Here is a 71,397-nt window from a genome sequence, read left to right as displayed (position 1 = left end):
AAACAGGCTTTATTTCTTGGGTTTGTAATGGTTCTGAACACCTGCTGGGCCAATTGTCTTTCTTTGCCCCCAAGGCACTGGTTTTTAAAAGTCAATGATGCATGCCTGCAATCCTAGTACATATAAAGCTGAGGCAAAGGGTTCCGTGATTTGATCTAGCTTGAGAAACATAGATCTCAGCATCTCAAAAAAGGCAAGGCATTGGTAAAAGTAATGTGAAGAACTAGAATTACTAACCTGGAAAAATCTCTTAAGTTTAATTTACTTTGTGAGTTGCTGGCTCTTTGTCATTTAATAAATTGGATCACCATTCCAGAAAATGAGTTGTGAAACAAATGTGCTCCATCTGAGTTCTGAGATTATTGACCTCAGTTCTGAGAGGTAAAGCTTCCTTGTCTTAACTACCAAGCACAAACTAGTAAAATAAACTTTCTTGTTAGATCTAGATTGAACACTAGAGTGGAATTTCCAGTCTAATGTTGGGTTCTTTAGTGATAGCAAAGCTTGTGACTCAGGTTGTTGCTGTTTCCCAATAGGTTATTGGTTTCCTGGTTGTTGCTAATTAACTTTTGTTGAAACCTGGGTGCTGTATACATAATCTACCTCTGAGCTATAAGGTCATCTTGCTATACATAGCACCAGGACCTCCAGAGCAACATAGTGAGACCCTGTTTCAGACAGACAGACATACACATACACAGTCCTAGAAAATCTTCAGTAATTACATATAACTAGTGATTGCCAAATTGAATGAGACTGTTTCTCTTGACAAAATGGCCAGCCAGCATTGGTGTTATTTTCTAATTTGTCGTTAAAATTTTCAAAGAAATTATTCTTTTGAGCAATATGCGTCACCCATTATTTCTACAGTGTATTGACTATGAAGTATTTAACTGTCTAAGGTAGTTTGTCCTGAAGAAAAGTACTTAAGAACTAGCTTCTCTCAGGTTATATATCTTATTAGCCTTTGATAAAAGCATAAAACACTTTGGGGGTTGGGAGGATCTGGATGTGTACTTCTCAGATAATGTTAAGAGCAAATTCTTTGAATTTTGTTAGTCTAATTTTTTTATCTATTTTTTTAGTCACATAAACATTTATTTGCTATGAAACAGATTGAGTGCTAAGATTGGATATGTGCTATATACTGTTCAGTATATATTAATTATACATAATAAATGATAAGATTAATAAGACATTTTCATGTAGACATACAGTATATTTATTTACCATATCAAGTCTAAATATCCTTGATTGCACATTATATGGCCCCAAGCTATGGTATTTAGGATTAGCGATTAGATTTTTTTTAAATATAGATATAGGTAATTACCAGTTCTCTGTAGATATGATGGCAGTACAAGTCAGGTGTCTTGAGTCAGTGTCTCTTGCAGATCAGACTGGTCTTGAACTCAATATAGGGAAGATGATTGCATGTCTGATCTGCCTGCAGCTCCTGAGGGCTCAGGTTATAGATGGCACCAGCATGCCTAGTGTATATTGGTCCTGCTTTTTTCTGGAAAGAGGTCTTATAACACTTAAATTTCCTGAAACTTTGCCTAGATGTGTTGAGGTTGGTTGAGAACATTTTCTTTATATACATGTGGTTCCCCCCCTTTTTAATGATTTTGTATGTATGGAGAGAGTGAAAGAAGGTGATTGAGGGGATTACTGTTGGAAGGTGGAAGAGAAATATCAGAATCCCTGGAACTGTAGGCAGTTCTTAGCTAGGTACTAGATATTAGTAAGCCCTCCTAACTAGTGAGCCTTCTTTTTAGCCCAGACATGAGATTTTTTAAATGTGGTGTGAAAGACAACCCCACAGTATGTTTTTTTGTTTTGTTTTAATTAATTAATTAATTTTTTTGAGCCTGGGTTTCTCTGTCTTGGCTGGCCTCAAACTTGGTGCCTACCTCTGCCTCCTGAGAGCTAGAACTAAAGGTATGTGCCACCACTGCTCAGTTATAGTGTTGTTGTTGTTTTAAGGATTTATTTATTTATATATGTGTGAATACACTGTAGCTGTATTAAAATAGATTCTGCAGTACGTATTTCTCGGGAATCATTGCATTTGGTAAAGCCTACCCTATGTGTTTTCCATGTCCATGGTTTTGGTTTTAACTGAATGGAGTATTAGAGTACCAGTTGCGTTCCTTACTGACATTTAGTTCTTGTGCAGACTGACATCAACTTGCCGTACCTTACAATGGATGCTTCTGGACCAAAGCATTTGAATATGAAGCTGACTCGAGCTCAGTTTGAAGGCATTGTCACAGATCTAATCAAGAGAACTATTGCTCCATGTCAGAAAGCTATGCAGGATGCAGAAGTTAGCAAGAGTGACATAGGAGAAGTGATTCTGGTTGGAGGCATGACGAGGATGCCCAAGGTATGAACTCACAGTATTTCTCATAGACGAAAAATTTATAATGCACTCCTGGAACAATTGGGTTATGTTGTGTGGACATAAATATGATCCATTCTACTAGTGTTTTCTTTTTTTTTTTTTTTTTTAAAGGGCGGTGAAACCAGACTGACCAAAAAAAAAAAAAAAAAAAAAAAAAATGCTTTTAGTTGCCTATGATGGCTCATGCCTATAATCTGAGCAATTGAAAGGATAAAGGAAGAGGATAGCTTTGAGTTAAATAAGATGCAGCTATAGAATTATACCTTGCACACACACTCCTCAAAAAAAGTTTATAGGCATTAAAGGATATAAGAATTGGTGGCAGGGAGAATCCTAACCCAGTCTGGTAAAGATAATGTAAATCCTTGATAATAGCCAGTTCCTGAGGGTATTTTGGACACATCTTTCCAGTAGTACTTAGTGGGGTGGGGAGAGGGCTACTTGAATTTCTTCAACAAAGATTTGTGCGATGATGCATTTTCTTAATCAACACATCATTCTGAAAACAGATGTGTAGAGAAATAATAACTGAGCACAGACTTGTTGAAGTTGCAGATGGGGTTTGGTAACTAGATAGAATTATCTTAGACCTAAATTACTGATGCATTTATTTTGGTAGTGGTTTGTTCTGTTTCTCTGTTTGAAACACCTGGATGTTAGAAAATTAGCCCAAAATAAATTTAGACCTAGGATTCTGGTTTATGAGATACTAACAAACTCTCCTAAGATGTTGTGCACTTTTGTCAGCTCTAATACATAGGCTCAAAAACTATCCCTCATTTCAGCTGCAGAGTTGATAGTAATACTTCCTTCAAATTGGTCAGTTATAAAGAATATGAAAACTGGATTTTATAACTCCTTGTCATGTGTCTTATGTTTCAAATGACTTCCTCTGGGAAGTCAGATTATTGAAACAAATTCTTCTCTAATTTAAGTGGACAGTCAAAGAAGAAGTCAGCCATCTTGGATCTGAATCAATCTGACTTGCTGTCTAGCAGGCGTATTAGTGTTCTGTTCCACTGCAGCAATTGCCCTGGGTATTGGCTAACAGGTTCTTTCTCTCCAATGCTTAGGTTCAGCAGACTGTGCAAGATCTTTTTGGCAGAGCCCCAAGTAAAGCTGTTAACCCTGACGAGGCTGTAGCTATCGGAGCTGCCATTCAGGGAGGTGTGCTGGCTGGTGACGTTACTGATGTGCTCCTCCTGGATGTTACTCCCCTCTCTCTGGGTATTGAGACACTGGGGGGTGTCTTTACCAAACTTATTAATAGGAACACCACTATTCCAACCAAAAAAAGCCAGGTAAGAGCCATTCTTTCTTCCTACCTAACAGTTTTAAGTTCTACAAATGATGTACTTCAAGTAAAAACTATGAATTTTTTTTCTTTAAAACTTCGTTTCTAACTAAGTCTATGCTAGTTGACTTCATGTTGAGACTGTATTTTGTTTTACTTTTTGCAGTTGCTGGGAAAGATGATAGTTTCCTAGAAAGCCTGTTGTCATTTGCTACCAAAGTCCTTGTAGTCTTATGTTATCAAAAGCAAATAAAGAACAGCCTGGCTAGGGACATGGGAGTGGGTTTGATCTCTGGGAGAATGATAGGCTGCATTGTACACCACCAAGCAGGGGTATTTGGGTATGGCTTGGTCTTAGATGAAGAATTACTTCTTGTAGCTGTTAAATCATCCCAGCACTTGGAACATTGAGGCATAAAAATTGGAAGTCTAAGAACTGCCTGGACCATGAACATGCTTCCAATATTACTTTATTTCCAGACTAACTTAGTTGTCAGTTTTTTTAATGCTAGTTCTGGTGTTTGTGCAGTGATGTATTATTTGTCAATACATCATTCTGAAGGAATGTATGTAGTGACTTCTTATTACTGAGCACATTGCCCATCTCTGATCCTGTTTCCTTGGACTGGCAAACCAGTATTTAAGAACTTATTTTGATGCCATAAACTCTTAAGGCTTAAAGCCTCACCTTGTACAACATAACTTGCTTATTTAGCTGAAGCAATAGCTATTGTGTCCTTCTAAACTAATCCTGCTCCTCTCCTTTGTTGCCCAGTATCAGAATAAATTTCTCTTGTTAGCTTTTTCTCTGTAACAGATGTAGTTAAATCAAGTTTTCTTTTTCCCTAGGTGTTTTCTACCGCTGCTGATGGACAAACTCAAGTAGAGATTAAAGTGTGTCAGGGGGAAAGAGAGATGGCCGGAGACAACAAACTTCTAGGACAGTTCACTTTGGTAAGTATTTTGAGTTTGAGTATCATGCTCTTTGGGCCTATAGCTTGCAAAGTTGACATACAGGTATATTGTGTTATTTTTGAAAAGAAGTTTTTGTAGGTGAATTATGAAACCCATGATTTTTGTTTTTACCTAAAAGTGCTTTGTGTTTACAGAATTTGAAAATTTTAAAAACTTGGAAGTGTTTAGACCCAGAACTTAATTTTAACTTGACTACTCATTTCAAAAACACTTAATAGCTACTGTTTCTGGTCAGCATTGCTACAGTAGAAAAGTTTCCTCATTTGCTGTAAACTCTGGGCATAAATTGCCATCGTGGTTAATTAACTTCTTGAAGCCCAATTGATCTTAGAAAGCACTACAACAACTACTGTGACTTAAAATCTCAAGTTTTGTACATTCAGTGAAGAAACCACTTGTTTTAGGAAGCAAGTGGTTGGTTGGCCTGTTTGGAAATGAGAGTACATGGGCCTCTCAAAGGAGCTCACTCTGGCTATTTATTTTAGATTGGAATTCCTCCAGCTCCTCGTGGAGTGCCTCAGATCGAAGTTACATTTGACATTGATGCCAATGGGATTGTTCACGTTTCTGCCAAGGATAAAGGGACAGGACGTGAGCAGCAGAGTAAGTATTCAGACTGAATGACATGAGCCTGAGGAGGTTGTAGAGAGTGCCTTTCTAAGTCTCTGGGTTTGGTTAGCATCAAAGAAAAAGTAAGGTAGCTATTATTGGGAAATAGCCTTTCTCCCTTTGTATGCCTCTTCTCCCCTACGGAGGTTGTTACTATACTGCTCCTTTTCCATGTATCAGATATAGCTGCCACTTTTTTTACACTGTGTATGGGTGTTTGTATGTATTTCTTGCACCTCATGCGTGTCTCTTGCCTTGAGAAGTTAGAACAGGATACCAGATCCCTTGGCATTGGACAGTTGTGATCTGCTTTGTGAGTGCTGGGAATCTTAAACTTACATTCTCTTCAAGAACAAGTGCTTTTAAACCACTGAGCTGTCTCCAGCACGACCCTCCACACACACACACACACCCTTTTTTTTTTTTTTTAAGGATAGCTGCCTCTGCTAAACTTATAAAGTGTTGTGGTTTTGGGTGGATTTTTTTGTTTTGAGACAATGTCTCACTTTGTTTCCCTGGATGCCTTAGAAGTTGCTGGGTGCACAAGGCTGGCCTTAAATTCTTGGGATCTGTTTGCCTCTTCCTTTCAAATGGTGGAATAGATGTCTGAATTTTTATAAGTATAACATTAAGAGAGGGTAAAGAGGCAAGCCTAATCTTGTAAATTGTTGAAGTATCAATTGCTTGAAGGCAAATTATTTAATCTTTTTTACAATTTCTTGCAAGGTAATAAGTATTCATAATTTGCATCATTCAGATAATTACTATATAAATAGTGGTGTTCTGTAGCCATGGCTGGCTTTCTCAATGCTGTAATCAAAGGTGTGTACACCACCATACCTAGTGTAGTAGTTTCTCAATGCAAAAAGAAAAAAGAACTAAAGAACTGCCTTTTTCTTTAAACTACAGTTGTAATCCAGTCTTCTGGTGGATTAAGCAAAGATGATATTGAAAATATGGTTAAAAATGCAGAGAAGTATGCTGAGGAAGACCGGAGAAAGAAGGTGATTACTTTTGTTGAACTTGTTAAAGCTGATAGTAGAGTTTGGACAGTAACTGATAACCAGTTTCTCTCTCCTCTCGTCTCCTAACTTCTTTGTTTTATGTAAGATTACACCATGTATTCAGGATGTTTGAGACAACCCTCGTATTTCTCACCTCCCTGGTACCTGGGCTCAAGGGCACAAACTGGGTTTGGGATGTTCTCTTTAGTCTTCCACTGTTAAAATTTCCATGTCACAAAAGGCACCTCTACTCTCTGAGACATGCCAAGTACTTTAATTAATAGACTATCTGGCAAGTAACTTTGCATTTGCCACAACTTTATGTTGAACTGTTTTTTCCTAAGGAACGCGTTGAAGCAGTTAATATGGCTGAAGGAATTATTCATGACACAGAAACCAAGATGGAAGAATTCAAGGACCAGTTGCCTGCTGATGAGGTGACAATTTAAAAAAAAAAAATCTCACTGGTTCATTGAAGCTCATTATTCTTTGGGTTTGATAACTGATTTGGTTTCTTAAAAATGTAAATAAGGGTTGGAGGTAGGGAGGCAAAAACTATTTAGAAATCTGAATAGTAAATTACATGTAATGAGACAAAAGACCTAGATAAAAAAAAGATTTGTGTGTGTGTGTTTTGCCTTTCCTAGTGCAACAAGCTAAAGGAAGAGATTTCCAAAATGAGAGAACTTCTTGCTCGTAAGGACAGTGAAACAGGAGAAAATATTAGGCAGGCAGCATCTTCCCTTCAGCAGGCGTCATTGAAACTCTTTGAAATGGCATATAAAAAGGTACATGGGCTAGAGGGGTAGTTGGGGCCTAATTACTGGGGTTCCCTCTAACTATTTACAAAATTGAGAATACTGTGAATAGAACGTCACAGGGAGTGGTAGGGAATACCATTGCTGTCCAAGGGAGGAGGGGAATCACTACAAGATGAGGTCTGTATGATGAAGCCTGTTGAACAGAGTAAACTTGTAGCTAACTGAAATCCTAGTGATGGATTCTCAAGTATTTTTCTCAACAGATGGCATCTGAAAGGGAAGGTTCTGGAAGTTCTGGCACTGGGGAACAGAAGGAAGATCAGAAGGAAGAGAAACAGTGATAATGGCAGTGTATTGTGGAGCCAGAAGGACGACATACTATGAAGCTTGGGAGTAAAGGGACTTCCTGAGCAGAAAGGGGGCAAACTTCAGTCTTTTTACTGTATTTTTGCAGTATTCTATATATAATTTCCTTAATATATAAATTCAGTGACAATTGCTAACTCATTTAATGGGTAATAAAGTCAGCAATAGCAGGTTCATACTATTCTGTCACTAGCTTGTTATTTTCAGCTGCATGTAAAGGGGTGGGATGGGGCTGTGTACCAATCATTAAGGTAAATCTGGTTTGTGCTGAAGTGGCTATGTTTTCAAAATGGGAAGCCCATTTCACATGCAGTGAATGGAGGTATCCTGTCATGGACCTTGAATTGAGATCATATACAGATGCTTGTTGGCCAAGAGCACTGCTAATAAAGAATGACTTGTGTGCACATCTGCTCCTACAACCAATACCTTTCAAGACTAAGCTACCTGTGCCAAGGTCTATAGGTGCAGAAGCTAGGTCAATGGATAAAAGCTGTGTTAGCCATGGCTTAAAGTGATACAGGAGAGTGATATAAGCCTCTCATGGGCCTAAGGCTTACTTCTAGCTACCCTCTTGGCCAATGTCTGGCATCTATATTCTTGATGATTGTTCCTTTTTCATCAATTCTGATTTTTTTTTTTTAAATAAAATTCTGAAAGCCTCTTGATCTCCTTTGTGAATGGTGATAGCTTAAGGGCTATTACTGTACTATGGGGTTTGTATGCTGGATGTGGAAGCTACTCAGGAAGTAGTTTGAAGCCAGGCAGGACTGCACAATGAGACACCCTGTCTTAATAAAAGTACGGACATAAAAAAAAAATCTAGTTGTTGTAGTCTTCTCTGTAGAAGAAAAAAATGCTTTTACCTCAAGCAGATTTTGAGCAGAGTTGGTTTAAAGAATATAGTGTCATAGTCATAATGTCTGATTTCGGTGACTTCAGAACAGTTCCCGAGTAGGTTTTGTTTTCCTCACCCAATCTTTGGTGTTACCATCTCTACTGTCCTTCACAGAAAGACTACTTTGTATATTTTTTGTTTGTTTTTTGTCTATGTTTATGTGCACATAAACCCTGGAGCTGTAATGGGCCCTGGGTGGTATCATTTCATGTACCATTATGTGCTGTTGATCTCTACATAAATCCCTTTATTTTTTGAGACAGGGTTTTACTATGTAGAATGCTGGGATTAAAGGAATGTACTACCAAGCCCACCTGATTTCAAACGTTTTGAAACAGTTTAGGGTTTCCAAGATAGAAAACTGGCAAGCTATCTGCTATAGCTAATTCATGTGGAAACAAATAAGGTTCAGACAACCAGTGACTTGTCCAGAATTCAAAGACATGCCTCAGATGAATCAACAAATCTCAGTTTTCATGTTCTGCTTAACCCTTTAGGTTGAGTTGTGCCCATGTTGGAAAGCAAACTATTGTAAGCAGTTTAAACTCCTTAATAGTCTTCATTATAGTCTGTTCTTATGGCAAAATAAATACACTAAAACTTAAGGTTGTTCAAACCAAATCTTTTTGTTTTAAAATGTTAGCAAAAGCACAGATTCATGTAGCTTATCACTTGGGATAGTCCTAGATTTTCAATTCCAGGCAATCTGGCAGGGATCTACTTTACACCACAAATGCATGTATTACTTAAATACATGGAAGGTGGGCTGGAGAAATGACAAGGTGACTAAGAGCACTGACTGCTCTTCCTGAGGTCCCGAGTTCAATTCCCAGCAACCACATGGTGGCTCATAACCATCTGTAATGGGATCCATTGTGGCCTTCTGATGTGTCAAGACAGCTACAGCGTACTGATATACATTAGATAAGTAAATCTCTTTAAAAAAATACATGGGAGGCAAAACGCCCATGCTACATTATAGAAAATAAGCCATCTGTGGGGATAGTGGGTACAACTTTTATCAAACCCAAAAAACTAAGCAAGTTTTTATACAGTTTTTTGTTTTTGACAGGCTTGCTCTGTAGTCCAGGCTGGCCTCAAACTTGAAACAATCCTTTAACCTGAATGCTAGGGTTATAAGCCTGTATTACTACACCTGGCTGAATTGGAGATGGAACCTAGAGCTTCAAGCTACTGGGACTAAATCTCCCAATATTGGAGGTATTTTGTGCGTGTGTATGTTGGTAAGGATCAAACGCAGAACCTTGTTTTAAGCTAGCCTGATGGACAGAACAGTGGAGTGTACATCACCATGCTCAGAAAGATAGAAATTTTTGCCAGGAAAGGGAATATAAGGAAAAATTCATTAGACCGAAAATATAGGTGATATTTCCTGGGCGGCTTAATTTGAATGACCAGAATGTCATTTGATGTCACTGAATGAGCCTCCTGTCAGCTTGGTGCTGCTGTATTGGCCATTCAAGCTATGTCTGGTGGCTTGAAAAAGTTCTGGTATCTAACATTTCTTGCTACATCATCACAAATATTGCATCAGAGTAGGCAAGAGACTGAGCTTGCAGCCTCAAGCCCTTCTATTAGTATCAATCCATTCAGGAGGTTACAACCCTCACATCTATAAGCAGTCCCCTACCTCAAGGATCTATTCAGCATTCTTACTAGGCAGATAAGGACTCTTACTAGGTTTCTCTATTATGCTAATTTCATGAATGGATTACTATTTCTTCAATTTTAAAACCTTCAAATCTCTTAAAGAAGCTGGAACATAACCAAACACATTAACAGGAAACACAGATTGAATTAAAATTTTATTTACCTTGCACATTTCATACTCGTGATGCTTTAGAGTATTTCCAAATGCACTTTACATGATCCCCATAATTATCAAAATCAGAAAACTTAACATTGATACATTTTCATATATAATTCATATTAAGACTTCCATCGAGCATGTGGCTCACACTTGTAATCCCAGCATCTAGAAGGCTGAGGGACTCCCCAAGTTTGGAGCCAGGTTGGACCCTGTCTTGAAAACAGTAAAAGCAATCACTTTGATCAAAGCACAGGACCACATGAGTCCTAAAGTTTTAAATTCTTAAAGCATAACTCAGAGGGTGGAGATTAGAAACAATGGTAGTAGTAGAGTCCTTAGATACTGAATGTAGAACTAGATAATTTTTCTGGTTATTGAGGAATGGCCCTACACACAATTAGAAAACACTGTCATTCAACTAGGGCCCCAGCCTTTTCATTGTTTTTAAACCTAATGATTTAATTTTTGTGTGTATGTGTGTGTGTGTGCCTGCATGTGTGTATGTGCACCACATGTGGCCTGGAACTGGAATAAAGCCATCATTTGGCTGCTGGGATGAAACCCACATTCTTCTGGATGAGCAGCCAATGCTGAACCATCTGTCAGGTCGCCACCCCCCCACAAGTTTCTCTGTAACCCTCTGTCCTGAGGTCTCTAAAGCAGATCGGCATTGAACTCAGAGACCTGCCTGCCTCTGCCTCCAAAGTGTTAAAATTAAAGGCTTTCAACACCACAACCAGCTCTCAAACCTCCATTGCCACTCCATTTTTAAAAAATTGTTCATTTGAGACAGTGTCTCACATAGCCCAGGCTGTCCTTATGTTTATTCAGCAGCTTGGATAGCCCTTGAACTAAAGATCCTCCTGCCTCATTTTTTAAGAATAGAGATTTTTAGGCCTTCCCCAGCCACCGAGGTGCGGTACAATTTATTTGTTTGTTTGAGATGGTAGTCTGTTTCCTGAGCTTGTCTCCAATTCCTGAACTGAACTGACAGTCTCATTCCCAGAGCAGGTGTAACTAGTTACAGGCTACACCTAGTGTAGCTAGCTAGAACTACAGGTATGCACCAGGGCATTTTTCTTCACCCCCAGCGATACAGCTGAAATTCAGAGCTTTGTTACTTATGCCAGACTAGTGTTTTACCACTGCATACACCCAGTTCTATGCAAAAATCTATTGTGGAATTCTGGTTGGGGCAGAAAATCAGCAGCAGCAGCACAACAGCAACAACAAAAACACTTAGGAAAGGGTTGCAGGTACAGAGCATTTAGGTGCTACCCTGTTTTCCAGCATCCTTAACACCCAGGAAAGACACTTTCACCTTACTAACAAATTGTTTACATTCAACCTCCGAGGCCAAAGGCCGAAGTTTTTTTTCCAAACTAAGCACCAGCTGGGTGTTCAGGTCACTTCTAACACGACCTAGAGTTAGCAAAGTCTCTAGCCTACCCCAGCTTGGGATGCCCATTAAAAGTTCCACCTGACACTTCCCACTGGGTTTGACAGCTTGCTAGAGTGGCTCACAGAATTCAAGGCAACAGTTTATCCATTCCAAAGGCTATTACAAAAGATACAGAATAACAGCTTGATGATACATGGAATAAGGTCAAGGAGGGTTTTGAGCCCTGGACATGTGTGTCCTCTGGTTCTTCCTATGATGAAACCTGCAATGAATCCACTGCTTTTCAAATGGTAGGCTTGGCCTAAAAGATCCCTCAATATCTTCTTCCTCTGCTGCTGCAGCACACTGCTTTCTTTGTATCTCCTCAAATATGTTCCCTCTGACAAAATTACTCATCCTCCATGCCTCACTTCAGAATTAGATGTCTTGTCATACACTTTCGGAGTACCTAAAGTACTAGAATATTCATGCAATTATTTTATCATATAAAATAAGAAAAAAATCATCTGGGTTTAGTCAAGGCTAGGGCATGAATATTGTCAAATTTTGAAGCAAACATCAAGATCCTGTCTCAAACACATTAAAGTATAAAAATTAAGAGCGATTATAAACTCAACTAGACTGTGAGATCCATTAGGGTTACATTACTTACTCTGTTCACTTTTGTTCCTAAAAAATGACATCTAGTACTTGCTTCGGGGTCAAATATTTGAATGCACCCAAGTGAAGCGAACGGAGACAATTGGAAAGCTTAACTCATAAAGTAAAAGTTCTAACGCTTTCAGCATTCTCCTCACCTCCAAGCTCAAATTAAGAACAAAACACGCATGCTCTCAGATACCTTGGGTCTCCAATCTCGGGCAACCCCTGAATCCTTCAACCCCCCCAAAAGTTCCAATTCCAAAGTGAACCCATATTAGTACTGAAACACTTCTTCACCCCTGTGCACTCCATGATCGGCGAAGTTTCTGATCTCGACCAGGATTCTGAACTTTTGTTCGGGAAGCCCACCGCACTCGGTTAGCGAGCGATAAGTTGAACCTCGTTGAGGCGTTTCCTCCACGCTTCTCTAACGCCGTTGACCCCACGCTCGTACGTACGTGTCCGAGAAACTAGACTTTGCGTCGCTGAGCTCCAGATATTCATTCAGGTCAAGGGGGAAGAACGAAAGACAACGACAATTCTCTCTCTCTCGCTCGCCCTTTAAGAAGCACCCCCATTCTAGCCCATAGAAGCTAGGAAAATGCTCGCGAGAGCCACGGAATTCCGCACGCTTCCTGCTCCAGGATAGCCGGGCCGGAAGGAAGACTGTACCGCCCACTACCCGGCCTATACCTCACAAGGCAGCGAGGCCGCAGAGGCAGCCAATCAGATTGCCTCTTGTAAGCAAAGGCGCGGAGAGCCAATGGGAAGTCGCGGCGCGCGCAGAGCATCTCTCCGTCGCACCGGCCCCCTCCCTTCCGCCCGCCGCCTTCCACTCCGCCCCTGGCGGAGGAAGTGAGATCAGAGGCCCCATGTGAGCGGATTGCAACACATGCAGCTGCCTGGAGAGAGGGAGCCGGTGTCCTACGTCAGAGCCGCCGCCGCCGCGGAGCCGCCGCCGGGGAGGAGCAGCCGCTACCGCCCAGGACTGGGCCCTTAGGTAAAGCGGGCGTAGAAAAGGCCGGCGCCCTATGCGGCGGGCCGTCGGGGCAGGGAGAGGAGGGCAGCTCGGGGGTGGCGAAGAAGGGGGCCGCTCTGCCCCAGCGGCGGCGCTAACTCTGTGGTCTTGGTGTCTCCGGGCCCCGCCGGGCCGCTCTAGGGAGGAGGAGGCGAGAAGATGGCGGACGACCCCAGTGCTGCCGATAGGAACGTGGAGATCTGGAAGATCAAGAAGCTCATTAAGAGCTTGGAGGCGGCCCGCGGGTGAGCGCCGCGTCCGGCACCCCCGTGCCCTCTTGGATCCCGGACCCCTCAGGATGGCCGCCCCCGCGCCGCATGGCCGGATGAGGAGAACCCGGCACTAGCCAACTCCCGCCTTCTGGACCTCTGGGTAGTAGCCTCTGACTGGAGGGCGAGGGTCGGCGCTGCTGGCCAGAAAAGAAGTCCTTACTCCTCTTGGTGGTAATGAGCCTGGCTCCCACGGCTCAGATCACTCGGCCCCCTCTCCGGATAAAGCCACTGTTACTTTTGTACTCCTCTCGGGCCTTTAAATCCAGCTCCTCGCTTTTAGGGCTCCTGGTGCTGCCACCCAACTTGGGCACTGTTGAGGGAAAGTACTTGGCGTTCCTTTCCGAACGCCCTACCCTGATTTCCTCTCTTCCTCTCGCTTCACGTTCCTCAGCCAGGCCTCATTAAAATGGCCTCCCCCACTTGGGCTTACAAGTCCCGTGTGGGTGAAGTTTTGATAGGGTGTAAAAGAGAGTTGGCCTAGAGAGATTTTATTCTTGGCTCCCCTTTATTTCTCTTGGTCTTAGACCTCTCCAAAGATGACTTCCCCTAAGTTTTCTAGTTACTCGGAGCTTCCTGGGTTTAGCTGTTCCAAGGCCCGCCTATAAACCGAAAATGCCAGCGTGTGCGTGATGGAGTGGTGGTGGTGGTGGTGGTTTTGTTAGCAAATCTGTTATGTACATATTCAAGAGAAATCCAGGTAATAGAGTCCCTGATGGCCTTTCTGTGGAACTTCTTGGGAAAATCACTCGCTCTCCAGTTGTCTGATGGAGTAACAGTGCTTGTGGAAATTCAGAACTGACTTAAAGTGAGCTTTAAGTTTTATAAGTGAGTCTCTTAAGTTTTTCTAAGAATTTGTAGGTGTGTCCCTAAGTGTGTGAATAAGCTAGGTTGAAAGTAGCCATATGTTTGCTTTTCGTGAGAGTGTGCCAGAAGTATTTGTGTTTCTTCCACGTGTTGCTATGTTTTGTTACTTTCCCATTTATAGAAACTTTTTACTACTTGGGATGTCCTCTCCCTAAAAGTGGAACATTGTATATTCCTGCACTCCAGAGCATTCTTATGACAGAGTGACTTTCTTCAGATGCCATGTGGAAGGTCAATTTCAGCACACACACACACACACACCATACAACATTGCGGTTTTAGAGTTTGTCACAAGGTTGTCACTGACCATGACCACCGTATCGCTGCACTCATTAACTTTTTTAAGTGGATTTGGGTTGATTCCTCTTAGTCCCTGGTTTTAAAGCAGTATGGTTTTGCTGTGGTGTTTCATTCTTAATAAGTGAGGAATACTAATGTCTGTTTGGAATTAGACTTCTGAACAAATTTGGTTCTTTTGATGAATTGTAAATACTTGAGTTGAAGGTAGATGTTTTTTATTATTTCTTAGAGTTGTTGGTTTGTTTGTTTGTTTTTTTTTTTTAATTTACTTAAATATGAAGACTTTCTAATAGGAGTTTGTAATGTGGTAGAATGGAAATAAAATCCCAATGTAAGAATACTGTATCAGGAGTTTTCATGGGGATCATGGTTTGTTGTGATGCCTAGAATTAGCCAGGCACTTTTGTATCAGTAGTTGGTCTTCTGTTGTGTTACTTGAACCTTTCTGTTGGGTATTGACATTTATGGATGACTGTTAACACTGTTACAAGTTGGAATTGAACCTATAGGTTGTCTGGGTGCTTTCTTTCATAGATTAGAATTTGGATACAATGCATTCTCTGAATTCCTAACTAATTTGAGTGAGGCTACATTGAAGGCAACACGTCTCACTAAGCTTCATTTATTTCTCCTGCTTGATGAACAAACTCATTCTTAGATTTATTTGTTCCTAGCCATAGTTCCCAACTACTGGAAGTTTTAAAGCTTTCTTAAAAGCCTTTGGCAACTTTATTTTCTAGTTTTGAAAAGTTAGGTAAAGTTTGAAACACCTTAAACAATATTTTAGACAGAATTACACTGTCCAAAGCTAGAAATTTTAAACAATGTGGTTTGTCATTTTGTTCTACTTGCTTAATTTATCAAGGATGTGGTTGCACCTTGAGCACATGGTAATATTAAAGTCCTTTCCATTTCTGGTGTTTGTAAGGGAATCAAAAGTTTATGTAGCCCAGAACTTTTTTTTAGTACAATGGTGATATTTAATTTTCATTCTGAGTTGTGTTAGACTTTATTTTCATGGTGTTTTGTATCAAAAAGTAATAGTGTTTTGTCTGTTTATTTTTGCTTTTGTTTTTAAGTCAGCTGACCTCCAACTCATGTGACTGGCTGAAGCTGGCTTGCCCTCCTGGTCTGCTTTTGTCCCCCCGAGTGCTGGTGTTATAGGCATGTGCTACTACTATGCCTGGCTAATACTAAAATATTCTTAGGATACTTGTGGTGAACTTTAAAGACAAGTTGCGTGGCAAATGGGTTCATATGTGCCAGTTTGGGGATGTTCCAGTTGAACTTCAGTAGAAAAATAATGTATGTTGTCAGATGTAGTTAGCACAGGCCAGAAGGTAGTGATGGGTGCTTAGAATTGTCTCTGAAATGAAAAGGAACTTGTGGATTAGACTGAAATGTGGGTCTGCCTCCCTCAGTCCCATGAGCGTTCTTTCATCTTTTTGTGTATGTATGGTCAACTCTGAGGAGTTGGCTTTCTCCTACCTCAAGTCAAGTTCTGGGACTAGGGGGTTGTTTGTTTTGAGTCAGATTCTCACTGTAGCCTTGGCTGGCCTGGAATTCAATATATAGCCCAGGATGGCCTCCAGCTCTTAGGGTCTGCTTATCTCTATTCATAAGTACTGTCATCACATTCACCCTAAACACTAATTTAAAATTTTCCAGAATAAGTAAGTAATTTTGAAGTTTACTCAGTCAATATGTGGTTATCTATTGGTGTTTAGCCAAATTTAGTATAGTTTTAAAAGAACTACCCACAAAATGGACTTAATAGTTAAGCCACATTGACGGGATGAAATAAACACAAAATTGTTTATTAAGCATCCGAGTTATAGACGCTTTGGAGTAATACATTGTCATTTATTATTCACAACAATAAACATCACTGTTTCATTTACCACGGTAGATGAGGCTGAGGTTTTAGTTAACCTACTGTCTTGAATGTCATGGTGTGAAACTGTAAAACAAGATTAGCATAAACTGTAGAGGCTCTGTTCGACCTAGGCTAGTCTACGCTTCACTTTCTATGGGAGTATTTGTGTTAATCGGAATATATGCATATTCTAATTTGTGAGCTAGTGTGTTATGCTTGAGTTTCTCTGTCCTAGAACTTTACAGATCCCGAGCACTGGGATTCAAGGCGTGCACTGCCACAGCTAGGCTGCACGACCAGCCTTAAAATTCATTCTGAGCCCAGCAGGCTGTATTTTTTGTGAAATGGTGTCTGCAAAGGCCAAAGGCCCTGTTTCATAGCATCTAACTTAAGTTGGTTCCACTGTACCTTCTTTGTTGTTGATTAAGGGAGGTTGAGTATGGAGTGAATATAGAGTGCGTATGTACTAGTAGGGCAGCCTGTCTGTCTGTCTGTGAGAGAGAGAGAGAGAGAGAGAGAGAGAGAGAGAGAGAGAGAGAGAGAGAGAGATTCCCTGTGTGGTTTTTCTGTTTACAGTTACTCTTGATACATTCTCCAAAGCTGGCTTATAAGGAAAGATGTGTGTATGGTTAAAATGAATCTAGTACCATGTGAATTGGACCACAGTTGATTTCAAATAAGGAACTTAAAGCAGATGAACATCTCTAGGCTTTTTTCATTTTTTTTTTCTTTTTTGAGATAAGGTCTCCTGTATTCGGGGCTGGGCTTGAACTCTTGATCTTCCTGCCTCCATCTCCCAAGAGCAGAGATTACAGGCATGAGTCATCATGACCAACATCACACTAGCTGCTGAAAAAGGATTGGCCCCTAGTTCAAGGTCAGTTGGCTACAGGAGACTGTTCTATACACATTTTTCTCCTATTCTCCTGGGGGAAAGGGGGAACATTTTTAAACTGGTGAATCTCAGGAAGTTTTGTTTTAAATATTTCTCAATGTTTTTTAAAAATTATTTTTAATGGATTTTAAAGATATTTTAATAAGGTTTAAGCACGAGAGTTAAGAGAATATGTTACTCAGAAGAAAGTAAGATACACTCAAAGTTGTGTGGGCTTTTCAGAAAGGACTGTAACAAAGTAAGCTTTTTCTGTTTTTGACAGGGTGATTGTTACTAGGCTAGGGATCTAGCTTTATAATAATTGAAGTGCTAGTATGAATGGTTTACAGCACTTCCTCCAAGAAGATATTTCTCAAGCGATAACATTACAGTCATTCTTTCTCATCACTCCTCTCCCTATCCCTCCCTCCTTTCCTGTTTTGTATACTCTGCATTTGCAAATAGGCATTGAGGAAAGGTATTAGAGATTGAACTCAGGGTTGTAAGCAAGGACTCCAACCACTGGTTTTGTTACAAAGGTTTGAACTCAAGGCCAGTCCATTCTAGGCAAACATCCTGTTTCTAAGCCACAAACCTCAGTTCTCAGAGTCTTTCGGGATAAGAAAGGATCTCACTCTGTACTCCTGAATTGTCTCAGACTTGGCAGCACTTCTCATAGGCTTTCATATAGCTACCTAAGGCATTAAAGATTCAGCTTCTGAAAGGGGGCTTTTATTCATCCCTTATCTTGTGTGCCACACCACTATCTCATTTTTTAAAATTCTTATAAGAGTCACTAATTAGAATATGACTAACATTGTATTTCTCCTACAGTGAGTCTTGCTATGTAGCCTAAGTTTATCTTCACTTTATTCTTTGGGATTATGGCATGTGCAGGCTGCTTTCCTGTTACTTACATGTTGACCCTTTAGAAATACCTTAACGGAGTGAGATCTGATGGCACAGGATTAATTTAGCTACCTGTGCAGCTGGGGCAGGAGGTTGTTGCATGTTCACAGTCTGCCTGGGTAACTGAATGACATCCTGACTCAATATAAAAAGCAGTTGTGCCATCATGTTCAAGGTCTTGGGTTCAATCCTTTACCTACTCCTACCAAAAAAATAGAAGTAACCTAATGGCTGTTAAGAGGTGAGAACAGAGAGATGGGGTTCAGAATACAAGTTAATGATCAAGCAGTTGCCTAGCATACACAAAGACCCAAAGTTAATTCTGAGCACTGAAGAAAAAAAGTATTGGGGTACTAGTAAAATAACTCAGTAAAAGTACTTATGAACTTAGGGGCTCTAGCTTCTACATAAAAGCTGAGTATACTAGCTTGCCCCTGTAATCCTAGAACTGGGGGCATAGAAACAGGAAAGTATGGGCCTTGCTGGCGGTCACCCTTGCTGATTTGAGATCCAGGTTCAGCAAGATACAGTCTCAAAAAATGTGGTTGAGAGCAATTGAGAAAAACCATTGTTGTCCTCTGGCCTCCATGTGCATCTACACACAGAAAGAAGTGGGCAAAGAGAAAAGGGGTTGATGAGAGCATCCATAATGGGATGTGGTGGTCTTCCTCAGATACCCTGCCACACATCTTAATTCAGAGCAAATCTGAACAGCTGTGGTATTCTGGACAAGTGTTCTATGTTCTGTGGATCTAATAAACAAGCAAGCGCTCTTTTGAGTTTCAAGTCTTGACAGACTTCCATTGTAGTAGGAGATAATAGTTATTTTCCATGGAAAGAAGACTCTAGACACATTCCTCGGTAAACAGGAGTACAGTGTTAGAGTACATTTAAGGCAGAATGTAGTAAGATCTATCCAGTCCGTTCCCTACCATAAACCAACTGGAGCCTTTAACAGAGGAGTATTTTTCTTTGAACTTAGGGGTTGAGGGTGTTGTTGCATGTCAGTTATGGTAAGATACTTGCTTAATTATTAGCTTTATAGCAGGGTTTTTTAATGGACTAGATTCTGCTTGAATGTTGGGAAGAGAATTTTTGCCTGCCCATTACCAGGTCTGTCCAGTTGATCATTTCCAGCAGCGATTTCTGAGTCTGGCCTTTTCTCTAGGAATCTCAGAATAGAATCTTCTCCTAGGATACATTCTGTAGGTGTCTTTTCATTCTTTAGCAGCCTGCTATCTTAGGACGGAGTAAGGGGGTTGGAGGGTTCGAAGCTCTTTTCTATTAGGTTAGAAATTATGTGTAACTTTCCGCTCAGGCTCCAAGAGCTTGGTGAATCTGCCTCTAATAACAGGCTTTATTGTTGCCAAATGACATACTTTGGACCCTTGGCTACTATCTTTATTCTTTTTAAATATTTTATTTTATTTTATATGAGTACACTGTAGCTGTCTTCCGTGTACTCACAACCAGAAGAGGGCATTAGATTCCATTACAGATGGTTGTGAGCCACCATATGGTTGCTGGGATTTGAACTCAGGATCTCTGAAAGAGCAGTCAGTGTTCTTAACCACTGAGCCATCTCTCCAGCCCTATTCCTATTGTAACCATCCTGTTATGTTCAGTGGGTTTGGCATTGGGAAGGGTTCAGACAATTCATTCTTACCACATAGATAACTTTGGGCTATTGACCTATGTTTGGTGTTTAGAAACAGGGTTTTGCTTTGTTTTCCATTCTAGTCTTGAGCTCTCCATAATCCTGCCTCAGCCTCCCAAGTGCCAGACTTATAGATCTCTTCCTTGTTTCTATATCTCTCACCTCCCACCTTGTTTTATTTTTTGAGACAAGGTCTAGCTTTCCCAGAACTCACTGAGTATACTAAGCAGATCCACCTGTCTCTGCCTCCCAAGAGCTGAGAAATTAAAGAGGTGCACCCCTACACCTGGCTAAAAAATTTATTTGGAAGGAAGGGGAATTAGGACAGGGTTTCTCTGTGTATCTCTGACTGTTTTATAGGACTCATTTTGTAGACTAGGCTACTGAGATCAGCCTGCTTCTGCCACCACCACAGACCTAAAGGGTTTGTTTTTTTTTTTTAATGAGAACATGGTCGGCTAGCCATCCCTGGAAATGGGACACATCATTTTCAGTCCCATCTTAAATACAGAGTAACATAGTTTGAGGGGTTAGTACAGGCAGGAATTTTTGGGACAGGGTCTCATTCTATAGCCCAGGCTATTCCAGAGCTCATAGGCATCCTGGTGCCTTAGCCTCCCAAATTCTGTGATTTCAACCTTTAGTAACTCGAGCCCAGTTTATAGTCTTGAAGAGGTATTGGAAACTATCCAGAAAGAATAATTATGTAACTAAGTACTTAGACAAAAGTTAGAAAGTGTCTTAGCAAGGCAGGTAGTTTGTTTTTAGTGTTACTTTATGGGGCTGGAGAAATGGCTGAGCAGTTAAGATCCTGTTTTGTTTTTAAAGATCTAAGTCTAGCCATACTTGTGATCTCTAGTAGTAAGGAAGCTGAGCAGGAGAATCACCAGTTCAAGACTAATTTGAGGAATGAGGCCTTTTCTCAGAAGAGAAGAAAAGAGTACTTTGTGCGTGTTTAGCATGTTTGAAGGCATTGCAGAAAAGTTGGCTTGGGCATTCCTGTTGTATTATGTGGCTGATAGAGAAGCTATGACTACAGTTTTATAGTTGTCATTGTGATATATCATTGTTTTGACATAAGATCTCTGAAACTGACAATCCTGTCTCTACTTCCCTCATAGCTGGTGTGGTTCTTTTTTGTTTTATCCTGGATATTGAACTAGTTACAAAAATTTTGTGGTATTGGCAATTGAACCCAAGACCAGTAGTGCTAGACAAGTTCTCTCACACTGAGGTACATTTTTGGTCCCCCAAATTCTTTCTATTTTTATTTGTTGTTGTTGCTTAGATTTATTAGTATATTCTAATTGTGTGTGTGTGTATGTGAGAGAGAGAGAGAGAGAGAGAGAGAGAGAGAGAGAGAGAGAGAACACACATTTGAATGTACAGGTGCCCAAAGAGACAAGAGGGGTCAGGTGAGTTATGGGAAATTAATAGGAATTTAGGCATACTACTCAGATCCTCTGGAAGGAAGAGTAGTACTTGATCATAATGGCTGAGCCATCTTTTCAGCCCCTAAAATTCATTCTTGATTATAAAAGCAAAGTAGCCTCAAATTGATTGTAAAGGCTTAGTATTAGTTAATGTTTAATACTGACCTCAGGATACCTAAGTAGTAGCAGAGCAATCATGTAAATATGTGCCTACCTAGTAAAGTTGGCACAATAGAACTTAAGACCATGTCTTTAGGAATGGGGCTGAAGAGGTGATGTGGAGGTTAAGATCATTGATGGTTACAGGCGAGGTGCATTTCTTAGTTGCTGTGCTTGAACGTGAAGCTGGGTCTTGCAGATGCCAAGCAGAAACTAGAAGGTTATGTCCTGGCCCTGATTTTTAAAAGTTTAGTTTATGTATGTATTCCCAAAGTCTGTATGTGTGGCACATGTGTTTAGAAGCCCTCAAAAGTCAAACAAAAGTATTGAATTCCCAAGAATTGGAGTTATTGGCATTTGTGAGCCACTATAAGGATGCTAAGAACCAAACCTGAGTCCTCTGCCAGAACAGAGGGTGTTCTGAACCACTGAGCATCTTTCCACTGATGTTTTTAAATAATTAAAACTACCTTTTCAAAGATAAGTAACTAGCATGCCTTTCAGCTCTATGACAAACCTGTGAATGAAACAAAAAGCCACTAATGGCATCCGTGGATAAAACTGAAGTCCAGGCAATATTTAGTTGTCTAATCCAGGCAAGTTTAGAAGGCCTGTCAGTTTCTGTTCCCATCTTCTCATTTCAAATCTATCTTCCTGTTATGCACACTATCTTGGTTTTTTTTTTTTTTTGTTGTTGTTGTTGTTGTTGTTGTTGTTGTTACTGTTTTTTGTTTTGTTCCGTTTCTTTTCAGACACAGTCTCACTCTGTAGCCCTGGCTGTCTGGGAGCTCACTGTGTAAGCTAGGCTGGCCTCAAACTGTTTGCCTCTGAGTGCTGGGGTTAAAGGTGTGTACCATTATGCCCAGCCAACATACATGTTTTTAATTTTTAATTTTAAGTTATTGGTGTTGTGTCTTATGTACCATATGTATGTTTACAGAGACCTGAAGAGGATATCAGACCCCCTCAAACTAGAATTACAGACAATTGTGAGCCACCATGTAGGTGCTGGAAATCGAACCCTGGTCCTTTGGAAGAACAGCCAGGGCTCTTAGTCCAGCTCTCTTTGTTTTTAATGAACATCTGGTGGTGATGGAAATTGTGAAAGTGTGTATTAAAAAGACAGTTAGTGAGAAAATTAGGACTTCTGTTTTATTTCAAAATATTTCCACACTGGTCACAGAAGAGGGGTTCCCTGGCTAGAGCCTGACGGTAAGATCCTAGCTCTGGCTGTGATCGCTATCTACTTGTATTGCATTTTTTTCAAGAAAATTAGAAAAATATTCTAGCTCTGCTTCCTGGTGGAATATTCCAGTAGGTAGTGTTGGGATGTTGACCTAGGTAAAGAAACTCCCGTCAGCAGTTGTTGGGTAAGGAAAGGGAAAGCTCCTGGCTGTCTGAATCTTTCCTTGCAGAGTTTGTTTGCTGCTTTAATTTGGCCTGGTTGTGTTTGCTCTGTGTGTTTACTCCACTTACAAGTGTTCTTCCCTGTGTCTCCGAGAAGTTAATCTTGGGTAAATCCTTGGAGAGAACTCTTTGATAATGGAAATTACCCTGATGAGCATGAGGGCCAGAGAGGGCCTTGGGAGCTTTGTCTTAGGCGCTGCTATGTCTAGCTTATTTCTTGGGTCTGCCTTGAAGTTTTAAGACCTATATATGAGTCATTACTATACAACATGATTCACTGGCCTTTTTGAAAAAATTATATTTATTTATTTTTGTGAAGAGGGGGTCAAAACGTCTGTTCTCTCCTACCATGTGGCTTCCAGGGATTTGGTTATCATTACCTGATGACCATCTTGCTGGCTGTGTTGAGATGGGGTCTTTGTTCCTAGCTGACCTGGAACTGAATATATAATCAGGCTGGCCTCAAACTTAAAGCCATCCTCCTATCTGTCTTCTAAAACCTGGGATTATAGGCATGCACTACTAACTCGAGCATGCAGTCTAATGACTTTATCTTTGTTCTTTTCCTCTGTGTGTGGGGTGCTTGTGTGTGTGTGTAGGTCAGAGGACAGTATCAGATGTGACAGTTCCACCTTGTTAGAGAAGGGGTTTCTTTGTTGCTTGGCTTCCTGTTTACATAGTTGTGGGAATCCTCCAGTCTGCTTTTCCTCTCCAGAGCTGCTGTTATTTTTACATGGGTTCTGGAGATTCAGAGCTCAAGCCCTCCAGCTCATAGGCTGAGGATAAGTTCAGATTACCATGCTTGCAGAGAGCAGGCTCTTTTCTGACTGAATTATGTTCCTAGCCTTTATGCTGGCTCTTTTCCTACTTTTTAAAATTTATTTTGGTTTTGAGGCTGGCTTGAGCTGTTTTATTTTACCCTCCCAAGTGCTATGTATTCATTGGCTTCCTGTAATTAATTAATTTTTATTATTGTATTTTGTGTGCATAGGTGTTTGTGCATCATGCAAGTGCCTGGTGACCTCAAGTCCAGAAAGGGCATCATATTCCTTGGAACTGGCCACCATGTAGATAGTTGGAATCAAACCCCAGGTTTTCTGGGAAAAGAGCATCTATTTATTACTCTCAACTGCCAAGTTATCTCTCTAGTCCCCTCACTGACTCGTCTTATTTAGGGTCTTTTGATTTTGGGAAGGAAATAAAATGACAACGGAGAAGATGGGGAAAGGGGGATTATTAGAAAAGGCAAGCAGACCCAAGTAGTATATACCTTTAATTCCAGAACTGGGGAGACCAGGTAGGCAGAGCTGAGTTCAGGTGCAACCTGGTCTATAAGTAAGCTCCAGACCAGCCAAGTATGCAGAGTGAGACCCTGTTTCCGGAATGGGAAAGTGGTGACAATGAGAATATGTTGTAGCTTGCCCTTTGCAGTTAGCTTCTTAAGTGAGAACATTTTCTTTTTTCTTAGTGTCTGGTGATCTAACTCAGGACCTTGCACTTACTAAGCAAGTACTTTATCACTGGGCTATATACCCAGGGTTTTATTTCTCATTCTCCCCCCTTCCCTCAAGATTTATTTAACTTTATTTATGTCCCTATCTTCAGACACACCAGAAGAGGGTATTAGATCCCATTACAGATGGCTGTAAGCCACCTTGTGGTTGTTGGGAATTGAACTCAGGAACTCTGGAAAAGCAGCCAGTGCTCTTAACTGCTGAGCCATCTCTCCAGCCCCCTCTCATTCTCCTCGTAATAGGTATTTGTTGTACATGAACATGAAATATCCAACTTCCTTGAAATTTTATTGTGTTTACACAAACTGGTCTAACAACTTTGGCCGCTTGTGGATTGAGTGTATCTGCTCCAAAGCTTTCCTGGCAGGGCCTCTATTCTGCTAGTGTTAAAGCCAGCATAAAATATCAGGCAACTTTAATAGTCTGAACTATGACTTCCTAAGCCTCTGGCATGCACCACCATTCCACCTAAAGGCATGCTTTTAATAACCTGGATTTCAACTTTAGTCAAGTGTCTTACAGAGGTGAGTTCAGAAACTTAAGGTTTTCCTCCTGCAGAGCAGAGAGTTCTGCATGGAAACTAGTGAAAGGCAGTTTTATTCCTAAAATTTGGTGGATCAGAGGGAGATGGACATATGTGTCTTTGGGTGAAAAGACAGGGTGTCTACTGAAAACTAGAGCTAGACTGGCAGCTAGCAAGTCCTGATGGTCTCCATCCCATGGCCCCAGGGCGAGAGGCACATACATGTTTTATATAGGTTCTGGGATCTGAACTCATGTCATCACACAAGCACTCTCTTAGCCATGGAGCCAGTTTTAAACTTTTAGGTAGTATGCTTCAGATTTACCGATCTCAGTAGAAATCTATTAATCAAAAAATTTTCTGACAAGCTATATATAGCTGTTTGTCTTTTGAGACGGGGACAGGCTCTTTCAGTGTAGTCTCAGATGGCCTTGAACTCAGATCTGTCTTTCTCTGCCTCCTGCAGGATGGGTTAGGGAGCATTCTTCCATGCCCTGAGCCCTACTTCTGAACATTTTAAGTAGTGGATTCCAGGAATGAACTCACATCCTACTACTGAATGTTTACTTGCTTTATCTTCTCGGGAATGTTGAGTGGGTGTGCATGTGTGGTTGCCCTGCTGTTCCTACAGCAAAATTGCTTAATGAACGTTTATCATCTTAACCCATCTTTTTGGAAAGTAAATAGCAGCTTATCTCAAGGTCATTCCTCTTTGTGCACAGCATTATCTGGCTTTGAGACATTTTGGGTTCACTCAGTTTTCTTCAACGTTCTCTTCATTTAGCTTCAGGTTTTCCAGTCCTCTGGATTTGGGTTTTTCATTCTCAAGAGCCTTTCTCAGTCTACTTCCTAATATCACCCTTCCATCAGATCTATCTCAGAGTGCTGGCTCAGAACTTGGCCCTTTTTTTTTTTTTTTTTTTTTTTTTTAAGATTTATTTATTGCATCTATACAAGTACACTGTAGCTGTTTTTCATACACAAAAGAGGGCACCAGATCTCTTCACAGATGGCTGTGAGCCACCATGTGGTTGCTGGGAATTGAACTCAGGACCTCCGGAAAAGCAGTGAGTGTTCCTCAACCGCTGAGCCATCTCCCCAGCCCCAGAACTTGGCCCTTTTAAGAGAATCTCTATGGTACTAAAAATTCTGAGCTTATGCCTTCTTGAGAATTGTTTATAAGAAAACAAAAGTAAAGAATAGTTTGTATTTAAATGGACTGATCTGAGTCCAGAGAAAACCTGGGTTCCAGGAGGATGCCTCTTCTAGCCTCTGAGGCACCAGGCATTTGGTTGCACACAGACAGGCTTGTGTACAGGGTAAGCACCATGTACTTAAAACATTTTTTTTTCTGCAAAAGTTGTTCTTGCCTACACAAACACACACGTCTTTAAAACATAAAAAAGCCCTGACTTAAGCCCTTCTGTGAAAATCTATAGGCTCAGTAGTAGGGGTGTGTGTGGTTCACGTGTTTCTGAAAGTATCTGTATTTCCAGTTTATTTGACCCCACCCATTTCTGTGACACTAATAATTACTTGCTTTTGTGGCCTTAAAATTGGGGCTGGTGTTTGGTTTGTTTTACGTGTGTGTGTGTGTGTGTGTGTGTGTTGCCCCAACCAGGCCATTCAAATGCCTAAAACTATGGTGGACATCTTAATCAAACCACCATATCCCGTCACCTTATTCCCCCCTCCCCATTTGTTTTTTTTTGTTTTTTTTTTCCCCAACTAGTTCCACTTGTACATGTGTATGTCTGTTGGTCTGTCCATCCATCACAGTGAGTTTCATTAGTGTTGTGTGCAGGAGCACATGCAGCAAAGATGACCTTCAACTTCTGCTGCCCTGCCTCCTTCTCCCATTGCTTACATTATAGGAGTGCTAGGAGTGCTGGAGAGGGAGCCCAAGGTTTCATGCACAGCAAGCACTGTGCCAGCTAAGCTGTGTCCTAGTCCTACTGATAGACAGGATTTTTTCTGTGTAACCCTGGCTGTTCTAGAACTCATAGAACTCAGGCTGGCTTCATACTCAAAGATCTCGCTTGCCTCTGCCCCCTGAGTGCTGAGATTAAAAGCATGCACCACTACCACCCCGAGTTTTTTATTATTATTATTAATATATACCATAAAATATACCCCCTTTAAAAGGTGCAGTTCACTGGTGTTTGTTTTTTTAAGAGTTCTGTCCTGGTTGTCTGTGGCAGGGATAAAACATTGACAAAAAGCTGCTTAGGGAGCAGGAGTTTGCTTGAGCCATAGTTCCAGGCAGTGGCTCATTGTTGTAGGAAAGTGGAGGCAGGAACTCTTGATGCAGCTAATCATACAGCCAGGGACAGAGAAGAAATGCATGCATGCTTACAACCACCTCCATTTTCTTTCTTTTTTTTTTTTTTTAAGGTGTGTGTGCATGTGTGCATGCGCACTTGCAGTGTAGTGTCTTCAGACGCAGTTAAAGGTGTTAGTTCTCTCTTTATACATATGGGACCTAGGGGTCAAACTCGGGTCATCAGACTTGGCAGTAGGTTCTTTTATCCACTGATCCACCCTGCCCGTTAAAATCATCCCATTTTACACCTATGAAAGTATTAGAGTTTTTGTTTTTCTACATCCTGTCTCTTTTTAAAGGGGGAGGATCACTTGTGTATATGGAGATCAGAGGCCAACACAGTCTTAATGGTGCACCATGTGCTTGTAGTGCCCACTGAAGCCAGAAGAGGGTATCAGGGATCGCCGTTGGCTGGAGTTAACAGTTGTGAGCTGCAGTATGGATGCTGAGAACTGAATCAGTCTGGATCCTCTGCAAGAGCAAGTGTTCTTAACCACCGAATCATCTTTCCATTTCTTGTGTAACAAAACTTTTGCTGAGGAGATGCAATATGCAGCCTTATCTTCCAGATAGGAAACCTACTGCAGACCCAAGTATCAACTCTTATGGTCTTAACAAAGTTGTCTATTCAAGCCCTTTGCCCAGTTTTACTTTGTTTAGATTTTGGATTGGACCTAGGTTTTTTACTTGGTTGGCAAACTCTACCACTGACCTTTGCTACCTTTTGTTGGTGTCCTTTATTTGTGTAAGCCTTGGGTGGATCTGGGAATCACTGTGTAGACTAGATGGTCTCGTGCTCAGATCATCTGCTTGCACATGCCCTTGTGCCTGGTCTTTGTTAGTTTTTAATTTGGATTGTGTTAATTTGTTGTTGAATGCTGAGATCTGTTTACATGTTCTACATAATTGTTATAGAAATTGTACCACATGGTTTTCAGATAATTCCTCCTATCTTATGTGTTATCTTTTCGTGTAGTATGCAAATGCATGTTCCAGTGTGTTTGTGCATGTGTGGAAACTAAAGGCTGTAGTCAGCTACTTTTCTTTTTATTACTCAACAGCCTGAGTTGTGAGATGTCTCCACTTGAACTTGTGAGTTCTGTGGATCCTATTTCTACCTTCCTAGTGCTAAAACTACAGGATGGGCTAGGTATCTTTACCTGCTGAGGCTTCACTTTAACCAACTTTATGTGTATAGGGCATTAAAGATGAGTATATACACATTGTAAACCAGCCTTCAGAACTCTTTTCAACTTGCAAAACTGGTTTATATTGCTGCTAGTACATGCCCTGCCCTACTCCTTAATGTTTGAACCTGTGACCTCATGCTTGCTAGAGAAAAACAACTAGAAATATTGAACCCAGGTATTTCTTAACTGCAGCTAATGATAAGTATCTTGGAAATACAGGTTAAAGAAGTATTCTATGTGGTTCATACTTCAGTCTCATCTTTTGGTTCTAAATGTTTGAATTTGTTTGGATACTTGATCAGGCTTTTTAATGTATTGCTCTTTTAGAAATTTGTGTTTGCACATGTGTTTTGCGTGATAGGTTTTCTGGTGTGTCCCCTCCTTGTAGATGGTGTCACTAGGCATATGCAGAACTTGTTGCAAGGGTTCTGGGATTCCAACCCCAGGCCTTTATTTACCCAGTCATCTCTCTAGCCCCCGTATTCCTTTCACAAAAAAAAATTTTTTTAATTAAATCAATGTAATCAAAATTGATTATAATCAAAATCTTGATGGCATGCCCCTTTAACTGGGGGGGGGGCAGGGACAGGAGGATCTCTCTAGTCTAGAAAGACCCTATCTTTGGGGGGGGCAAAAATACACTCTCGAGTTACAGATCATTTCATAGCTGATGTTTGTGAGTTGCATTACTCTATCAAGAATGCACTGGATGTGCTGAATTGGTATTTGAGGATTCTTTCAGAAAGGGGCAATGTCAACTGAAATATTTGGGCTTTGGAAGATTTGTTTCATTGTCATAGCTTATCCCACTGGGAATCACCAGGTTCTCCACCTCTAGTTGGCAGGCTTCATTTGTTGCCAAATTCCAGCTAGTTGGTCCTCCAGCAACCTTGAGAGTGAGATGTGTCCTCGCTGCCCCTTTGAGGTCCTTCAATCTCAGTGTTAAAGTAATTGAGCATCTACTTACTATCTTCTGAAATGTTGCTGGCTCTTGTTAGGCTATCTTTGGACAATGTACTAAAGTAGCTGCTGCCTTTCTGGCACTGTTCAGATGATGTGTTTTCTGAGTGTCTCGCCACATCTTAAATTTAGCAATGGTAAGCATGAATTTAAGCTTGTGTGCATTTCTTTCTCCAGCAATGGCACGAGCATGATATCACTGATCATTCCTCCCAAAGACCAGATTTCACGAGTGGCAAAGATGTTAGCAGACGAGTTTGGAACTGCATCTAACATTAAGTCACGAGTAAATCGCCTTTCAGTCCTGGGAGCCATCACATCTGTACAACAGAGACTCAAACTTTATAACAAAGGTAAGCATCTTCCTCTCACTGTCCTGCCCAGTTTTTCTGCTGTGACTTCAGCCAGCTGCCACTATTGTCCTTTAGCTGTTCATTTATTTATTTATTATACATTTATGCTAAGTACTATTTGTTATACTGAAGGAATAAGTTCTATTGAGACATCTCAGAGGAAGCTTTACAATTAGGATAATAAATTTCTGTTTTATTTGAATTACGGCTATAGGAATAATTAGAGCAATTGTTTATGTTCTTTGCAGTACCTCCAAATGGTCTGGTTGTTTACTGTGGAACAATTGTAACAGAAGAAGGAAAGGAAAAGAAAGTTAACATTGACTTTGAACCTTTCAAACCAATTAATACATCATTATATTTGTGCGACAACAAGTTTCATACAGAGGTAAGTGTGAGCACAGAGCATTGTCAGCCAAAGCCCTACTAAGGCCCATTAGCAGCTGCTCTCCTTTCATTTTCCCAGCTCCAGTCCACTACTGATCTACTTCCTAGGAATAGATTGGCTATGCATTCATATAAAGAATCCTATGGCCTCTCCATTTTTAAGACTGTGGTAGCATGTTTTTGTTATTTGACAACTTTACCATTGAATATTCTGTGCTCTTGGATAAACTACATCGTTTATGTGTATATTGGTTGGTGTATTTGGGTTATTTTCACTGTTTGGCTTCTGTGAATAATGTCACAACATTCATGCACAGGGATTTGCTTTTATTTTTATGGATTATATATGTAGGATATTTAATCTTTTGAGAAGTCAGCTTTCTAAACCATTAACAATTGTAACCTTTTACATAGGTTTCTGTCTGTGGGGGGGGGGTTAGGGTGGACAACAACACGGTCCATGTTGCTGTGGCTAGATTTGAATTCTTGGTCCTCCTGCCTCTGCCTCTGAAGTTCTTCATCACTATGGTTTGGTATTTGGTTTTCAAGGCAGTTTTTCGTCTTTGGCCCTGGTTGTCTATGAACTTATTCTAAAGACCGCGCTGTCCTTGAACTCAGATATCTGCCTGCCTTCAGCTTCACAAGAGCTAAGATTAAAAATATGTGGTGCCACCACCTGGCCATCATGACTATTTTCAAATGTTCATTATACTTCTCTCACCATAATGTTTGAGGAAGGTGCTAAGTTAGATTTGGATAACTTGTTAGAGGCGGGTAATTGGCTGATTTGATTGACTGCCTCTATGTACCCATGATGCTTGTCTATAGTCTTTGTGCCTTTAGCACTAAGCTCACAAATCATTGAAAAAATAAGCAAGTAAAGTGCATTTAGTGACAGGTTTTTCTGTTTTCCTGTTTTTATGAACCCTGAGTGACAGCTAACTATGATGAGCATAAATAGTGGAAAAGAAACCTCATTAAACTGACCCAAATCAGTCAACAGTAAGCTATCAGGAATTCACAGCTGGTTCCCACTTTAGTCTCTTGCCTTTCATCAACCCTGAGACAGACCTCTGCAGTGGGATTAGAGCTGACATTTGTCCACAGTTTACACTAACTTGACAGGAAGACCAATTTCAGTTGAATCTTGGGTAATCTGACTTCTTATTTTTTTAGCTTCTGGTGTCCTGGCAGAGGCTTCTCCTGGCTGTTAGCAATTCTGTTTGACACGTTTGCTTATTTGAAACAAAACAGATTTTGGATCATTCTGTTTTAAAAAGTACCTGATGTCTGTGTTGTCTGGCTTCAGCTCAGCTATTACATTAGCATTTTTTTTTCTTTTACTTTTCTCCCAGTTATCCTTAAAATGATTAGAGCTAAGAGTGTAGGCTTGGCTACCCCTGGCACTCAGCATTCCCCCATACCCAATGTTTTACACAGATACTGGGAATCCAAACTAAAGTCCTTATGCATAGCAAGCACCTTACCTACTAAGCCACTCTCATTTCTTGGTTAAAAAGGAATGAATAATGTTTTAGATCTAAAGAGACCAGAATATGGCAATTAATGATATTACAGGCCTTAAGTCTCAACTCATCACAGAAAATATGTCTTTGAGTCCCAGGGCTGCTTCTATGCCTCTCAGGAGAGGCAGAGATAGGAAAGTAAAAGTCTTTACAACTAGTTGAGTTGTAGTGGTACAGGCCCTTAATCCCAGAGGCAAAGGCAAGTGGATCTCTGAGGCCAGGCTGGGCTGCAGAGTAAGTTCTAGGACACCCAGCACTACACAAAAACCCTCTTTCAAATTGAGTGCAGTGGTTGTTTTCTGTTGTTTGTTTGTCTTACAGTTAACTGTTTTCCTTTTATTGTTACTCTAGAATTGGCTTGCAAAATTACTTTACCTTGATAGTGCTCTCTAGTAGTGCTAAGGTCATTCATTGATGGTAACAGGAAGTTGGCTGCAACTTAGCTTTGGTAGGACACTGGCTCAGAGTGCAAGAGTCCCCCTAGGTGCATTTTAGAACACTATCCTAGAAAAACAAGGACCAAAATTTTAAATTTGATCTTTAATATACATGTCATACTTTTATACCGTCTATCTAAATTAAATGATGAAAATGCTAAAGTAGAGGCTTATTTTCTGCTGACATTTTGTTTGGTGGTTGCTTTGTAGTTGGTTGCTTGGCTTTGGAGATAGACTCTTACTATGCAGTGCAGGTTAGCTTTGAACTTGAAATCCTTTTATGTCTGTCTCCCAGGTGCTAGAGTTATAGAATGCCACTGTTTCCATCTCAAGTTTTGTGGTTTGTGTATGTGTCGGGTGGGGTGGGGATGCCAAGGGGGACAGACCCTGTGGCTTGCCTGTGGAAGTCAGGACAACTTTGTGGAGTGATTCTGTCCTCCCACATTGGTTCTAAGGATCAGGTGTTGTTACACTGCTGAGAAATCCTGCCTGCCCAAGTATAGGTTTTGGGTTGTCTAGTTTCTTCCTATTATTGTGGTAAAATCCAGATAAGAATTGTAACTGCGGGGGGACAAAGGGTGGGGGGCTGGAGAGATAGATGGCTCAGTGGTTAAGACTGTTCTTCCAGAGGTCCTGAGTTCAAATCCCACATGGTGGCTCAAAACCAGCCCTCTTCTGGTGTGTCAAGACAGCTACAGTGTGCTTATATATAATTAATAAATAATTCTTTTTTTTTTTAAAGGGGGGGTTGTAACTGCAGGGCCAGAGAGATGGCTCAGCAGATTCCCAGCAACCACATGGTGGATCACAATCATCTATAATGGAATCTGATATCTTCTTGTGTATATAAAATTAAAAGAACTGTAACTGCTTTTAGTTGTGCAGCCCAGTGTGAACTATCACCACCATCTTATCTCTAGAACTAACTGACTATAAACAATAAATCCTTCCCCTTTCTCCTTCCCTGCAGAGTGGAAATCTCCACTCTACATCTATAAGTTACTCCCCAGTAGTGTTGATGCCATGTTGGGTTAACCAGGCATTGGTGTTCATTGTGTAGTGCTTTGTTTGTTTTTTAGGCTCTTACAGCGTTACTTTCAGATGACAGCAAGTTTGGTTTTATTGTAATAGACGGAAGTGGTGCTCTTTTTGGCACGCTCCAAGGAAACACCAGAGAAGTCCTGCACAAATTCACTGTGGATCTCCCAAAGAAACATGGTATATAGAGATGCTTGGGTCCTTTTACTTGTCTATTATAGTAGTGAGTAAGCACGTCAGTGCCAAACAGTTGCAGGGGTGGTGATGAGCTTGGCTGGTTATTTGGGTTTGCTTCATAAGGCATGTTGTACTTTATTAATAGTTACCCTTTTCCCACCACTTTTGTGTCAAAGGCAGAGGAGGTCAATCAGCCTTGCGTTTTGCCCGTTTGAGAATGGAAAAGCGACATAACTATGTTCGGAAGGTAGCAGAGACTGCTGTGCAGCTGTTTATTTCGGGAGACAAAGTGAATGTGGCTGGTTTGGTTTTAGCTGGATCAGCTGACTTCAAAACTGAACTAAGTCAATCTGACATGTTTGACCAGGTAAGAGAAAAGGAACTGCTGTGGTAGGAGTCTGTGCGGAATCCATTCATTCTCAGTGCATTGTGCATGTGTGGCTTTCCTAGCCATAAATTCCCTAGGTTAAAAACAGCGGCTGGAGAGTTGGCTCGGTGGTTAGGGGTAAATACAGCTTATGCAGGGCTTTGATCCCAGTGCCCATATTAGATGGTTCACAAATACCTGTAACTCCAGCTCCCCCCCCCACACACACATATATACACATAATAGTGAGATTTCAGTAAAGGTATTTGGGGTCCTAATGTGTTGTTTCTTTTTGTGTCAGAGGTTGCAATCTAAAGTTTTAAAATTAGTTGATATATCCTATGGTGGTGAAAATGGATTCAACCAAGCTATTGAATTATCTACTGAAGTTCTCTCCAACGTGAAGTTCATTCAAGAGAAGAAATTAATAGGTATTGGTGAAGCTGTTTTAATTCTATGAAATGTTTTTGGTATGTATGTGTGACACTGAGGAGGTAGACAGGGTAGATATAATAGTTCATACTTGTGATCCCCACAAGTACAGCGCAAGGTGCAACCTAAGAGCTCAAGGTCATTCTCCACCACAGTAGTTAGGCCATCCTGGGCTATATAAGATTCTTATCCCAGACAGAACTAAATCTAAAACATAAGAGAATGGAAAATTAAACATATTTACTGGGGAAAAAAATCAGCCTAACACAAATGCATATACCAGAATAGCCCCAGACACTAAGGTAGCTGCTGTATTGCCTGCCACAAGTTCCAGCTGGCTGATTTCTCAGAGTGAGGCTCTGGGTGGAGAGGAGGGACTAGTGAGAAAGTAGCTCAATTGGTACAGTGCTTGCCTGGCATTCACAAGGCCCAAGATTCAAAACAAGAACTTGGATAGAATTTTTTTTTTTTTCTCACACACACACAGGATCCAGCCAGTCTCCTCCCTGGGTTTGATGGAGAGTTCCTTTACCCTTCTGTGTTAGCCTCTTATGCACAGCACCACCCTTAAAGGGGCACAGGAAAGGGCAACTGGGAAGAAAGTAGGCAGGTCAACAAAAAATGGTCCAGGAACCTTGAATCTCCTTGGCTGGGGCGTCCTGAGTGCCTGCCTGTTCATGGTCCCAAGGCAGCACAGAGCTAGGCATTAGGAACAGGCTCTGGTTCGTCAGCTGCCAAGCCTTAGGACTGAATGTGGAATCCTTTTTAATATTTACCAGTTAGGACTGGTGGAAATGATTTCAAATCTTCTGGATACCAAAATCAAAAACAGTGAAAGACTAATAGAAACGGTATAATATTTGTATATAACCTATGCACACCCTCCCGTGTACTTTAAATTATCTCTTAATTATTTCTAATACCTAGCATTAATAATACTGCATTAATAATAGTCTGCTGTGGTTTGGGTTATGAAGACAGGTAAAGGTCTATGTATGTCCCTCGCAGATGCAGCCATCACAAGCCTAGCTCCGTAGTACACGTTGGCATGTTGTGCTTATCTCAGTATATTTGATTCACAGTTGGTTAAGTCTGTGGAAACCGAGAGCCACCATTTATTTCATTCTTGTGTTCCTGATCCACAGGGCGATACTTTGATGAAATTAGCCAGGACACAGGCAAGTACTGTTTTGGAGTTGAAGATACACTAAAGGCTTTGGAAATGGGAGCTGTAGAGATTCTAATAGTCTATGAAAATCTGGATATAATGAGATACGTTCTTCATTGCCAAGGCACAGAAGGTAAAAAAAAAAAAAAGGAAGAAAGAAAAAAAGTGTTGCTGTCTGTTACATTTCTCTGTTCAGAAATCCTTGTTTTCAGGTACAGTTATGAGAGAACATATAAGTGCATAGGGTCGTGCGTCATGTTGCCGCCCTCACTGCCCCCACCTCACCCTAGCTATTTAGTGCCTGTTACATTTAACTTAGCCAAGGAACTCTGTTTTCAGTGTCTTTGTCTCCTTATTGGAGTGGGTGCCAGGTATTTGGTGTACTAAGATGTTTGGCAGAGTCAGTCCAGGAGCCCTTCCCTATCTGACCCCTGTAGAGCTCGTGTCTGTCAGTACTTCCAGAGCCTGGCTAACTGTTCTGTTTTTAATTTTCAATACTACAGAGGAGAAAATTCTGTATTTAACTCCAGAACAAGAGAAGGATAAATCTCACTTCACAGACAAAGAGGTATGTAAGGTTTGTTTAGTGATGGCATACAAAAAAGCTTGGGTGTTAACACATTGGGGGAACAAAGCTTTATTCTGCTTAGAGCCATGGAAGGGGAGGAGCATCTCACTGCCACACACTGATCTGTACAAGGAGGGTGGAATCATGGTTATTATAGACTATATTTAATTAAAAGTAGCCAAATGAGTTAAGAAATCAGAAAAATGTTACCCTTAAAGTAAGCAGAAATTTAATCTGAGTAGCACTGTCCCAGCTCTGTATGGGACCTCTTTGCTTTATTAGCTTGGAGGGGCAGCTTTGAGACAGGGCTTCTCTATAGCAGACTTGCCTCCAACTCAGATATACGCCTCCTTCTGCCTTCCAAGTACTGGCATTAAAGGCGCTCACCACCCTGGGTTGCTTTTTTTTTTTTTTTTTTTTTTTTTTTTTTTTTTTTTTTTTTTTTAATAGCATTTTATCAGCTTTTTCTTAGCATTTAGCTAGGTTTAAATGCATCACCATGGTTTGAAATGAATGCTACTTTTCTAAACAAGACAGGTGTAAAATGGTGGCTGCCTTAAATTCTTAGATGACCAACCATGAAAACTGGCTTAAGCAAGTTGTCCTTTTCATGATGCCTTCCGGTGTGCACACTCCCATATACACACAACACTGGGCACTTTGAAAACAGGGCTGTCTGACTGGAGAGATGGCTCAGCGGTTAAAAGCACTGACTGCTCTTCCAGAGGTCCTGAGTTCAAATCCCAACAACCACATGGTGGCTCACAACCATCTGTAATGAGATCTGATGCCCTCTTCTGGTGTGTCTGAAGACAGTGACAGTATACTTAATATATAATAAATAAATCTTTTTTAGAAAAAAGAAAGAAAACAAGGCTGTCAGTGGGGCTGAAGAGATAGATGCTCAGTAGTTAAGAGCAGTTATTCTTAAGAGAGGTCTTAGGTTTGGATCCTAGCATCTTCCTGACAGCCCATAACTGTCTATAATTCCAGTTCATGGGCACCAGGCACCTGTGTGATGTGCTTATTTAGGATGTCCTGTACTGTATATCTCTTCTGGGTTGAGAAATGGTGAGAAACTACAACAACCTAGTTTCTGGAATCAGCCACAGGAATCAAGTTGACAACTAAGAATGGTTTAACATTTTGTTGCTGAGTCCACAGCCTGAGGGGAAATACTGAAGTGATCAGTTTATCTGCCATTTCAGTTATGTTACAGGAACTGGACATGCTTGGGTTTTGTGCCTTTATAATACTCAGAACGGTGAGGGGATGATGGGCGGGCACTGGGTATGTTCTGAGCTGTGTATCTAATCCCATGTCTCTGTCATGTGCCCTGCAGACTGGACAGGAACATGAACTGATAGAGAGCATGCCCCTCTTGGAATGGTTTGCTAACAACTATAAAAAATTTGGAGCTACACTAGAAATTGTCACAGATAAGTCACAAGAAGGATCACAGTTTGTGAAAGGATTTGGTGGAATTGGAGGTGAGTAGCAAACTCAAACCAGGGTCACCTTGGCTATCCTGAAAAAGGTTTACTTACTAAGAAACATATGCCCCCTCTTGGAAGAGGTGGTTGGATCAACATGTGGTACTATATTCTTTAGTTTTAGACCAATTTTTGATTATATTTAATTTTTTATTAGCATTTTATTTATTCATTCGTTTGAGGCAGGGTTTCCCTTTGGAACCCTGGCTGTCCTGGAACTCACTCTGTATGTAGACCAGGCTTCCTTCAAACTCACAGAGATTCTAGTGTTAAAAAGACGGGTGCCACTACCCATTTTTTTTATGCATGCACATAGTGTATTTCAGTCAATCTCTGCGGTTTGCTGGTGGTGTTTTATGTGTGCACAAGAGTGTCGTGGCATACATGTGGAGGTCAGAAGACAGCTTGTAGGACTTGGTTTTCTCCTTCCTTCATGTGCATCCTGAAGAGTCAGCTGGGGCAGCAAGTGTCTTTACCTGCAGAACCACCTTGCTGGGCCTGTGTTTTGTTTTGAGGAGTGTGGTTTTGTGCCTGCAAACATTCAGGTGTCGAGAGATGACTGGGAGGCAATTCTTTCCATTTTGTGGGTTCCAGGAATGGAACTTGGGTCATCTGGCTTAGCACATGAACTGGGATTCACTGAGGTATCTTCCCCTCCCCTTTGTGGGCTTTCCTGGGGACTAGGGGGGCTAGCCTTGGATTCAGTGTGCCACCCAAAATGGCCTCCAACACTGGCAGTCCTTGTGCCTTGGCCTTCTAGATCCTAAGGTTTATATTTGTGAGCCATCATGACTGGAGTAGGTGGGCTTCTTCTGTAAGAGCCATCCCTTTCAGCTTTAAGAACCCAGCCTGTTTACTCTGCTTTGTTTTTCCAGGTATCTTGCGGTACCGAGTAGATTTCCAGGGAATGGAATACCAAGGAGGAGATGATGAATTTTTTGACCTTGATGACTACTAGGTAGTCGACATGGGTCCGGCAAAACGTGCCTCACCCTCCAGCATTCAACCCAAGGAGCATACCCGTGGTGGATTCCAAACAGATCCCTGCCTTACAATTGGAACATTTCCAGAACTTAATCCGTGAGCATTGGATACTGAAAAGAAAAGTGAAACAAAACCAGACCCAACCCTACACTTTGGTTTGTCGTGGTGTCAGCGCAGCAGCCTACAACTAAGTCCCTAAATGCCACTTTGGACTAATTTAAAAAGAATCCCAGTTTTTACTTTTACTTGATGGTAAAATTGGTTGCTCTTGTATTTTATGAAAAAAAATGATTTTTTTAACCTTCATACATAGAAGCAAAATACTTTAACTGCTGTAAACCTTCAAAAGTTAGTAGAAGTGAGATCATACTGGTTTGTTTCTTCCTTTGATCGGAGAATAACTAAATTGCTGCATTTCGCAGTGACCCATTTACATGGCATTCTCGGCTTAGACTGCACAAGAAGAAATATATGTGGTGAAATATTGGAACTGTTTCTCTCTTGGTCTCTGTTTAATGTTGAAAGGGTGAGCTAATAGGAGGCAATTTCAGCTTCACTCCCTCACACTCCCCTCCCAGATTGTCCGTGTCAAAGGTGCAGGTTGCATTGCAAACTCAGACTGAGTGCTGGAACATTGGGGCCAGTGCACTTGTGACATTCATCAGTGTGGAGGCACATTTGTGCCCAGCACTTGGGAGACTTTGTGCCATTAGCATTACTGAGGCTCCCTGTAATCTTGGCCTCTACTAGAGACCAGTCTGGGGTGGACATGATGGGGCTTCTGTGCTATTGCTGGGACTGGGAGAAATAAAACATGCAATTTAAGTGGAACCAAAAATTTTTTTTCAAAGACAATTTTGCTTGGATCTATTCTTGGTAAAGGGAGGTGGTGGTGTTTCCTTGTGTTGGATGGCATGAGATTATGTGAATGTTTTGATTTTTTTTTTTTTTCAAATGAACTGCAAGATTTTTCATGGGAACGACAGACAAGACACGTATGACCGTGCATGTATCTCAAACCCCTGGTGGGGCTGGAGCATCTGTTTCAAAAAGTGGGATCTACAAGCACCTCTCAGAAAGTATGGAGGCGGGAGGGGAGGGGAGGGCTGGGGTGGGGTAGGACACGGCTGCTGGCACCATGTTAGAGCCGAAAATTGGCCTAAAAACCTGAAGCTTATGCTGCACAGCTGGGCTGTAAGTTGGGTTAAAACCCAGTTGAAGTACAAAGTCATGGTGTGCTCAAGGTGGTGACCGTGAACAGGGTGTGGGGTGTGCCCAGTGGTAGCAGTGTGGAAAAGCATACCGAGTGGACTTTGGAGGACTGAAGGTTTTTTAAGTCAGCTGGTATCACCCACACTCACCAGGGTGGAGGGTGCATTGGGTTTCACATTGGGTACTTTTAACACTTTAGTGCCTGACTGCTGTTCTTCACTGACTTGACTCAGTCACTTGTAGCTTTATTGGTCTGAACCAGCTCCTTGTTCCCAGGTTACAGACCTGCCTATCGTTCCAATAATCCTGTTTCACTTGAATGAAGGGAGTATGTCTTAAATGTAAAGCTTCTGGTTCTCACACTGTACTCTGAGGTCCAAATGACTGTCTGTCCTGTAACCTGATGTCTCAACCTGCAGTGAGAAGAGTCAATTTTTTAGTGTTTACCAACATGGGAGGCTTCACCAGAACAGGCTTTTGCTTTGGGCTCTGCTGTTTGTTTGCAGAACACCCAAAAGCAAGCGAACACACTCTTCCCAGCAGTACCTTAGGGTTTTGCCATTGTAAATGGGTCTAATGTGATATGACAAGACCAGAGAAATTGGATGTAAATTTACATTTTTGAATATGCTTGTTGTTTCACATGATACATTTAGGGTATGCAGCTCCTTTTGTAGTTTTTATTTTTACTATTTAAGTTTGGAAATGATGCCAAATTTTTGTATTTCTTTAATCAATGTGTTCTCCTTGGTGATATATATTGCATTATATATTGATGTGTGTATCAATATATACCGATATGTGTTACACTTACGCATACAAACACACATAAGTGAGGGGTGAAACCGTAGCCTGCACTCCCTAGCCTCTGCAGAGAGACCCTAAGAGCAGAATCTCGGTGTTGTGATGTACAGAAATGGAGAAGAGTATTAAACCATATTTAAGAATATATTTTGTGTGTTTGAGATTTCTTAGGAATGTTCCTAGAAAAGTCTGAACTACGAGGGACCAAATCTTCCGTTTGTCAGATTAGTCATGCCTAATAAATTAGTTCTCACTCTATCTGTCTCTGTGAAGGACAGCCTAGGTTACAATCCTAGGCATGTGCTATAGGGAGCTTCCGATTTCTACAGCCAAACTGGTTTACAGCTTCCTCCACTGTACTTGCAAGTCAGAAGGCAATTTGCATGTGCTTGGCTTTGGTTTTTTGTTTTAAGATATTTCAAACCTACTTGTATTCCATAGAGACAGGTTTATCATCTAATAGGTAAGAAAGCATTAGGGGTTTGATTAGCAGCTCTTTAGTACTGAAACCAAAATTTTACAGTGGGCACTTGAGAGGCAGAGCCAGGTGTTATCCCTGAGTTCCAGGACTACACAGAAACCGCGATTCCAAAAACAGAAAAAGGTGGTACTGCTCTTGCAAATTGCCTAGGTTCAATTGCCAGCACCCACGTGGTGCCACCCAGTGGACTATAACAATAGTCCTAATGGGTCCACTGCCATACGTGAAGGCAGGTAAAATATAGTCCGGATGGCAGAGCAGAAATTAGCCTGGCATTAATTCTCCCAAAAGGTTTAGGAGCCTACAGGTTCTTTGAGAGCTTAAGAAGCCTAGTTAAGAAACAGGTTATATACATGGCTTGCTATGTCCAGGTTTGGAAGAAAACTGGACACCAGCAACTTATCTTTCTTATCTATCCCTGCTTTTTCAGCATACTAATGACTGTCAACCCAGAAGGTATTCTAATCAAACCAGTCTTCCTCTAGAAAGACAAACACAGTAAAGGTAGTTTTTCTCCTACAGCATGCCTAAGTAGTCTTCTCAAAGCCAATAAGCTGTTGGGAGTGTAGGATATCTTGCCTGTCTGGGCCTGCAGGCACTTGGCATCTTCTCCAGCTCCCATTCCCATACCACAACACTCCCAGACAGGCCCAGTCAATTGAGGGCCAAGTGCCAGGGTGGAATTTAAGATTCATGCCAGCTTCTCCTTTGTAGCCAACTTGAATGAGTGCCAGTTGGGATTTACATCTGCCAAAGTCCCACCCACCCTGATGGGACTGTACTCAAGAGATGACTGGCCAGAGGGAATAGAAACGTGGTGTTGCAACTCGTAAGGCAGGACATTACTTCCTTGTCTTGTAGCAGTTTGGGTACCACAATGTAACTTGGCCAAATGAGAATTAGAGGCACATGTGCATCTATAAGGTTTTCTCTATGTCCTGGCCCATGAACTCTGGGGAGCCACCCCGGAGAATCTCAGAACTTGGCAGGTTTGTCCTTACCAGGGCTCAACTAGGAACTAGCCTGTTTTTAGTAATTGCTGCTTGGGAGGCTGGGGCAAATCAAAGTCAGCCGTGACAAATTTAGTTTCTCAAAGCAAAGGGCTAGGACGTAGTTCAGTGGCAGTGCTTGTGCAGTATGTGTGACAGCTTTGGGCTTGGTCCCATTGCCATGCCTTCTTGAAGTCTTAAAAGCCCTGGCTCTGAACTACATGTGATATGACATACCTGTAACAGCACTCGGGAGGCAGGAGAATGTAGGGTTTTTCAGGCCAGCCTTTACCTGCCAAGACCCTGTCTTAAGATTGGTTTGAGGATTTCATAAAGGTGTGTGAATTGCATAGTCCAGTACCTGGCACTTGGCTAGGCCCATGATGAGACTTGCTATCAAGAAAGATTCCATGCCCACCAACCTCTTTTGTGGAAATGTCCAGAGTGATTTTATGCTCATGGACACAAGGTGGTGCTATACTACAAGAATACTGGCAGTGGAGGAAACAGAAGAGACAGGATTTTGACCGAGCCATCTGCAGATTTTAGGACTGCTTGCTTTGTCCTTAAAACCCAGAGAAAGGGATAGCAACCAACCAAAGGAAGGAGGGTTGTCTACATAGGAGAACCCAGGAGGCTCATTTCACCTCTGTTCAATTGTTCAGCCCTCTGAAATCTAGGTTTGAACTACCACCTATAGAATAACAGTAGTGAGTTACATAATCCTTAGGAAAAGCTCAGGTGTTTTTGTCAAGGTTCCCAAGATGTTACATAACAGTCGAGGGCTCTGTTTGGTTCCGAAGCCATGAAGTGCAGACCATTCATGATTTGTGTGGTGCCGGTGAGGTTAAGTGAGTGTGCCTTACTGACCACCAGCGTGCTTTCCAAGGTGACCACCGGCTTGAGTTGTGTCTGGAAGACACTGTTAGAATTTCTTTCCTACAACACATTCTTACTGACTGGCCAAACTGTCCCCTACCGCCTTTGGGGGTAAACAGGTCCCATGACTTTCCTTGGAGAGGGCACCTAGAATTCCTCCTGCATCTTAGGCCAGACCTTATTGCACTTGGAGAATGGAGACAGAGAGATCAAGGAATTGAAGGTCATCCTCGGCTACTGTAGAGGGCATTTAATGCCAGCCTGGGTTACATGACACTGTCTTCATCAAAGAATAGGTGGAATTTTCAAATGGTAGTGTTTGTCCTTGTAAGTTAGGTAATCTTGCTGTTGAACCAGGGCCTATGCTAAGCATACTCTACTATGACTATATTGCCTCCCACCCTACCTCCTTTGAAAAGAACCATTTTGCAAACCTGCCCTAGTTGGCTACAAACTCTTGGTCTCAAGCAGTTTTTGTTGTTTGCTACTTTTGTTTGAGACAGGATCTCTACAAAGCCCTGGCTGTCCTGAAGTTCACGATATAGACCAGGCTGGCCTCATACTCCCAGATCCCAGATCTGCTGTCTTTCCCAAATGCTGTGATTAAAGACATGGGGCTCCACACCTGATCCAAGTGGTTCTTCGTGCTCTGCCTCAAGTAGCTAGAGCAACAGGCACATGCACTGTGCCAAGTTTGCCCCCTTTTGTTAGTTTTTGCTTACATCGAACTTTTGTTTATATTTATAAGCGCATGCAACAGTATATGTGGAAATTAGAGGACAGCCTGTAGGAGGTAGTTCTTTCCCTACCGCTGGGTCATCTTGCATGACTCCTGCCCCAGCTCTTTAGACTATATTGTTGATAGGACAGATAACACTCAGAGGTGGACTATCGATAAAACATACTCTAGTTAAATGATTACTATAGTTTTTTATAGAATGTTCTTAAGTACATGAAAGGTTTAAAGTAGGTGAGGTTTATAGCCAAGAGTAGTAGTGGTGCACTCCTTTTATCCCAATACTCAGGAGGAGAGACGGGTGGGGCTCTGAGCTCAAGGACAACCTGAGTTCCACAACTACCAGAGCTACATAGACCCTGTCAGCAAGAAAAACATCACTGGATATGGTGCTATATACCTGTGGTCCCAACACTCAGAGCATTGCCTTAGCCCTGTAACCAGTCTCCAAACCACAACAGCATCATGTAACAGGGCCATGTGAATATCCACCATACAGCAGGGTGGTGGAGTTCTAACTAGTTCAGAAAGTTCTTCGATTGGTTTGGTTCTTTGCAGGTTTGTTTTTGACTCATAGTTTGAGTTTGGCTCAAAGTCAGTTCCACTAAGTCAACCACAGTCTCAAGCCTAGGAGTTGCCTGGAAAGGCAGCAGGGCCAGGGAAGGAGTTGCTGTCCTCCTGGCTTTGAACTGGGTGAGATGAAGCAGTGTACAGAACGGGCTGGTTAGGGGCCTTGGATGCTTGCTAGAGAACGCAACAGCTGAAGGGAAAAGCACAGCTACCTGAGAACTTGGAGCCCAACCTCAGGACAGAGTTCTGTCGGTTTCCTCTTTGCTAGAGTAATCTATACTTCCATTTAAAAAAATACAATGTTGGGTTCAGTGAGAGCACTGGCTGCCCTTATGTGTATAAGTGTTTTGCCTGCATGTATGTGCACCAACATGTATGTATACAGTGCCTTCAGAGGTGGGAAGAGGACATCAGATCCCATGCAACTAGATGGCTGTGAACCACCATGTGGGTGCTGGAAACTGAACCTCTATGAGCCCAGTGAGTGCTCTTAACTGCTGAGCCATCTCTCCAGCCCCCTGATACTTTCATTTTTGAGACAGGGCTTACTATGTAGCCCAGGCTGGCTCTACATCCCAAGTGCAGGAATTATAGTCACATGTCACCATTGCCTGATATCTTCTTTGAGAATCATAATTTTAGCAGTCAAAAGAGCCTTGGATCTTATGCTGTAACCTTCGCTGAAAAGACGGCTGAAGTCCAGAGAGCAACATCATAGATGGCTTGCTGAGCTCTTAGCAGGAAAGTAGTTGAGCTAACATGAGTGTCCCCATTATGACTCCAATGTCTGTGGCCTCAGCAAATAGATGACCTTGCTCTTCACCTAAATCCTGTTCTCTCTAATGCCGTGGATGAAAAAATATGACAGGGGACAAGTGAGTGGCCAGTAGCCAGAAAGCTGGGAGGGGAAAGGTGGCCAGCATGTAGGTAGTTATTAAAGTCACTTCCCTGTGAGTCAGGGTTGGCTTGAGCATATGACTCAGTTGCTTTTCCTGTCCTAGGCTCCCACAATTCTGCCATTCTGCTGAGATGTCCAACATGGCTCTCCAACTCCACTCAAAAGGAAAACTAGAGAGCCCAGGAAAAGAGAACAGCAACTTCAGAGATAGCCTCCAAGCAAGAAAGAGCAAGGATCTTATAGAGCAGAGGCAAAGGAGACACTGCTCTCTGGGAGTAGAGGAGGGCTTGAGGGGGTAAAGAAATGAGGACTTGATGGCCAGCCCTCTGCCTGTCACAAAGCTGTCCAAACTAAACAAGTTCCCAGTCTGAGTTTGGATATCTGAATGACAAGACCACTTGGAGGGCCTCCTACATGGCCAACTCTGTAAAAAGGTAGGATGACTGACAGCCGGGGAAGAGATGAAACTCCTTCCTTTAGATTGACCAGACAGTTGTACCGGCTGGGATGGAGCCAGCTGCATGTAAAGCATTGCCTTACATGTGTGAGGCCATGGGGTTGCTGTCAGCATTGGGGCTGCACTCATGTCCTCAGGCCCATGGACCCTCCCTTGCCAACTTCAACTTTGTAGTTCAGGTATCCTTAAATTTTGGTCCTCACTCCTTCAGATCTGATTTGGAGAACAATCAAGATGTTTATTCTAGTCTGAGGACCTGAGTAAAGGGCTTCAGAAACTCGGACTCCTCCATCCTATCTACATACACACTCCTTACTGCCACCCCTGTGCCTGGACAGGGGCACCCTTACCCTGTTACTCAGCCAGTGGTCACAGGCATTTCTTAAACACTGATCCCTGAGCAAGATGCTGAGGGGCAGTGGTGAGTAAGGTGGGAGAGAAGGCACAACCCCACCCTTAGAGGTCACTGTCCAGCAACAGAAACAGTTTAGAAGGCATTAAGGATGAAGAGTGTGGTGTGGAATCAAGAATGTGGACTGCCCCCTCGTTTGGAGTTCTAGATCTACATATAAGCAGAGGCAATCTGCAGAGGTGACGGGTGAGTTTGTAAGTCCTATTTGATCAGGATGTTTATTCAATTTTCAGGAACTTACTCAAATTTCAAGGTCCTGATATTTATATTCAACATTTCTCACTTATTAACTTTATCAAGATGACTATGAAATTCACACTATAATTTCATATTTTTCAGGCAGTCTTACTGTGTATCCCTGGCTGGCCAGGAACTCAGAAATCTTTCTACCTCTGTGGGGAATCCCATAGTATACACCACAATGCTTGCCTCCTGTTTCTTCTCTCTCTCTCTGTCTCTCTCTCTCTCTCTCTCTCTCTCTCTCTCTCTCTCTCTCTCTCTCTCTCTCTCTCTCTCTCCTTCCTTTCTCCCTCCCTCCCTCCCTCTCTCCCTTTCTCTCTCTCAAGACATGGTCTTATACCATATCCTATAGTAGCCTGGAACTCACAACATAGCAAAGGCTGGCCTGGGATCTTCCTGTCTTAGCTTTCAGAGATTGAAGGCTGTGTATCTGAACCCTTCAACTATGGGGGCTGCACTTAGCTTCAGCTGTGTCAAAGCTCAGTTAAACTGTTGGATACCTAATTCATGTCTAGAGAGATAGAGAAACGGTTGGTATGGGAAGAGACCCCACATACTTGGTGTTGAAGTGTTTCAGGTTAGAACCCCAAGTTCTAACCACACCACTATATGCGGGTCACAGTCATTGCTTCCATGGTGAATCTGGGTCCTTTCTAGTTTTCAGCTGTGGTGAATAGTATTACCACTTACATTCATATGTCTTTGAGTTACTTGTGAGGGAGTGGGGAGATGGCTCGGTTGATAAAATACTTGCTTTGTAAGTAGAAAGATCTGAGTTTGAACTCTAGAAGCTACACGGGGAGCTGGGAATGGCACTGCAGTTTGTAATATTGGGGAAGCAGAGTAGACCCCTGTGGCTCTGTGACCAGCCAGTCAGACTATTTGGTAAGCTCCAGGCCAGGGAGAAGTCTTGTTTCATAAGACAAAGTGGGGAGCTGGAGAGATGGCTCAGCAGTTAAGAGCACTGGTTCCTCCAGAGAACCCAGGTTCCATTTAAAGCATCTGCATGACAGCTCACAACCATACAACTGTCTGTAACTTTAAAGAAACAAGGAGGCACGAGACACAGTAGCACATGCCTTTAATCCCAGGCAGGTGGATCTCTGAGTTCAAGGCCAGCCTGGTCTACAGAGTGAGTTCCAGGACAGCCAGGGAAATCCTGTCTCAAAAAGATAAAAAGAAAGAAAGAAAGGTAGGTTGGTAAGCAAGCAAAACTCTTGTGAGTTCAAGGCCTGATCTACATAGCAAGTTCAGGCCATCCAAGGGCTACGCAGTAGACTCTGTCTTGGGAAAAAACATAAACACAAAATAAACTAAGGAAAATGGCTTTCAGATAAAGTACTTGCAATGCATGGGTGAAGAATCGAATTTGAGTCCCTAGAATCCATATATAAGATGGGTGAACATGATCCCAGCTAGTGGGAAATGGAAGACACAGGGAGTCTGGCTGTCTATCAAGCTAGCTAGCCAGGCTAGCCAAAATGGTAAGCTCCCAGCTCGGTGAGAGACCGTCTCAAAGTGGAAAGCATTCCAGGGAAACAGTAGCTATGTCAACCTTGGGTATCCACAGGAAAGTATAAGCACGCTTGCACCTATATCCACACATGCAAAAAAGCACTTGGATAACATCTCAGGTGTGCATATGCACACACACACACACACACACCATTTAGGCTTCTTGGTGTCTTATATACTTTTCTAGCACTGTGACAAAATACCATGACCAAGGAAACTTGTCGAGAAGAGTTTATTTGGGGCTTACAGTTCCAGAGGGGTAGCAGTCCATCCATCATGGTGGGGAACATGCCAGTAAGCAAGCTGCTGTGGTGTTGGAGGAGCATCTGAGAGCTCACATCTTGATCCATGAACAGGAAACAGCATGCTAGGAATGACATGAATCTTTTGGAACCTCTAACCCAGTGCCACACCTCCTCTAACAAGGTGCCGCACCTCCTGATCCTTCCCAAACAGTTCTACCAACTGGAGCCAGCCATTGTAGCACATGAGCCCATGGGAGCCATTCTCATTCAAGCCACCAGTCCGAATAGAATCACTGGGTTTAAAATAAATAAATAAATTCACTGGGTTACATAGTATTATCTTGGATCTTTCCCAGGCTGGTGATCCTCCTGTCTCAGCCTCCTGAATGCTTGAATTACAGGCATGCACCACTATGCTAGAATGTTTAACACCCAAACAAGCCTCCAAAAAATTTTCCTCAGTTGACTTATTCAACTGAATCACACATAGTATTATCTTGGGTTCCCCCCCCACACACACACACATTTCATATGTGGAGATCAGAGAGAGATAAACATCAGTATTCTGTTAAGGGAGTCCTGGGGAACAAACGGATTGTCAGGCAGGGAGGCAAGCACCTTTCTCAAACTCCAGACATGGTAGGTGTGATGGTGTACACCTTTAATCACAGCACAGGATCAAGAATTCTAGGCTAGGGTTGGACTGATGCTCACCAGTTAAGAGCACTGAATGTTCTTCCAGAGGACACAGCTTTGATTCTCAGCACCCACATTGTTTTCCCTCTAGGCTCTGCCCAACCTAGCAACAGGGGCTGGCCAGATGCAAGTCCAGAACCAGATCTCTCCCCCCCCCAACACACTTGTCCCCAGCCAGCCCCTCTTCCCTTCTTCCTCTCTCCCCTTTCCATCCTTCTCTGTGCCCCTTCTCTCCTCTACCCGCTTCTCCAGGTCCTCAGTAAACCCCTTTTTATACTAAGCCTGTGGTAAAGCTGTTCCTCAAGGGGACACTTATGCATGGGCCCCGCCAAGGGATCCTGCGCCTTTTTATTTAAAAAAAAAAACAACTAGCATGGCAGCTTACAACTGTCACTCCAGTCCCAGGAGATTTGATGCCTTCCTCTGGCTTCCCAGGGCACCAGCCACCCTAGTGGTATATTTACATATATGCCAACAAAATACTCATACACATAAAAATGAAAAAAAAATTCAGGGCCAACCTGGCTACATAAATAAAACCATGTTGCCATGTTGTTTTGAAATGTACAACTTCACAGTAAGTAAGTTTTTAAATCATGAAGTATGAGTCCTCTAAATGTTTTCTGTTTTATAGGATTTTTCTCCTGCTTATGGGTTTTAGAATTGCACCTGGATTTTGAACACAGGTTTTCTGCTTGCAGAGGAGGGCTCTAGATTTTGAAAGGCTTCGTTCAACTGTAGGTTCTGTTAAGCAGCTCTCCAGTATTAAAAGGAAAAGTCTTAAGTCCAGGGGTGGTGGTATGCACCTGTGATACCAGCATGCAAGAGGCAGAGGCAAGTAGATCTCTATAGGTTTGAAGCCAGCCTGCTCTACAGAGTGACCTCCAGGCTGGCCAAGGCCACACAGTGAGACCCTGTCTTAAAAAAATAAAAAATAAAGTAAGAACATCTTGCAATCTAAGAACATAGAATGACTTTCTATTTATTTAGATTTTCTTTCAGCACTGATTTATAATTTCCATTGTATAAATCTTTCTATCCTGAGTTAAATTTATTTATTAAATTTATTTCTGGGTATTTCTTTTGTGGCTGAAAATGGAATTGCTTTCTGAATTTCTTTTTCAGATTGTTTGAGTAGTCCAGGGGCATCTTTTCATATGCTTATCAGCCGTAGAAAGCCTTCTGTGGTCTTTCTTCTATCAACTGCATTTCCATGATTACAAAGCAGCTCCAGGCTTCCCTGACACCTTTCTTCCCCTCCCTTAGGAGCATTTTCTTTTCGTAAATTTTAATTTGTTTTACATGAAAACAGGCATTTTGTCTGTGCACCATTTGTGTATCTGTTGCTACAGAGGCCACCCTGGAAGTGGAATTACAGACAATTGTAAATAGCCATGTATGTGGGTGCTGGGAATCCAACTTGAGTCCTCTGGAAGAGTAGCCAGTGCTCTTAACCTCTAAGCCATCGCTCCAGCCCCTCCTCTACTGTTTTACTCTCAAAAGGTACTTGACAGATGTGGGTGGACATTGGAAACAGTTGTCCAGGACAACCCTGGTGCCCACTTAAAAGCTCTGTGGCTTTGAGCATGTTATTTAGCTTTTCTTTCAGGTTCAAGTTTAAAGTTTTATTAAATCTACTAAGTTGTTTATCCCATACTATAGAAAACCAAAGGGCCAGACTCAGGAATGTCTCATGAACAAAAGAGGCAACTCCTATCTAACTGGCTTCCAGTGGAATAGCTCTCACTGCTGGAATTTCTAATTGTGTCAAAGGTCTGAGGCTACACGTGGGTAAGCTGGCCTGACAGAGAAAAAGGAGATCCCTAATCTGGGACAACTCATGGAGGAGGCATGTGTGAATAGAATCTCTTGAACTAATGGGGATTCTAAAGCATGGAATTGGAGAGATCAGGAAATAGAGCCTTGTATGGTACACACCTGTCATCCCAGCACTTAGGAGCTCAAAGGAAGGTCAGGAGTTCAAGGCCTGCTACCAATACAGAGCAAATGTGAGAAAGGGCTGAACTATGTGAGACCATGGGGCTGGGGGCAAGCCAGAGAACAGACTCAGATGAGTATGAAAGGCAGGGCTCACGTCACAATTTAATCTGAAGAATATGAAAGACCACTGAAGTAAGGAGGTAAGAAACTCATACCTCTTTTTTAAAAGGTCCTTATGCAGTTGGGGGAAAGAGTGTTATGGGAGAGCTCTGAAGCTACTTCATATCCAAGGAGAGGAAACTCATAAAGCCTGGGAGTGCGATACTGGATAAGATCAGAACACATGGATGGTCTCACAATGGCCCGCAACTCCAGTTCCAGGGGCTCTGATGCCCTCTTTTGGCCTCTGGGAGCACCTGCACTCATCTGCACATGCATATACACATAATTAAAAATAAATCTTTTTTTTAAGCTATGGAAGCAGTGAAAATAAGGCTTCATTGTGGAATGATTGCTAGTATGGAAAGACTGTGGCTTTCCCTGGGGTTGGGTGAAGGAGGAGGAAAGATAAAGCATTTAGGAGGCAGGGGCATGAGATAGCCCCCAGGTTAAAGCCAGCCTGATCTGCACTGCAGAATTTTCACTAGCTGGAACTCTCATTTCATTTTGTTCTATCAAAACTGAACTCTAGTCTGAAGCCAGACATCAGAATTTATCACAGCTCTGGGGGACAGGGACCTTAAGGCTCAAGCTGCTTTCCTTTCCAAACCATAAGACACCATGATGATGACTGTGTATTAAGTGTCATTCCATGGTAGTAGTGGCAACTATTGTTTCAATGTATCCTTTTGACAGTGGAACAACTTGGCAGACAGTCAATAAGAACACCCGGTCTACAAGCAAAACCCAGACAAATGACAGGCACAGGGCACCCAGACTTTCTTCCTGAGCACCCTCTTTCTCCTAGCCCTAGTGATTAGAAATCTCTAAGAACTGGAGGGAGACTTGGCATCTGAGAGCACATATTGCTCTTGTAGAGGACCCAGATTCAGTTCCCAGCACTCACACAGCCATATCTCCAGCTCCAGGGGCTCTGACACTATTCTGGATGCTGCAGGCACCTGCACTCACATGCGTGCGCACACAGACTCACATACCCACAATTTTAAAAAAAATAAAATGCTCTTTAAAATCTGTATCGGGAGCGGGAGCAATGGCTCAGCAGTTCAAACTTACTGCTCTTATTCAGGATTCAGTTCCCTGCACCCCGGGGCATGGATGACTTTTAACGATCCGTAACTCCAGTTCCAGGGACTCCAACTCCCCCTTTTGACCTCTAATGATACACACATGGTGGTGCATGTACGTATATGCAGGCAAACTCATACACATTTAAAAATGTATATTACAATTTCTAAACAAGGGCTGTTGAGACAGCTTAATGGATTAAAAGCGGAGAGAGAGATTTATCAATGCAGATCAAATATTCAACGCCCAAAAAGGAACCTAAATCAAGAGTTTTCATGAGACCTGGGACCCTAACCAATTCATAGGGCTTTCTGGGTCTCAAAGCTCCCTAAGGGTGAAAGAGAAGGCCTGCCAAGCAGAAACATGGGGTTCCCGTGAATTCTGTAGCATCTTAGATAGAGTTCAACACCTCCAACACCTCCTCCCTCTACCCCCGCTCAGTTATAAATAGCTCTCTGGTTTCCAGCCCGGGATCTCCCAGCTTCCAAAAGGAGCCAGCAGTCAACGCCTCCACACCCTAAACTGCCCGGGAGGAGGCGTCGGCCAGCAGAGGGCGAAAGGTAGCCTGGAGCCGGTGGGGAGCCGCAGGAAGAGCAGCCGCACAGGAAGCCTGGTCTTCTCGGACCACTTCACCCACAAGAGCCATAGTGAGGGCAGGGCAAGAGGTTCCCAGGACAGGGATGTGGGACCTAACTCCTGGATCTTCTGGACACTTGACAGCCTCACCAAGCACCCTACTCACAGGCACTCAAGATGACCCGTGATGGGCGGGCACACACAAAGCTCAACTTCTGAAAGTTGTAGGCACAGCACATGTGTGTTTGGTAGCTGGTGGAGACTGGAAGCCCGTAGGTAGATTTGTTCTAGATCAAAAGCAGAAAAAGGGAGAAGGAAGGGAATCTGGAAAGAGGAAGAGAAAGACCGAAGATGAGATGGTTCTTTCTGCAGAAGTTTCCTGCTGCCAAGCACACTGAATGACCTGAGGTTGAACCCTGCCTGGGACACTCATGGTAGATGAGACTCCTACTTACTGTCCTCTGGTCTCCACATACGTGCTGTGGCACATGTACACACACACACACAAATAAAAATGTAATAAAAGCACAACAACCCACAGGCTGCCTGGCGCTACGAAAAACCCCAGCTCTGGCGCCAAGATTCAGGACGGTAACCTGGCAACATGGAGACTTGCTTGACTCCACCCTGCATTACTTATGGACTTCACTGACTGGTTCCTGTCCCTCTCTAACCTTTTCTGGGGGCAGGTCACCTCAGGGTACCCAGGTTTAAGTCTTGCTCTAGCAGGGCATGTAAGGGCTTGCGGGTTCTCTTGCAAAGGATTAAACGATGGCAGTCAGAGCGAGAGAGGCCACTCTGTATGGTAGGGGCGCCTCATAGGTACTGTTGCTCACTGTAGCTGTACTTCAGGCCTAGCCGTTGCTACTCCCGCTCTCCACCCCTCCTCCATCCTCCCTTACCTCCTGAACCTCCATGCCACAGAAACCGTAAGAGGACTGAGGAGGTCTGATAACAGGGTCCTTTCCTGCTTTTTATATATATAATCGTTATCTGATGTGGGACATAGGAACGCAATAATGTGTGAGACTAGTCTGGATAAGCCAAGATGTACACAGCTGCTAGGTGCATGGTCTGTGGACCTATGGGATGGGGGCCAACAGGCTAAACTAGGTTAGGGAACACTGGGAGCGTTCGTTCTACCACAGGGGTGTGAGGAAGGCATTAGAAGGAAGGCGGGAGTGTTGAGAAGCAGCGAGATGTTCCTAAAAGACCAAATCGCTAACTGAGAGGGAGTAGGGCTCAGGAGTCGCGAGCGGGTGCAGAGTGCGCGGGATGGGGAGAAAATGGGGCAGATGAAATGGGAGGCGATGATGGGCGCCTCTGACCTTGCAGGGGTGGAAGGCGGCGCTGTCTCGAGGGGCTCCGGAGACCGGCCTGTCCGGCGTTCCCCCTCCTTGGCAGGGTCACGGCGCCGCGGGTTGCACTCGGAGACCGTGCTCCAGCCCTCGGGCAGCCTGCCAGCGGCGCCTGGAAGGAAGCGCCATGTATGGGCCGGTGACAGGGAAGGAAACTCCTTGTAGGGCTCGGGAAGGAAGCGCCATACATGGTGAGGGGCGGGCGGGGGCGGGGCGGGGGCGGGGAGCGCGGGACCGAGGCTCTTCCGCCGCCCCGGGCCACCGAGCCCGCGCCGCGTCCCCGAGCCTGGCACGCGGGAGCTGCTTGCCCACTGTCCCAGGGCGCTTGGCCCCGCGGGGGCTGCACGCACCTCGCCCTGGGATGCTCCAGCCGGCTGGGAATCCCAGTTCGGTCGCGCGCGTCCTGCAACCTAGAGCGACCGGCGCTCTCTGACGCCGGTGAAGCACGCCAGAGCGCGGGCACAGCCCTGAGTGGCCAACCCGTGGTTGTGAGCGGGGCGGTTTTCCCAGCCGTCTGCTGAGTCCCCTTAACCTCCTCCAGTTAAAGGATGGAACGGGGAGCTGCTTCGGAAGACATGCCTAGAACAAAATAAATAGATGTCCCTAAGGTGTGGGGTTTTCCCTTCCAGGGCTCAGAGGAAGTCTAATTTCAGCTCCCTCCACCCCCAACCTTACCAGCTGGTTAATGTTGGAAAAAACACCTAATCAGCTCCAGGAGCTAACAGTCCCTGCTTTGCAGGTTTGTGGGGATCAAATGAAATAGAGAATAAATGTGTGTGTGTGTGTGTGTGTGTGTGTGTGTGTGTGTGTGTTTTAGTGGTTACGTGGTATCTAACAAAGTAGTCCCTGGCTTGAAGGGTTGGGCATTCTTCTGGAAGGCCTGTCTGTGAGGAGAGGATACTCCAGTCTAGCACCCCTCACAACATCCTTTAAATATTGAGACTGGAACTCAAGGTCTTGCACATACTAGGCAAAGACTCTCCAACTGACATATAACCCCAGTCCTTTTTGGTTTGTTTGTCTGTCTGCGTTTCGAGGCAGAGTTTCTCTGTGTAGCCCTGGCTGTCCTGTAGCTCAAGTCTGTAGACCAGGCTCAAGCTCAAGGGTCCATCTGCCTTTTCCTCTGGAGTGCTGGGATTAAAGACTGCAGCTCTTTTTTGTATTTTTTTCTTTTGAAACTAAATTGCACAGGCTGGCCATGAACTCCTGTAGTGCAGGCAGACGTTGAATTAGCCATCCTCCTACCTCAGTCTTGAAGTAGCTGGGGTTACCTGTCCTGGACACCAGGCCCAATTAAGATCTTATTGCCAAAAAAAAAAAAAAAAAAAAAAAAGATTGTATTGCCTTTACCTGAGGTATGTGTGGCCCTGACTGGCCTTTCTCACTTTGACCACTGCTTCAGTGACGACCTATCCCTTCCCACTGCCCTCTTCTACTATCTCCAGAAGGTAAGGGTGGCAGGGCCAAAAAAGAACCCAGAGGAAGTTGAGTTTCCCATCATGGCCAGAGCCTGGTATGTAGGACACCCCTCCCCTCCCACACCTGCTGTCAGTACCACACCCACACATTTCACCACGCATCACTCTCAGCCGAGCATTTCCCAATCAGCCCTTGTCGGTCCAGACGGTCCTGGAATCCCACCGAAATCTAACCTGAATTTCCCTGCCCCATCCTGCTGAGCGGCAGTTAGCAGCTACTGATGGATTCCAGGCGAGTCTGTGAACACACAATGGCTGCCTGTCACACAGGGCCTGGATTCCTTTCATCCCTGTTGGGCAAGGAGGCTGTGGTTGGCATGGTAACCTTCCCTGTACAAGTTGCAGCTTTCAAGGATGCCTTTCGATTCCACCAGGGACACAGCTCCTTCTGTGGGCCACAGAGTGACATGAAGCTGTGTCATCCAGGCCTCCCTGGCAGCAGAGAGGAAGAACTGGTTCCCAGGGGGCCAGAGACTCAAGGGAGACGCAGATTGGATCTTCTTCCCAGTGTCAGGCCTCATTCACCCAGAGAAACCAGTTCTGAAGCCTTTTTGGGACGTCACTTGTGACTGGTAAACATCTCACTACACAACCAGGCACCCAGTAAACTGAGCCACACTTAACATCTCCACAACCGTAGAATAAAACTGATAAGTCACAAAGCCTCCCGAATTCAGTGGTTTTCCCCTTCAAATATCTGTGGAATAAATTAATATCGACTATGTCCTACGTTTTGATCTCCCATACAGGATATCAACTAATTCCCTGCTCGGGGTTCTATGAGATCTTCGAATACTTGCTTTGGGGGGGGGGGCTAGAATTCGGGCGAACATCTTAAAAATCGTGACCAAAAGGCGTGTGGTTCTAGCACCTGCGCTAGGACTTTGGCCTGCAGAGCTGTTGCCGAAAGTCCTTCCTGTGAGTTCTCACACTCTGGTCTGTCTGTTTTTCCTCCTCTATTATTTTTTTAATTTGTATTTGCTTCTGTGCTTGGAGCAAGCCAACCTCCCCCCTCACCCCAAAGCATTGTCTCTCCAGGGCTTGCTCAAGAAAGAAGGGTGGCCCCAGCATCTATCTCTGGCCTGAATGTTCCTGTGTGGCCCTTTCTGGCTCCAAAGCAGCCCCAGCAGCCCCAAGCCAGCTGTCTCGTCATGGAGTTTTCCCAGCAGAGGGCAAGCCGAGGGAAAGTGGTTCCCAGCTGCCAGCTCCAGCTCGGCAAAATCACATTAGAGCCAGCCCGGCTTCCCTCAGTCCCTCCAGAGAGCAGTCAGCTCCCCCGCAAAAGGGAGGGGAAGATAGACTCGGAGAAACGGAGGAAACTTCCATTTCGCTCGCTGGCTGGGAAGAATCTGGCATCAAATGTTACCACCGTACGTGGGTAGATGGACGTGGATCCTCGCGGGATTTCAGGAGTCTCTAAGATGAACCCTGGGCAGAGCTCTACAGCAGGTTCTGGGTTGAAGGGTGGAAAGGCAGCTCTCAGGAAGCAGGCCCCCAGCTCTCCTCCCTCGCTCTCCTGCCCTTTCCTGATGTCATTCAACTGTCAGTATGTCTTTCTCCAAAAGTGACAAACCTGCTACTAAGCCTGAGTTTGATCCTCAGGACTCTCCTGACAGAACTGGTTCCCAAAAGTTGATCTGCCTGTACACCTACCCACACTAAATACATACATACAAACATACATACATACATGCATACATACATACATAAATGTAACTTTTCAAACTTTTTAAGAGGAGGCTCAGGGGTGGGGATGTTGCGCAGTGTAAGAGAACTTACTTTCATGTGCAGCTCTCAGGAAATACTCCTGCCATCAAATAATCCAGAAGCATCAGAGTGAAGGGTTAGAATTCAGATCTGCAGCTCTGCGTCTGTATGGGACCACTCTGCCTTACTGCCTCCTGACATGCTAAGGCTTCTTCCTTCCCTGGAGGTGCCTGGTTAGAAAGGCTGAAACCACAAAAATCTGTTCATAGTGTTTATCACATCGATAAATATCTAACCAGCAAACACTTGGCTTTATTCAGACAGACCATCAGAATCCTTACTGGACACATGGGCCTGAAGGGGAAAGGTAAAAGCTGCCTTCAGCTGCCTTCACTGGCCTCTCTTCTGCATCTAGTCATGGATTCCCGGGGCAGGAAGGAGCCTTCAGAGGGTCCCACTGCCTATCCCACCCTTGAGAGCTCCCTGAGAGGCAAGATGTCCTAAGCAGTGGTGTTTCTTGGGACAGGATGGAAAGCCTGGTTGGGTTTAGTCAGACTGGCTGGCCATGCCTGCTGGTGAACGCACCTTTCTCTCTGCCTCAGGTCTCCAATGAATTGGCTCCCAGAGCTCTTTGCAGGCTGCTTCTGCACCAGACTCCAGCAGCAGCCTGTGGGGGTGGGAAACACTTGAAACTCTGAGTCAGAGGGAAGGTTCCACTCTCCTGGAACAGAAAGTCAAGGATGCAGAGTCTATGGAGAGGAAAGGGGACTGGAGAGAGAAGGGAACACAGCGCTTCCTTCCTGCCTGGCTCTTGTTTGGTTTTTAAACACTTTACTGCACCATGGATGGTACATGCTCATCGAAGACAATGCAGGTACTGGAAACAAGATTTGTTAATTGTTTCTCCATTAAAAACAAAACAAAACAAAACTCTCAGAGCTGGAGAGATGGCTCGGAGGTTAAGACTGCTCTTCCAGAAGTTCTGAGTTCAAATCCCAGCAACCACATGGTGGCTCACAACCATCTGTTATGAGATCTGATGCCCTCTTCTGGTGTGTCAGCAGACAGCATACTCATATACATCAAACAAACAAACAAACAAACACATAATTAAACATGTTTTTAAGAATTCTCTCTCCTATTCACAAAAGATGTCCAGCTCAGGCTCCATGCCCACTCACCCACTCAGAGTCTGGTTTGGGGCCCCAGTCCTGGATTTTTTCCAGTACATAAGGTACTTAGGGTACACTTGGAAAGAACGGCTGTGGAGCCCGAGAGGCTGGAAGGAAGGAGGCTTCAGCAGAGAAACTGCATTCAGCCTTGAAACAGAAGACGTGGAAGGATGGGGAGAAGGGAGGACTTGCTCTTCACTTTCTCTTTTAAGATTTTATTTTTTAATCATGTGTGTGCATGTGTCTGTGTATACATATGTATATTCATGTGTGTGCATGTGTCTGTGTATCCATATGTGTATTCATGGTCAGGTACCCACAGACAGGGATGTCAGACCCTTCTTCAGCTGGAGCTACAGGTGGTTGTGAGCCACCTGATGTGGGAGCTGGGAACCAAATTCAGGTCCTCTGCAAAGGCAACTGTTGAGCCATCTTGAGGAGGACGAGGAACTTTTGCTTCAGGTGTTAAGTAGCTACAATTTCATTCCTCCATACTTTTTTTTTTTTTTTTTTTTATGAAAAAAGGTTTAGCCCAGCATGGTGGCACTTGCCTGCACTTGGAGGTAGAATTCAAGGCAAACTTCAGCTAAACCAGCCCAAAGCCATCCTGGGCTATAGGAAACCCTGTCTTTAAAAGAAGTGAGATGCAGAGGCACCCAGGAGGAACTGAGGGGGACGGGGACGCACATGACCAGATTACATCACGTGCATTTAACCAAATTCTCAAAGAACAAACTAAAATATACTCATATACTAAGTGTAAGAGAAAGTCACAAATGTTTTTACCTTTTTCTCACATCTATGATTCAGTCTAGATAAATCCTGACCAATTAATGCAAATGAAGCGGTAGAGTTACAAAAATCATTGCAACACCTAATGAGATCATGGTTAGACACGAATCATCAATAATGGGAAGCCAGATACTGCACTCGGGCAAGTGAGGTGGAGTATCACTTCAGTCCGGATATTTAAAACCAGACATAACACAGGAAGAGCCAACCTTAAAAACAACAAAACAACAACAAAAGCCAGGAGCTGGGGTGGAAGGGAAGGTTTCTGTAGCCAGAGAGCAGGAAGGTTCTTTATAGTATGGTGATGCCTGAACCCAACAATTGTAACGTCACAAAAATAAGCAGCCAGCAAGAGAATTGGAAGGATATGTTCATGAGAAAGCCTGGACATACTGCTCATAGTGCCAATATCATTCAAGGCAGCCCAAAGCTCAGCAAGCCAAATGCCCACCAACGGGATAAACATGGCATGGGCATTTACTGGAATATTACTCACCTGTAAGAAGGAATTGAAGTCCAGATCGATGCTATGATGTGGGTGTGCCTTAAAAATCTCATGACAGGGCTGGAGAGATGGCTCAGTGGTTAAGAGCACTGACTGCTCTTCCAGAGGTCCTGAGTTCACATCCCAGCAACCACACGGTGGCTCACAGCCATCTGTAATGGGATTTGGTGTGTCTGACAACAGTTCCAGTGTACTCATATACATTAAATAAGTAAGTAAATAAATATATTTTTAAAATCTCATGACAAGTAACCAAAACCAGACACAAATAATGACATGCTATGTATGTGATTCCTCTTGTAGGAAACCCCCCAGAACAAGGAAATCTAGAGAGGCAGAAAGTGAGGTTAGCAGTTGGCAGGTGCTGGCAGGTGATAAGCATGGAGTGACAGCTAACTGGTACAAAGCTTCATCAGGAATTAGATAATGGCGATCACTCTACAACACTGTGAACATTCTGAAAACCATTAGACTGTCCGTGTAACTTATTTACACGGTTTAGGCTTCTTTGAGACAGTCTCTTATAGCATAGACTAACCTTGAACTCACTGTTGAATATGACCTTGAACTTCTCAACCTATTCTACTCCCCAGGGCCAGGTTCTTACAACTGCCCACCACCACACATGGTTTATGCATCACTGAGACCAACTCAGGACTTCCTGTGTTCGCTAAGCGGGCTCTCTGCCAACTCAGCTCAACAGCCCCCAACAGCACAATTTAAAATGAAACACAACACAGTTCCAAAGTTAATAGCTCTTGTTGCTCCTGCAGACAGCACAGGTCAGCTTCTCAGCACCCAAATGAGGCTTACAACAATCCGTAACTCCAGGTCCAGGGGATCTGACATTGTCTTCTGACATGGACACCAAGCATGGTACATAGACATACATACAGGTAAACACTCACACACATAAAGTAAAATAAATAACTCTTTACAAAAAAATAAAATGTTTATGGATTATTTTGTAACATTTAGAAACCATATCTGGAAAATTAAAGAGGGGAAGAGAAAGGAGAAGAAATAGAAAGTGTACACACAAGGTGAGTAGCATCACCTAGAAATTGGGTCTGACCCAACCCCTGGGTCTTGCAGCCATCATAGGGAAGTTAGGAGATTAAAAAACAGATGACACTTTAGGCATATTGGCCACATGGAAAACATAATGTTTGAGGCTCTAAGTCAAACAAAAGTACTTCAAAATGTTTATAAAGGTGTCCACTGAAGCATCTATTGATTGGAATTATGTGATGTGTAGTATTTACTTCTGTGGAGTCTTGCAGATGAGGAGAGGGAGGGGGTGCCCGGAAATTGAGGCTGGCTGTGAATGGTAAGGTTTGAACTGTTTGGAACACAGAGATGGATTTATTATGGTGTTCCCTCTTGCTCCTGGGAATATTTGGAAGCTTCCATATTAAAACGTATGAAGCTTTGGGTGAACATGAAGCATTTGGTGTTTCCATCCCCAGCACTGAAGAGAATCCTGTGTGTGTGTGTGTGTGTGTGTGTGTCTGTGTTTCTGTGTGTGTATTATATGAGATTTGACTTGTCCATGAAATCAGAGTGTATTTATACACATAGATATTCTTGTTGTTTCATTTTGTTTTGAGACAGGGTCTATATATCCTGGCTGTCCTGGAACTCACTATTTAGACCAGGCTGGCTTCTAACTCGTAGAGATCCTCCTGCCTCTGCCTCCCAAGTGCTGGGATAAAAGGCATGTGCCACCGTGCCTGGCTTGTTAGAGGCATAAATGCTCTAACTTAGAGAAAATTAAGTTAAAGTTGAGTAACTCAGTCTACAGTGGCACTTAACTGACTGAAACCTAATAGTGAAGGAATGAGAGAGACAGACCTGGGGACTGTCCTGGTTGTTTTTATCAACTTCATACAAGATAGACCTGTTTGCAAAAAGGAACTTCAGTTGGAGAAATGACTCCACTAGATTGGCCTATAGGGAAGTCTGCAGGGCATTTTCTTGATTAATGATTGACAGCCCAATACAGTGTGGTGGTGTCACCTATGGGCAGGAGTTCCTGAGTGCTATAAGACAGCTGGCTGAGCAAGTCATAAGAAGCAAGCCAGTGACCCTCCATGGCCTCTGCTTCAGTTCTTGCCCCGAACTTCCTGTCTTTAGCTCCTGCCCTGACTTCTCTGGATGACAAGCTGTAAGATGAAATAACCCTTTCCTCCCCAGGTTGCTTTTGGTCATGGTGTTTTATCATAGCACTAGAAAGCAAACTAGGGGCTGGAGAGATGGCTCAGTGGTTAAGAGCACTGACTGCTCTTCCAGAGGTTGTGAGTTCAAATCCCAGCAACCACATGGTGGCTCACAACCATCTGTAATGAGACCTGATGCCCTCTTCTGGTGTGTCTGAAGACAGCTACAGTGTACTTACATATAATAAATAAATCTTAAAAAAAAAAAAAAAAAAAGGAAGAAAGAAAGCTAAGACAATGGCTCCCACTGAAATCCCAGCACTTGAGATACTGAGGCTGGGACTCTTGTGTGTTTAAGACCAGGCTAAGCATGGCTGGCCTGGAACTCGTAATATAAAGGCATGCATGAAACCTGAAGTGATTTGTCTAAATTTTTGTCATCAGTGTAGTAGTCAGGTCAAGGGCGGTCACTTGGGCTCTTCTGAGAAGGCCGGAAGCACACAGCCTTTTACACACAACTAAGTGCCTGGTTCCAGTTCAACCTATTGGGCCATCACTGAAACTCTTCCAGATCTGGTCCCAACCTGCCTTTCCAGCTGCATTCCCTGCCCCTCCTCTTGTTTCCGGGCCACACCACCATTCACTTGCTGGTTTCCAAATATCATAGTCTAAGACACTTGTGCTGTGTGTTTACTGTTTCCCCGGCCTGGAACCTTCTCCTGTAACTCCCCGGCCTTTCTTCTCCACCCTGTTCCTGCACCCCTCCCCCCGGGCAGAGTTACTCACTCCCTATCCTGTACACACCTTCCGTACACATACTATCTGGTAATTATTTCTTACCAAATGTCCCCCCGCCCGAGTTTGCGCTTCCCAGACCACTTGACCTGTTTCTGTTTCTGTGCTCCAGGTTGGGCATGAAACTAGTATCTACTAAATGTGTGGGAATAAACTTTGGCCCAAGAGCTAAAACAGCCAATAGATTCTAGAGGGGCCAGGACTACTCTGCCCTCAGGAAAGTCATACTTGGGATCTTTCTTCAGCTACCACTAAACTAGGGCTCTGAAGCCAGTAGTCTGTCCTGTGATCACTAAGACCACCAACTCAGTAGCAAAAGAAAGAAAGTGCAGAGAGGGCTTCGGACCTTCTGACCTTCCGACCTAGTGCTACCTGTGAGTTATGTTTGGAAGTGAGGATGGAAACATGATTCAGGAGCTGGCAAGGTCTCACCAATTTTCCTAGGAATAGGTGAGGAAGGGCCAGGACACGCAACAGGCGCCTTTACCCATTGAGCCATCCTACCCATCTCAGAACTAGATTCCTATGAACTGTGCTATGGAAAGCCATATACAATAACAATTTGTTCCAGCTCCCACTCGCTGGATTTTTGTGTGTATTTTCCTCCACTACAGCAGTCCTGGAAGAACTGTTAAGAGAGAGGCACAAACTGTAAATTACCCCTTCATTCTTCCTCCAGCCATGCCTGAGATATAGATGTTTGGGTTTCTTGTTTTTTGTTTTTGGTGTTTCGAGACTGATAGTTCTCTATGTATCCCTGGATGTCCTAGAACTCATTCTGTAGACCAAGCTGGTCTCTACTTGAGATATACCTGCCTCCCGAGGGCTGGGATTAAAGGCATGTGCCACCACTGCTCAGCTAAGTTTCTTCCTCCCTTCCTTCCTTCCTCCCCCCCTCCCTCCCTCCCTCCCTTCCTCCCTTCCTTCCTTCCTTCCTTCCTTCCTTTCTTTTTTATTTTAGCATATGTGGAAAGGGTAGGATGCTGTCTTAGTAACTGCTCTATTACTGTGAAAAGACACCATGACCAAGGCAACTCGCAAAAGGAAGCATTAAACTGGGGGCTTGGCTTAGAGTTTCGGAGGTTAGTTACCCCATTATCATCATGGCAGGAAGCTGGAGCAGAAGCTGAGAGCTTAGATCTAACCGGTGAGCAAGTGAGGGAAGAAGCGAAAGACTGAGCCTGGCATGAACTTTAAATACTCAGTGACATACCTCCTCGTGCAAGGTCACAGTGTGTGTGTGTGTGAGAGAGAGAGATACAGAGACAGAGACACAGAGAGACAAAGACAGAGACAGAGAGACAATCTTCTTACCGTGCTAGGCTGGGATTTCAGGCATGCACCACCAAGCTCAGCCCTGGTATATTTTATAACACAAAAGAGTAATGTCTTATTCTGTTTCTGCAGACCTGGATTGACTCGGAACTCATTATATAATCCCAAATGACCTTGATTTTTTTTTTCTGAATGCTGAGATTACAAATGTGAGACCCCATGCCCAGATGATTACCTTTTTAAGAAGAAAATTAAATTATTTAACCCATTAAAGCAAATGAAGAAATTGAAACATATCGGTGAATGTTACAAGATTTTACTCTAAAAAAGCTAACAGTGAAACCTGAGGTGTTTTTGAGCAGAACCAAGATACACCTGAGAAGAAAGTTCTAGAATCTTAACTATTTCAGTAGCATAAAATAAAATGGGACTCTGAAGAGAGGGAAAAATGGCTCTGAGGAGACAATTTTAAAAACCAGCTCAAATTTGAAGTAATGAAGCCTCTGAAGTGTGCTGTAGGACCAGAGGCAGCAACCACTACTAATTTTTTTTAATGTAATGTTTGTGTGGCTGACATGCCACAGTGTGTATGGTGAACTCAGACTGGTTGATTGATTTGACTTGAATTTATGTGTATGGGGATTTGTTCTGAGTACTACATGAATACCTGTGTCCATAGATTTCCTCCCCCAAAAAAATGGTCTCTGATACCCTGGAATGGGAGCTACAGACACCTCTGAGTCACCGTGTGTGTGCTAGGAACCAAGCCTGAGACCTGTGCTGGTGTAGCCTGTTCTCTGAACAGCTGAGCACGTATCCTGCCTAGATACAGACCTTTAGTTGTGTATCGCATCCGGGAATGGGGCAGAAATGTGATAACCACTAGTGAGTGGGAATCGTATTCTAGAGAATGCACTAGGAGCACACAGTACAGAAGTGTGTCCCAGGACCAGGCTCCTGGGCCAGCTTCCTGTATCACTGTGCTGGTTTGACTGGCAATTGCTCCACAGACTTATACTTGAACGTGGTGTTGTCAGCTGGTGGTGTTGTCAACTGTTTGAAAAGGATTAGTGAGTGTGGCCCTATTAGAAGAGGTGTGTCATTGGAACGAGCTTGTAAAAGCCCACCAGAAGCCCAGAAGGTCAGGAGAATGAATGGGAATATGTCACTGTAGTGGGTTGGGCGTGAGAGAACCTCTAGAAAGTCCCAGAGACCTGGGATGTGGAGGCTCCCAGGACTCAATGGGGTTGACCTTAGTCTAAGTGCCCAAGAGTGGGGAGATGGAACCTGAAGAGATCACCTCCAGTAGAGAGACATGATTCCCAGTGGGAGGATGGGCTCATCAGCCAACCTTCAACATTTTTGACCCAGAATTGCTCCTGTCTAAAAGAAATGCAGGGACAAAAATGGAGCAGAGATCGAAGGAAAGGCCATCCAGTGATTGACCCAGCTTGGGATTCATTTCATGGGCAGGACCAAACCCCGACACCGTTACTGATGCCATGCTGTGCTTGCAGAAAGCACAGTCTAGCATGGCTGTCCTCCAAGAGGCTGTACCAGCAGCTGACTGAGACAGATGAAGATACTTACAGGCAAGCATTCGACTGAGGTTGGGGACCCCTATGGAAGAGTTAGGAGAAGGACTGAAGGAGCTGAAGGGGATGGCAACCCCATAGGAAGAACAACAGTGTCAACTAACCCAGCCCCCTGGGAGCTCCCAGAGACTAAGCCAAAAACCAAAGAGCCTTACGTGGGCTGGTCGGTGGCCCCTGGCACATGTGTAGCAGAGGACAGCCTTGTCTGCCTCCGTGGGAGAGAATGCGTCTAATCCCATACAACTTGATGTTCCAAAAAATAGGGGTGGGGGGTGTGAAGTGGGGGTGGGTAGGTTGGTGGGGCAGGCAGCACCCTATTAGAGGCAAAGGGGTTAGGGGATGGGAGGTGAAAACTCTTGGAGGGGGGACTGGGAAGGGAGCGACATTTGGAATGTAAATAAATAAAACAATTTAAAAAGAGAAAATAGAGGCAAAAATAAATCAATCAATATAAATAAATGGACGGACGGATGGATGGATGGATGGATGGATGGATGGACGGACGGACAGACGGACGGACGGACGGATGGATGGATGGGTGGACGGATGGGTGGACGGATGGATGGATGGACAGATGGACGGACGGACGGATGGACGGACGGACGGATGGATGGACGGATGGATGGATGGATGGACGGACGGACGGATGGACGGATGGATGGACGGACGGATGGATGGACGGACGGATGGATGGATGAATGGATGGATGGAGTCCGTCAGATGTGAGCTCAGCCACTGCTCCAGCACAATGTCTGCCTGCCTCCTGCCATGCTCCCCATAATGATGATGGGGACTCACCCTCTGAAACCGAAAAGCCCAAAATAAATGCTTTCTTTAATAAGCTGCCTTGGTCATGGTGTCTTATCACAGCAATAGAAAATTAAATAAGATAATCATCTAATCCTTAGCCCTTTCCTCTTTTAAAATAGGGATGTTTCCCGGATCTTTGGTCCACTCTCTGCCATAATTTTTCTCCATGCAGAACATTCCTAAGGACAAACGCACACTTGCTGAGCTGGTTAGACAATGACAGCACATCTCATTGTCAGGAAGATATGGCAATGGGAGTAAGTTTGGAATTCAGCAAATAAAAATGAAGAGGCTGGTGCTGTTTACTCTAGGAAAGGTCCAAAGAAGAAAATATTTTAGGAGGCCAAATCCTGACTCTGCGATTATAGAAAGAGATAGAAGGGAAGAGCTAGAAAGGTTGAGGGAAATTCTGAATTAAAAGGGACACATCTCCACAAATATTTGTACTCAAATGCCCACTAGTTTTCTTCACTATAGTTCCAAAGGATCCAATCCACATTCATCCTTAGACAAGAGGATAAACGCACTGTGGAATAGCCATGCAGTAGAATACTACTCAGCAAGGAAAAGGAAGTCAGATTGGTACATACGACATGAGTGACTCAGAATAATGATGCAGGCTCAGGATGCAGCTCAGAAACTGTGCCCTGCAAGCACGAGGCCCTGGGCTCCAGCCTCCGCATCACACAGTGAAACTTAAAAGTAAATCAAATGATATTGCTAATGTAAGAAGCATGTGCTGAATAAGTCTGGGAAATGCCAACGAATTGACAGCAGCAGAAAGAACAACAGTGGTTGCCTGAAAAACAAAAGCTGCCAAAGGTCAGGAGGAATCTTTGATTGTGTTTTTAAAGATTTATTTACTTATTTTATATATGTGAGTACTTACGCTGTCGCTGTCTTCAAACACACCAGAAGAGGACATCAGATCTCATTACAGATGGTTGTGAGCCACCATGTAGTTGCTGGGATTTGAACTCAGGACCTCTGGAAAAGCAGTCAGTGCTCTTAATCACTGAGCCATCTCTCCAGCCCCATGAGGAACCTTTCAAAGGGATAGATAAGGTTATTATCGTGTGGTCATAGTTTTGCCTGTGTACATATATATCAGGACTCATTAAACCCAGGACCTTGTGCACTGTGGTCTAGCACTCTCTGACTAAGCTACACCCTCCAGCCCTAATTGATACCATATGGCCTTTTGAACAGCCCTATGGAGGCAGGCAGAAGTAGGATGCACTTTTAATCCCAGCACTCTGGAGGCAGAGGCAGGCAGATCTCTGAGTTAGAGGCCAGCCTGGTCTACAGAGCAAGTTCCAGGAAGCCCAGAGCTACACAGAGAAACCCTGTCTCAAACAAAACAACAACCAAAAAGAAATCATATGGAAACGTACTACTTCTGTAGATGCTTTCTAAGTGCGTGTAAGGAATTTGCACAGGCACCATTTATAGGGGAGATTATGCCCCATTAAACATCTTAAGCCAAAAAATAAAACCTCTAGTGCCATGAATGTTATATCTTGTTGAATTGTTGTCCCACTGACTGCCTCTCCACAAAACAAAAACAAAAACCATACACTGTTGCTAAGGCTATTACTGCTTACTCTTCATCGCCTGTTGGTAGGACACCACTTACTTATGTCATCAAACATGGAGAAATTGAGCTGGTACCCAAGTAGAAACTTCACCCCTTACTGACTAGTAGGTACTAGGAGTATACTACTAGTATACTCCACATACTATCAGGGAAGAAAAATAATCATAAATTAACCTCGATACAAACTCTGTAACCTGCACCAGTGACCGGCCTGCTAGATCTGCTGGTGCAATATTGGCACAATTATTATGAGAGTAACCAACCACTTCTTGGTTGGATTTATAGCCATTCTCACTGTGTGAGATGAAACCTGTACCTGATACTGCAAACGTGGTCAAGAACCTGAGACTAGATAGGCCATGGGGCTAGGGCAAAACTTACTGCTATTATTCTGCTAAAGGAGCATAGCATATGTTTCTTTGACAAACGGCTAAACCTATAGATTGGTGCGTCACTCAGTCCTCATCAGAGATGCTTCTCCTTGCAGTAGACAGGAATTAACAGAGACCCACAACTAGACAATGTGCAGAAATGTTGGACAGTCAGCACTAAATGAGATGCCACACCCCTTCTGTTAAGGCTCAGGGGTCTCTGAAGAAGAGGAGGCTGAAAGATGAAAAGAGCCAGAGGTGGTGGCTGCCTCCAAGAAACAAGAAGCATCATATGAACATGCAGAAACTGACATCACACACAAGACCTGCTCAGATTTAAACTGGACAAAGGCTCTGCTCTGAGAAGGGGGGAGGTGAACACAAAGTTCCATCCCTAACCAAGAGGCTATTTGCAGGAGACAGATGCCACGAAAGGAAAGTCAGTGTTTCCAGTGGTGACTCTTCTGTGTTTACCAGCCACACTCCAGGCCAGGACCCTTTTTATTTTTCCCCCAAGCATTTTGTTTTGTTTTGGTATTTTTAGCTTATTGACTTTTTTTTTTTAAGTTCATGTGTTTTGGTTTTCATATTTTGCTGGTTGTAGTTTTTCCTGATTTTTGTTTGTGGTTGTTGTTGCTTGCTTTCGGAGACATTAGAGAGAGACAGAAAACATGAATTTTGGTGCATAGGAGATAGGGAACATCTGTGAGGAGTTCGGGGGAAGAGAAGAATGAACTATAACCAAAATACATTATATAAATATTTTGAATAAAACATTAAAAATACACATTTATATAACCACTGTATAAATACATGTATCATTTATAATTTATCAGCTAAACTTCAATAAATTTGTAATAAGTTTGTTTGTTTTAGTCTTAGCTGGCCTGGTCACTATATAAACCAGGCTGGCTTTAAACTGACAGAGATCTGCCTGCCTTTGCCTCCTAAGTGGTGTCCATGTACCTCCAATCCCGTCTCGATAGTTTCTAAGAACTCCTTGATATCAGCCAGAGCTACATACCTCATACAAAACAAAACAAAAGCACGCTTTAGTACTAGCCAGGTGTGGCAGCTCCTGTCTGCCACCACAATGGGTTAAGAGGACTGCCATGAATGGACGGCCAGCATAGTCTGCATACACAGTCCAGCTCAGCCAGACCTCGTCTCAAAATAATTAATCAATTAAAAACTAAATGGGAAAGCTAAGGCCATTGAGATGGCTCAGTGGGTCAAAGTTTGCCATTAAGCCTTCCAGCCTGAGTCAGCCCCAGAACCCCCAGTCAAAGAAAAAAGCCATCCTTCAAAAATTAGCCTCTGACCATACATGTGCACTCACACATACATACAGAATCACTAATAACAAATACACAAAATGTAAAAAACAAACAAACAAACAAAAAAACAAAACAAAAAAAACAACCTTTGTATAAATTAACAAAATCAAATCCCCTCAGTATTAAGGAGAATGAATCTAGTGGAGAAAGCCTGAAAATGGAAAACGAGATAGATTCATCAGGGCTGAGCCCTCATCCAAAGTCACGTGATTGCCTCACCAAAACTTAATCAAAAGGGCTCTCCTGGGTCTCCTGACTGGAAAAGGAAGACTCGGGGAAGAACACAGTTCAAACAGCACTGTTGTTTTGTGTATCTGCTTTGTTTGCATGCATGTCTGTACAAGATGAACGTGCCTAGCCAAAAACCCATGTCTGCTTCCCTGGAATTGTGGTTGGTTGTGTGGATGCTGAATCCTACTGGAGTCCTCCTTGAGAACAAGTGCTCTTAACTACAGAACCATCTCTCTAGTCCCTGAATACAAAAACCTTCCTAGTATTTGTTGCATGAGACTTTTCTGGCAGAGACCTGAACACGTGGCTACTCGCCCACATAGGGCACTGGCGAAAGATCAAAGTAACGGTCCCACAAAGTCCAGCTTGGTGAACCAATGAGTCCACTGGAGTTACTTGCAGGAATGTGGGTAAGGGGTTACTTACAGGAACTTGAGTGGCTCAAAGCCTACCTCAGCATGGGTCAGGCTTCCTGAGAACTCTGGCTCTGCATCTGTCTGCACAATGTGTAGGTAGTTGGCAAGTCACTGTCCTCTGACTCTACTATGATGAGAGCTAGCCTCCTCTTGCTAGCTTTTGTTTATGCCTAGGGAGGGGCCATGTGACGCTTGTGAGCTTGCTTCAGCATTCTCAAACTTCGGAGGCTTGTTGACTTTCCTGAGTCTGGGACCTCCTTCCTCACTCCAGGAAGGAATGTTTCAATTGGAGGAAATCACTATACCATGGTATCCAAAGGTTTCTGGATAAAATGTTGAAATCGAATGGTTTTGACATCTGATTCTTTGAGAATCAGTCTCATTTTCCTTAGGACACTGTAGTCTCCACTTGCCTACTCTCCCCCATCTCAAACAGTGCTCATCTTAACATGAAGCTGGGAGAGACCTGGCAGAAAATTCCCACCCTATGCTGTTGTGACCTGGCTCTGTTTCTCCTGTGAGTCAGGAGAGGTAGAAGGAAGCACGCTGGCAAAAACTAAACGTGACAGGTAGGCCAAGTTCTTTTCTTCTGAGTGGAATCTATCCAAATGCTTGAAGCTGAACATTCCTGAGACTCAAGAGAAAAAGACCCATTGAGAGCTTCAAGGGAGTGAACTGTGGTGGTGTACACCTTTAGTCCCGGCACTGGGGAGGCAGAGGCAGGTGGATTTCTTTGAGTTCGAGGCCAGCCTGGTCTCTGAGTTCTAAGACAGCCAGAGAAACCCTGTCTTGAAATAGCTTGCTCTACTAAGAGAGAGAGAGAGAGAGAGAGAGAGAGAGAGACAGAGAGACAGAGAGACAGAGAGACAGAGAGAGAGACAGAGACAGAGACAGAGACAGAGAGAGAGACAGAGAGAGACAGAGACAGAGAGAGAGACAGAGAGAGAGAAGAACCTAGAGGGCCAGGGTTTAACCTCAGATCTATATCAGTTTCTCTACATTCCCTCCTTCCATGCTGTGATCTTGGTCTTTCTCATGTTTCTGAGATGCCAAGCAATGTCCCCAGGTAGCAATCCATTGTTCAGCACTCCTTCCAAATGTCAGCTTTTACTATGGTCGCAGCTTTTATCAGCACTGCTCCTGAGTGTTTGGTTGCAGATGTCCTTCCTAGGAGCAAGAGATGAAATTAATACTGTTGTCATTTTGGCTGCTTCTTCTGGGACCCAGGTTTTGTGCATGATATGAAAGAGCTTTGTGGAGGAGCTGCATCCTCAGACCCTGCCAACATACCTATATTCTTGATCTATAAACAGGGACCTTTATTGAATGGTGCCCTATTTCTATCATGCAAATGAACTTGAGTTTGGAGTGTTAGAATTTAGCAAAACCTTGATGCCAAGATTGGTAAAAATTGGCTAGCAACTTTGGCAGAATTTCTTAGCCAGCCATCTGCCTAGGAATGACCTTGTTATCAAGGCCAGTACCAAAAGCCACCCTGGATG

The 71,397-nt window shown here is 43.3% G+C and overlaps 2 protein-coding genes across 3 annotated transcripts in view; both read left to right on the top strand.

Moving 5' to 3' along the window:
- Positions 1-8,078, top strand: part of HSPA9 (heat shock protein family A (Hsp70) member 9) — a 15,931-nt gene extending 7,853 nt beyond the window's left edge. Inside the window, exons 10-17 of the mRNA XM_080919847.1 lie at positions 2,180-2,389; positions 3,481-3,708; positions 4,551-4,655; positions 5,162-5,279; positions 6,195-6,289; positions 6,634-6,726; positions 6,937-7,077; positions 7,314-8,078. Of these exons, the coding sequence (XP_080775973.1) occupies positions 2,180-2,389; positions 3,481-3,708; positions 4,551-4,655; positions 5,162-5,279; positions 6,195-6,289; positions 6,634-6,726; positions 6,937-7,077; positions 7,314-7,391 (1,068 nt within the window). The 3' untranslated portion in view covers positions 7,392-8,078. The remainder of the gene's footprint in view (positions 1-2,179; positions 2,390-3,480; positions 3,709-4,550; positions 4,656-5,161; positions 5,280-6,194; positions 6,290-6,633; positions 6,727-6,936; positions 7,078-7,313) is intronic.
- A 4,985-nt stretch (positions 8,079-13,063) lies between these two features.
- On the top strand, positions 13,064-40,551 carry ETF1 (eukaryotic translation termination factor 1). Of its 2 annotated transcripts, XM_080920232.1 has the most exons (11): positions 13,064-13,189; positions 13,349-13,452; positions 29,646-29,821; positions 30,070-30,209; positions 33,251-33,389; positions 33,563-33,753; positions 34,055-34,184; positions 35,331-35,486; positions 35,857-35,921; positions 37,264-37,411; positions 38,290-40,551. In XM_080920232.1, the coding sequence occupies exons 2-11, from the start codon at positions 13,367-13,369 to the stop codon at positions 38,370-38,372; spliced, it is 1,314 nt and encodes a 437-aa protein (XP_080776358.1). In that variant the 5' UTR covers positions 13,064-13,189; positions 13,349-13,366; the 3' UTR covers positions 38,373-40,551. The 2 variants fall into 2 exon arrangements, with proteins under 2 accessions (XP_080776358.1, XP_080776359.1); XM_080920233.1 differs by lacking the exons at positions 13,064-13,189; positions 13,349-13,452 and adding an exon at positions 13,562-13,579.
- Positions 40,552-71,397: the final 30,846 nt, after the last annotated feature.

The sequence above is a fragment of the Micromys minutus genome (genome assembly GCF_963924665.1).
Source record: "Micromys minutus genome assembly, chromosome: 8".
In the NCBI taxonomy this organism is placed as follows: domain Eukaryota; kingdom Metazoa; phylum Chordata; class Mammalia; order Rodentia; family Muridae; genus Micromys; species Micromys minutus.
The sequence above is the reverse complement of the archived record's forward strand: the minus strand, read 5'-3'. Positions and strand labels throughout refer to the sequence as shown.

Bases quoted from the DNA above. Each gene is read 5' to 3' on its own strand.
- ETF1 (XM_080920232.1), top strand. From the start codon at position 13,367: ATGGCGGACGACCCCAGTGCTGCCGATAGGAACGTGGAGATCTGGAAG. The intron at 30,210-33,250 runs GTAAGTGTGAGC...TTTGTTTTTTAG, and splicing joins ACAACAAGTTTCATACAGAG to GCTCTTACAGCGTTACTTTC. The intron at 35,922-37,263 runs GTATGTAAGGTT...TGTGCCCTGCAG, and splicing joins CTCACTTCACAGACAAAGAG to ACTGGACAGGAACATGAACT.